We start from the raw sequence: 72,089 nt of genomic DNA, 5'->3' as shown, positions 1-72,089 counted from the left end.
CAGAGCCGATAAGGGAGGTTTCCTTCCATAAGGCGGACTGTGTACACACCAACGGGACAGCAATGTTTACAGGGGGAAAGTGTTACAAATGTTAAGAAATAACATCTTGAATATCTACAGTCATACAAAAATAAATATAAAAAAATAAGTACATATACAATACAGTATCTGCCAGAATTTGTGTCAGAAATACTTACAAATACTTAAACACAAATATTACTGTGTGTTTGATGTAGTGTACAATGCACAATATAATTGCATACAATGTTATATTAACACGTGGTAACACTTAGCGTAATTGTAACATGTGACATTTATTGAAGAATGTCATATATTGGGGTGGCAGTGTAGCACAGTAGTAAGAAGCAGCACTCATTACCGAAAGGTTGCTGGTTCAATTCCCCAGCGGGGCACTGCTGCTGCAGCCTTGGGCAAGGTACTTAACCCACAATTGCCTCAGCAAATATCCAGCTGTATAAATGGATAGCATGTAAAAAAACTGTAATCTCTGTAGATTGTTCTGGATAACAGTGTCTGATAAATGACAGTAATGTAACATTACATAGGAATCCACATATTGGCTCTGGATACTCACTCAGTGATCATTGCTCTCTGTGGGACATCTTGGCTCGGGGACACTAGAAGGTCAGCAGTGAGCTGCAGGGGTGGAGGTGGGAACAAGAAGCCAAAAGCAATGATGTGAGGAAGAAGGTATCAAAAAAGTCTGACCATCCAGCCCTCTCCAAACAGCTGGCTCACGTCCATCCTCACTGTTCTCCTATCTCTCCACACACTCTGGATGGCTTATCCAACATCAGCGAAATCCTGAAGGGGAGAGATCATTGATGACTCAGCCCTGCACGGTCCCTGTGTGCAGCCCACATTGACAGCTTTCAATTTCTCAGCTTACCTGGTGCATAGAATGTTTTTTCCCCTTTTTCGGCTAGACTGAATGTTAGCCAGCTAAGCAGCTGTATGCAGCGGTAAACAGCTCCTGGTTCCTGTGAGATCACATCACAGCTTCATTATGGAGCAGGAGCATCACAGCTCCATATGCAGTCGTTCAACTTCTTCCTAACAGAAAAGAAAAACTGTGGAAATCATAACTCAACAGTTTGATGAGCTTCCAGTTTTGAGACTGAGAGTTCGGTTGAGAGTTCAGTTAACCAGTGTAAGACTGCCTGCAGAGATGCTGAAAGCCCAGCCAATGATGACGCAGTTCCTGCAGACCTGCTAAAACCCCAGCCAATGATGACAGTTCCTGCAGAGCTGCTGAAAGCCCAGCCAATGAAGATGCAGTTCCTGCGGAGCTGTTGAAAACCCCAGCCAATGATGATGCAGTTCCTGCACAGGTGCCTAAAGTTTGGCACAACCAAGCTTTGCATGGAAGCACAATACGCTATGCAAGACAGAAATCTTTCTCCACAATCTCCACAAGTTGCTACTACCAGATCATAACTGTAATGCAAAATGAGGCGTTCCTTATTGAAGAACAGACTGTTGATTTAGTGATGACGTGAGAAGAAAATGAAAATGTTATCAGGAAATGAGTTTTCAGGGTACATGATACAGGGAAAGATCATGCACACAGCTCCTTTCTATGTCAACCATATGTGCAGACGTGAATCTTCCGTGTTTTGACACACAGGCAGAGTCGGGGCAGTATGATGAATTACAGGTCGGTCAGAACAGTATCCCTCACTAGGAAAAACATCTGACAGTACAGTCAAACTCGTCAGCACGTGTACAATATTCAAGGAATTATGGGAAGGCCCATAACTAAAAAGCAGACACACACTAGAACAGAACTGGGTCACTGTTAACAGCAGCACGCATGGGCCCGACAGAACCGGTACAACATTGGATCAGAGAAGGTCCACCTTCTGCGGGTTTCCCTCCCAAGACATGAATCCCCAGTCATGAAAATGAACACAGAATCAAACATGTCAATCAAATACTATATCAACTGGCCTGATTAGTGCTGCTCACTTCCCCAGGTTTTGTTAGTTGTTAGTTTTGTCAGTACAACCATGGGAATTCTTACAGAATTTATCCATGACAACTGCAGTAGTCCCTTCTTCAAAATGGCAGAACTGATGGAGTCACTTTTCCCTGAGACAGTATGGCCTGTAGGGCTGTGAATGAAGCCATTCTGCAGTTAGAACATAAAACTCTTCCGTGACAGTTTGTTATATGGTTTATATGATCAGGTGCCACTTGCCACTTATCAGTAAGCTATATGGGTATGTAATATCTGTAATAACACAGTCATGTAAAAGAAATGCTAAAGCAATGTAACAATGTAATATGTAATAAAACCATGTAAAAACTAAGACATAAATGTAATATGTAACAGTTATATTGCAGAAAGAAGGAAATGAGTACATTAACTTTTGGGGGAGTGTACACAGTATGGGAAGTAAAACAAGTGTCCCTGTGATAGATTGTGTCATAAATGTGCAATATAAACACAGAAGAGAGAGACAGATTCAGGAGCGTGGAGCAGCCAGCAGTCTAATGCTATGTTTTTATTAGACGCCTTGACCTGTGGCCCTTAGAGCCAGTGAACGGCATTCAAGGTAAACCTGCTGCAGCTGCAACCCCAGAACCCCCGCCCGTGAACTGTGAACTTGACTTGCTCTGAACCCTGAACCCAAACAACAGGGGGTAATGCAAGTCACGAACATGGGGGGGGGGGGGGGGCGAAAGAGTGGCCTGCCAACCCCCTTCATCCACCCCGCGCTAAATTTTGTCAGGGCTCTGACACACAAATTCCTGTCTTGGTGAACCATCCATTACCTTACATTACATTATTGGCATTTAGCAGACAATCTTATCCAGAGCGACTTACATATTGTGTATCCATTCAAGTTGAATGAGCAACAGTGTCAGACCAGGCTAACGACGCTCCCAGACCGGTGAGTATGAGCATAACACCATTCAAGCCCTACCACAAGCTAACTTGTGCAACCTGACAAGGCAACAGAAGCCAAGTGCACTAGAATACAGAATCCAAAATACATCACAATACTACATGTAAAATGAGCATCAACTGTAGAGGTAGCAGTTGTTAGGGGATGGGGACTGAGGTGTAACCGAGATGCAGCCTGAAGCGGTTGGTCTTCAGTTTGTGTCATAAGATGGAGAGCGATTCTGCCTTCCTAACCTCCGTGGGGAGATCATTTCACCACCAAGGGACCAGCACAGATTACACCACCACCACCACCACCACCTGGACTCAAAGCATGTCTCAGAACCCCGCTGTCCAGCCATCCTTTCCCCCCTGTGAGAACAAAAGCCCTGGGGTCCATCTCACACAGCGCAGGGAAGATTGGGCCCAGATGGCAAAGGCTTTGCACTCCATCTAAAGCCTCTTTGAGGGGCCTATAAATTTATGCCCCGGCCTTTGATGTGAGGTAAGAAACGTCCATCGCACCGTCGGCCTTTGAAGTCCGCAGGGATTATTTCAATAACTTAAAAGTGCTGAGTCAGAAACATGCATTGTCTTTCTCCTGTTTTCTTTTGTTTTTTGATGCCAAGATTCATGAGCATTCATGCACAGAATTTTTCACCATGCAGAAAAATGCAAATATTCAGAGTTGCGTTGTGAAAAAATAATAATCTTACAATGCAATATGTGAAAGACAAGGAATACACAGGTTTTATAAATCTTCATCCAATAGCATGTTCTGTATTACACATGTCATCGACTCAAAATGTAAACTTATGTGTATATTGTAGACAACATGAAAATATCTATCTCACTTAAAAACATCTCTCTCTCAGACTCAGGATGTCTTCATGCCACTAAGTAAACAGACACAAAGTTGTTTCAATGGCCATGCTTGCTGTTTTGATGCAGGCAGAAAAATTAAGGATTTATACATTTTTTTTCTTCCTCTCACTCTGGATAGCTGTAGTGCTCGATTATCTCTGTGTTCTCAGTGTCACACATTCAACGCATTAAGCCTTTAAATAATAGTGTTATGCTACCACTGTAATATCAGTACCATGTGCTGGTATTCACGTCACGTTTTATCAATTTAAGGTAAAAGGCAAAGGAAAGTGGGGGGCCCCCCATCTCTCACACAACCATTGGTTGACCCTCCACAGCCCCCATGACATACTTCCCACACCCACACCCCCCCATCTCCTCACACCTCCACTCTGCAATTGGCTTAGGGTTCTGCAGTGGGAGGGGCTGTGAGGAACCCAGGGAGGCCCTGGCCTCTCATTCTGGAATGCTGGGACACGGCAATTTCTAGACCCCCCCCTGCCCCCCGAGTTCCACTGCAGAGCAAGGCACGGGGGAGCTTCAGCTCCAGTGGCAGATAGATTATTGCGTCACTTAATTACAGGGTGTAAAAAAGCGGTGTAGGAAAACCCATGCTCCAGTCTTTCAGTAAGTGGGCACTTTGTCATCTTTTCCATCTGCACGCTGTCATATAGCCTGCGGCTGCAGATTTACAACAGAAAAAAAGTGACAGGAAAACCTTGCTGTGCTGTTTAATTCTGAGAGAGTGGCGACATGTAGGCAGGCTTAATTAGTTACAGAGGGAGGCAGGGAGTCACCCTCCCCCTGCACCCACAGCGCCCCCTCTGGGTGAGTGGAGAGAACTCTTCAGGCCTTGACACGTGCCCACAGTGGGGCCCAGGTCGTTCCCCTGGTGCGGAGGGGAATTATGGGCTGCCATGGGCGTAAACGACCACAGGCGCCAAGCCAGAGAAAGACATCCACCCCAGGGGCTCCTGATCTGCCATTAAGTGCACATACACCCCCCCCCCAGCACACACACACACGTGCGCATAGAGATGCACACACACACATGCAGTCCCCCCACACACGTGCATACAGAGATGCATACGCACATGCATGCACGCACGCACGCGCACACACACACACACACACACAGTCACACACAGTCCTTCCCCACATGTTCCCCCACACACGCTTTCCCCGGGCCTGGCTGATCTCTGACTGTGCCCTGAGACTCAGCCGTACTCTCAGACAGCGCTGCTGCTTCTGAGAGGAGAAGTGATTGCCTCAGTGCTCGGCAGGAATCAAAAACGCTGCTGAATAATCGTGCTGACTCCACAGGTTGCGTTTTTCAGGGGGGGGGGGGGGGGGGGTTCTGACTTAATCCTGCTGCGTTATTTCTTGAAGACTTTTCTCCCTCTCAGCTTGAGGTGTTTTTCATCCTGCATTATTGATCTCAGCTTCTCTCCGACAGAAGAAAAAGAACATCTACTGCTAGGTAAACAGGGTTTCATGTAAATCTTAAAGTGCAAAGGAGGAGGTGGGGGGTAGAAGAGGTAATGCAAATTGTTGTTTTTGCTACAGTCTTATAGCCTTGCACTCTATTAAAAGCAAGTAGTATCCACTTCTTAGCTGTGTTTCCTGTATTAAATAAAAGGCAGGTAATGTAGTCTAAAGGTCTCAGGTTCAATTCCGTGGTGACAAGCCGCTGTTGCGGGACCTCAAGTTACAAGGCACGAGAACGCTGTGTCTATCTTCAGCAGTGCAAGCTATACTACAGGATAGTGAGCGTGTGCACGAGTGTTTGCAGCATACATGGCCCAAGGCAAGGGTGTCTTCTAATCAAATTACGTGTGACGAGAGGAATCCGCACAGTTCCATCTTCAAACTGTGGTGCAACAAACTCCGCACCATCTGGCCTGTAAAATAAGAACACAATGATTCAAAAACCGATGCTGTTTCTTTTTTTTTTTACGGCAAAATGTAAAATGTCCTTTATGCATCTGCCTCCTTTCTTCCCTTTGGGTTTGCTTTATTTGGTCTTTCTAGGAGGACGTTAAGCTCCCAAGGAACTCATTTCAAACAGACTCTTATAGTGCAAAACCTGTTTTTGCTCAAATCATTGACCATTGTTTTAGTCAGTGCCATATTTTTTAACTACATCAATCTTGTGATTAATACACAAACCAACATCAAACTGAAACGGCAAGTTAAGTACTTAAATAACAGAGACTGAGGATAGCACTTAGAGGCCACTTGTAAATACCTCAAAAACCTTCTCAAAAACAAGAAACTGGTTATCAACTCCCAGGAGCATCATTCATTTCCATGGTGACTCAGTGCAGTTGTCTAGGAAACACTGAAAGCTCCCATTAAATGTGTGGGTAAACGCTCTGCATACTGAGAGGTGAGAAAGTTACTCTTCCTGTACCACACTGCCCCCTAGTGGAAAGATTTCGTTATGTCTGTTGATGAGTTCCAGTGATTGTTGATTATTTTCCATGTATCTCCTTGATAAAGTTATGGATGCACACTGTCAGAGGTAATAGTGTCTCTTCCATCAAATTTCATTTTTTAAATAACCAGAGAAGATGGAATTTACAGTTAGTTTAGTTGACAAAACATTACAAAAAACAGTTCATGTTAAACTTGTACTGTAATTTGCTGAGGTGTCACTTACAATTACCAAACAAGCCCTTAGGAATCAGAAAAATATAACGAGCAATATTATTCTATCTAGCTCACTTAGCTTCTAAAACTTCAAAAGACTTTTCACCATGCACAATTGTTCTGAACAAGGCATCTCAGTAACAAGTACCATCTTTCGCCAGTGGCATGCCTTAAAGACCACTTTCACCTTTCAAATGAATTCATATGAAGAAACTTCTTACTAGCTTAAGTGTACTTTACATGAGTGCTACGATAACAATGCAAATTAGCAAGATGAGAATGTGCAAAATCATCAAGTCAAGAAGTCCAGGTTTATATAATTATCTGTGCAAGTGCTGTTGTAGGAACAAAGGGAAACAGTGCATTTCTGGCTGGTTTCACAATAGTTTGCATACAGTGTAACACAAAGACAAAAGTCCCGTGTGCCATTTCAAACCAGGTCATCCTCCTTTAAAAACAGTTCACTAGGGACATAGACATAAGACATTCCCGAAAATCCCAAAAGTAGTACGTTTTTTCGTAAATCAGGTAAATCATGTTCAGTGCACTGATCCTGATTGGAGTCCACGGGCAAGAGAGAGAGAGAGGGAGCTCCAACTGCCATGTGAATGTCATTTCCATGAGGTCAAAGGAGGGAGTTCTTGCAGTTCAGACATTCCTCCAATCACTAAGCCTAGGTGAGGACAGTATATACAGTTTACTTTGCATGGACTGATTTTAAATGGCTCCATTGACTCTTGCTGTTCATTCTCATTATCAACACAAGAAGAAGAAGAAAGTAACTGCATTTCAAAACACTTCCCACGGGCTATGTCAGTGAGACCAGAACTCCGAAATACTACCGAATACACAACTTATTGTTGCCATGACAGTACTTCACATGGCAATCACATCATTAATGATCAATGAACCAATGAATCGCTGCTGAAATACAGTCACATGGTCTTCTTAACTGCTGACCACTACTCAGCAGACAAGGCCTGGCTGTTACTGGTCAGGCAAGATCCCTCCTTTGACCAATCCCTCTCACCACACAAACACAGTACATGTCATAAGAAACCTGACCAGTCCTTTTCTCCTTTGGTTCAGGAATTGCATTTTCTTCTCTTAGGGTGAAAGGAACATGAAGGTACATTTTCAAAAAATCAACTGCTACTACCTTCTTTCTGTAAAAATCAGCAAATATAATTTATTTCTGTGGAATGCACTGGAGCACATCATTTCCTGTGGTCATTTCAGCCTGATGAATCCATCCCAGAGTTCAGGCCAACAAATCCATCACAGAATGCGGCTTTCCAGGACTGGGGTGTTATTGCTGTGTACATAAGGCCTGTAAGCACTGGAACAGTGTTTGTCCTATGGCAGTTAGTGTCAATAGAAAGGTATGGCTCAAGGCAATTGCGAGGCTTCAACTCAGCATGGTCCAAAACACAGGAAAAAAGGTTGACAGTCAAAACTATTTCTGTGGTTATGATTGTAGGCTGCAAGATGCTTTTGTTTGGAAACTCATTTTTGACTGTCTGCTTTTTCGCCGTCCCTCCCCAGCCCCCTCCCCAAACTAGAGAGGGCGGATGAGGCCCTGTGGTCTTCTCCCAAACGCTCACCACACCCCGCTGAGGGAGGTCCCCGCTTCCCACATCTCTTGCTCTTTCTTAAGTGAAGTTCTGGTCCCCAACCCCCCCCGACTGAGGGGAACCTGAGGAGGGTCAGGGTGGAGATGGATGATGCTGGGCCAGGAAGCTGAGGGAGAACTGCAGGCTGTAGCAGAGCTTCCAGAACCATCCCAACATCAGGGCAGCCAGATAAAGCTCACAGCCAGGCATCGGTGTGAGAGGTGGGGACAGTGGTAGGTGGTCGTGGGTGTGTCCCGCTGAGCTGACGGTAGGGGAGGAGGGGGGGTCACCCAGCAGGGCTAAACGGCGCCATCTTTAACTTCCTTGGGGGACTTCGGCTACAGAGGTACAGGTGGGGAGAGGTCTCTAAACCCCTGCGTGCACTGAGGGTGCAAGGCACAGAGACACAGAAAGAGACAGAGAGAGAGAGAGAGAGAGAAGCCTTTAGCTCCTTGTGTGCACCAAGGGGAAACAAGAAGAGGATAAAGGGAGAGGGATAGGAAAAGGGGGAAAGACAAGAAATTTATGAATGGGAGGGAGAAGACAAGAAGTATATTAATGAGGTTGAAGAAAATTAATGAAAGGAGGGTAAAGGCAGAGACAGACAGGTGAGTCAATCCATTCAAGAGGCTTAAATAAATACCCGTGGCATACTCATAAATGTTAAATCTTGCTGATAAGGATGTCACTCTGAGAAGCCACTACATGAAACTTTAAGGTAGTGGAAGGACATTACGAGAGAGCTCTGCAGGGATGAATGTTCTTGACACATCTACAGAAGGAGTTTCTGAGAGAACAGACACAGAGAGAGGAGCAGACACAGAGACAGAGGGCAGCGGGGAGGAGACGCAAAGACAGAAATGGCGGCGGCAGCCACTGAGCGGGAGCGTGGCCTATGGCATGCAGACATGGCGTGGCGGTTGGCGGGGGGCAGTCATGTGGTCAGACCCCACTAAACCACATGATGAAGGTCTGAAGACTTTACATGTTGCTGTCACTGGTAAACACCCCCCCCCCCCAAGACAGCAGAAAAGACCTCAAAAAAAAAAGATGAAAAGAATTCAGGCCTATTATCGGAATGCGATGCTATGCGGGATAAGCTAAAGGGATCAGGGCAACCAGTTTCATATCCACGTCTCATGTAACATGTTCTGAAAGCCCAGGTATTCAGGTGAACAATCTGGGTCGCAGTATAAGATGTCTATCTCAGAGGAAAGAAGACTGAGCCTGCAGAAACAACTACATGTCTGACAGCAGAATGTAGTAGAGCTGTATGTAATATAGCTGTATCATATTAGCACAGCACGTATTCATAACATGAAAACCATGCAAGAGTGTTTACAGAGTTTACAGAGTTTACAACACTGGGGGAACTCCCTTGTTTAGGCTGTCATAGAAACATAGTTATGTAAGAGATATTGTTATGAGTTTTAATAATTCTTCAGGACTTCAGTGCAGAGGGAGCGGGAGTTAAAGCCTTTCTATTTTCCTGTTGAATAATTTCCTGCCAAACCGAGTCATGTCACATTTCTATAGAGATATGCTATGCGTGTGGAGCACAAATAAGACTGAATACCTCCAAGCAATGCACTTTAATGCTCAAGTGTCAAAATGACTCATTTCTTTTACATAACTCAGCAGGGGAAGACAACAGGTTTTAAAATGCAGGCTGGGAAGGCTTAGCAGGCTCAATCTCACACACATACACAAACACACACACACACAGGTAAAGGGATATGACACCCCTGTGCCTCCCTTGCTCGGCAGAGGATGAGTGAGACACAGTGGAGGCAGCAGTGGGATGAAGCCTGGCATGGGATGTGCACTGGGTCGCCATGGTAACCTCTGCACCGCGAGACTCTTACCATCTCCACTCTGCCAGCTGCCCCACCTCCCCCCCGCCTCACCCAGCGCATGACACCGCAAAATCCTGACAACTGTCCTCCTGGCAAGGGGGGGCACCACGGAACAACACAGAAGACAGAACACTAAGGGTTAATCCTGACGGAAGGGAACACGCACACAAAATGGACACACACTGTTAAAACAGACCCACACAGACCTGAACACACACATTAGGTGTATGAGCACATATGAGGAACACACACAGTAGCCAAAATGTGAGACAAAAATGGTCCAAAACATGTTGGAATAACCAAGCTTCTACGTGGACATCACTACTTCTTTAATCACATTTTCTCTTTTGCACTATGACTGCAGCTAGTAAATTACACAGAATAAGAGAGCACAGAGGGAGAGAGAGAGGAGGCATCAGAAGTCAATATGTAAAGGAGAAACAAAATGGAGGTGTCAAAATTAAAGCAATAAAAAATAATTCAAATTTGAATCAAATGGAATTTAGGGGAACTGAATAACTGGTTAAATAAACAATTAAATGTTAATTAAGTACTTAATACAATGTGAACAAAATAAAAACAGAACCATCAAGGTGAAAAGTTGGGGAACCTTTTACTTAATCATGCTGCAATGTGAATCATTAGTTCATTCAAATTACTGCTGTGCAGTTCCATTAGCCCTTGTTTTAATCAATCTGAGGTCATATCAGTTTCAGGCTACATGGACAATGTGTCAAATGCCACACCCACTGACATACACTGAGAAGACTGCATCTTATATATACCAACTGTAACGCAGCTGTATAAACTGTAAATCTACAGAAAATAAAATGATTATTTTATGGGGACAAACTATTATTATACGGGATAAACAACACAAAAATGAAAATAATGCTAAATAATTCACAGTTAAATAAATTAAACAAAGTCAACTGAACAGTGAGTGGACTTTTAAACAGTTTATTGTCAGTAGTAAAAAAAAGCAATCTTTATAATTTCATTCGCCTTAAATGAAAGCAGTTAATCCAGCAGGGATAAAATATTTACACTTTCAAACACAAATTAAACAAGGCAGATTAGTCTTAAATTAAGAAAGCGTGTGGGAGAATGGGTCGTACTGCGCATAGTATACAGTATGTGTCACAGCTGTGTCTGTGAGAGTGTGGGGAGCACAGACACAGCTGTGATGCATATAGCACGCGCTACGCGATCAACAACAGCAACAGTCAACAGGACAGACCCCTCAGTTTCACACCTCTGCTAAAAACGTGCATCTTGCACGGAAACAAGCAAGTGCTACACACAAACTCCACACTTGTGCAACAGTGGAAAAACCTCCCACAGATAACAAAAATCAACTGTACGCACACCCACTGTCCTATATACAAACAAACGTAACCTCCCTTTTTGAGCACACAAAACCGGTTTAACCCCAACAGAACAGATTTAATCTAACTGAAACTGAGAAAGGCACACTATTACAAATACTCACACCAATGTCTCTTTGTGTCGCAGTGAGGCAGAGCTCAAAGTCAGACCCACCTCATTCCTGTACAGTAAGAGTCAGACGACCTCATTTGGAGCTGAAGCCAAACAAGACACAGCACTGATGCACCCTAGGAATTTTAATTACTCTGTAATACAGGATTTGCCTGACGAATGTGAGGTAGGCCCTCTTCATCAACTGATTCAGCATCTGTCAACTCGATATTAACATCAAAATGATCATAACAATAGTTTGTGTTTATATAGCAGCTTTCATGGCTCTTAGAGGCCACAGTGAGGGGGAGGCTTGGCTCAGCCAATGGCTGGCTAACCAATGAATGGCACCCAAGTGGGGTGACGCAAGACGGCCATTTTGCCCCCAGTCCCCACCAATCAGCCGAGGCGTCACACCTACGGCCATGACCTTAAGGCTGAGGATATCTCTGTCGCTCACAAGAAAGGAGAAAGGCCTCTGAAAAACCTGAACAGTTAAAACAGCTCTGGATTGCTGTCGCCTGTCATAGAGAATGCGTCTCACTGGGGTGTCAATCAATACCAAACGCCGAGCAGCAGCAGCATCAGAATTGCAGAGGGTCAGCCGCTTTTTCCACACAGAAGGGCAGCACCACAGAGATCGGTCTGACAGAGGGCACCCAGACTCTGGGTCTCTGGTTCTGATCTGACAAGCTCTGGGAACTTGACGCACTTCAGACTCCTCAAGCCCCATCTTCAATACAGGGACAGCACTGACCGTGACACATTATACAGCGGAAAACAAAAAAAAATAAATGTAAACAAAAAGACTCCAGAAATAAAACTAGCTCACCCCATCAGTCAACTTAGTACGCAGACTCCACATGCAAGGACGGCTTGAACATGTCAGTGGTAGTAGGCCAAACACCACAAGTTCTCTCTTCCACTGCCATTGGTCAAACACCACAAGTTCTCTCTTCCACTGCCATTGGTCAAACACCACAAGTTCTCTCTTCCACTGCCATTCACTCCACCCCATCCACCTCCTCAGCAAGTCAGGGGTTCGGCATGCCCCCAGGGGAGCGGTCTGGACACAAGGCCACGAGTCTCATAAGGGTTGTGTGATGGGTGGGGGATCATCCAAGGCATAAACCTGTGCTAAGAGGCTCCGCCTACCATGCTGATGTCATTTTTGGCCTCTAGGGAAGGCAGATCGATCTCTGTGGCAGCCGGCAGAGCTTCATCTGGTTGTAAGAAGCCCCTTCTGTCAATCAGACTGGGGAGATAGAACAGAGAGAAGGTTAGACAGGAGTGCACTTCAAAACACAAACATTACCAGGAGTGTATGTCAAAACACAAACATTACCAGGAGTGTACCTCAAAAAAAGTGCCATCACTAGTTCTCTTGTGCAGTGTCATCAACAGACACACAGAGTTGAAGACGACAATCAACCAAGAATGCCCGGCAGCTCTGACCCTTCTATTCATTCTGCCAGCTTCACGTGACCCGGCTGGCCGCCAGAAGACTTAAAAGCACGTATAAAACCCTGAGTGTAGGGACAGCCTCCTTCAAACACTGCACTTGACTCAGTGTTGGCTTCTTTCATATGATGTTTGAGGCTGGAACTTTGGTCAGGTGTGCTGATCCTGGGTTGATCAGGGTAGAGGAGAGAAAGTACCTGGTGCCCGCTCAGGCTTACCTCGGGGGCATGGGCCCGCACAGAACCGCGCAGCAGTTCATGAAGATGTTGTTATAGCTGTAGGGATTCCTTGAGCCTTCTGACCCACTCTTCCCCGACCAGGAGCCTTTTATCTGCACAAAGGAGACACACACACACACACACACCATACACACACACCACACACAGTCAGCAAAATGCAACACAACAGCAGGGAAATAGGAGATCCCAGATAAACCTGCAAATTTTCATAATTAGATGCATTTGATGTGATAAAAGGGCTAAAGCACAGCGGACTACTCACGTCTTCATTGGTGGTGAGATTGGAGGCCACCAAGTAGGTATGGAACCCTGAGAGGCCCAAGATGGACCAGACAGAGAAGAAGCACACCACCAGCTCTACGGCAGTGCAGGAGGGGGAGTCAAGGACTACAACATAATAAAAATTAGGAGGAGGACCAGCACTAACGGTTAGGCAAATAGAATGAAATTTAAAACACTGCCTGCAACAAACATGGAAATATGTCTCTAAAATTCATGGTAATTTGTAAAAAAAAAACCTGGCTGTCAAAAACCATTGAATTAGACCCATATTACCAAATATTATACACTTTACACATTACACTTTAACATCTAATCAGTCCCTTGGAATGTGAGAAATCTGGCATACAACATTTCTGTACAGCATTTTCAAAATGTATTCATTAAAAATTCTTAAGCAATACATTATTCCCACCATAAGTAACTCAGTCTGCAGGTACTCATTTATGGCTGAAACTATTCTTCCTTTCTAACAAATCTCAGAATTTGTCAAACATGTTTTTATATTCACTGTTGTGAAGTAGGACCACAGAACTGGGCGTAACGCTTCACATATCGTAAGAGATAAAGGATATCTGGCAGGGCTTTGCTGCAGGGCGAAGATGATACCCTTCCCTCCCTGGGAGCCTAAGGGGAAGAAAAGGCTCTAAGTACAGAAGGGCGCACATGCAAACTGCAGTGACACTGCACTTGCACTAGGGGGAGCCATTGCAGCATCTCACTCTCACACACACACACACACACACACAAATATACACACACCACACACAAACTGCAAAGCCACTGAACTGGCCCAGGGGAAGGGGGGGGGGGTTACGTACGCATGGCGAGGTGGGTGGTGACGCAGCCGAAGATGAAGGCCGTTAGGAAGGAGAGGGACACAATGAAGCTGTAGAAGAAGCGGTAGTTGCGCTTGCCCACGCAGTTGCCCACCCAGGGGCAGTGATGATCAAACCGCTCTGCAGGGAGGGAGGCGCACGTTAACCCACGATGCATTGCGTCAAACAATACGTCTCTACGGAGAGCATGAATCACACTACACGCCCGGAACACGTACTTCCATGATGCTACGACACCGCTGTCTGACTGAAAGCTCTGTGTGTGTGTGTCTGTGTGTGTGTGTGTGTGCATGCGCGTGTAAATGAATGTGTGCACGGGTGTGAATGTGTATGCATGCGAAAAACATTTTGCAAATAATTACTTATTGGTTTAGGCATAATGTTCCACAATCATTAAAATACAAACATGGATGACAACTCCATACTTGGTGAGATGCATGTGCAGACACTGTATCAGAAATCAAACCCAAGAAAAAAAATCCTGAGCCAGGCAGACTGCACATTTTAGAGCCCATCGCTGTGCATTATTGATGGACTCCCTGGGAATGTAACCCCTATTTATAACACCGTGCCTGCGGGAAAACCGGATTCGCTTCCAAACAATCTAGTTCACAACAGGGCTTCAAGTAACGCACTGTGCGGTGTGAGCAGGGCTTGCCAACATTTCTAGACCACTGTGCGTGCTCACAGCTTACGTAACGCTGCCCTATCACGGCCCTCTCGCTGGAATCCAGCCACCCCGCTCCAGGGTTCCTGCCCTGATTTAGACAGCCGCTGGCACGCAGGAGCACTGAAACACTTATTAGGACAGTATCATACAGCAACACATTTTTTTACGAGACCAGACATTTTTTTTTAGGAGATGCCAGCACTGTTCTCGAAGAGTCCTCGGGGCTCTAACACTGTAAGAGCACGGGCAAATCGAATTCAATCGCTACAAATGGCCCTTTTGCAGAATGAGTCATCGAAGAGTGAGTCATGAGTACAGAGTGTGAGTCACGGTGATATATTAGAGCACCGTTTGAACACGAAAGGCCCATCACACAAGCATGGATGCCAGAAGAGAGTAAGGGTTCACTGACACAGTTTAGATGCCAGCATTCACAAACGAATAACGACTGCACCACAGAGTACATGACTTTCTTTTTTCCAGCTTCACCATGAAGCACAGCAGCTCACGGTCCACTAAGCCTAAGTAATGATGTGTTAATAAATGTGATGTTAATAAAATGTGATGATATGCCCAAAAAAGGTGTCCTGTCTTTGTGGAAGAGTCTGCACCTGGATGTCAAAAGTCCTCTCCCTTCTCACTCTGACTGGGTGCAGGTGAAGCAGCCAGGTGGATTCCTCTAAAGCAGTCATTATGAAACGAAAAGTCCAATCTTTCGAAATCTTTCAGTGGGTACAAGGCAAGCTGAGTCCTAACGTCTGTTGTCCTAAACGGCATTGAAGGAGCTATGCACAGAACAATGTTACATTTTACATGCTGCACCTGTGCAGTCAGATACAGTACACTCAGTGTGGGCTGCTGGAGTATAACATGGACATAAAATGCGATGGCATCTACTGTCAGCCTGGGTGTGTCTACAGTGAGCATTCAGAGAGCATTACATAGTATGTGTGGGACTGTCTACTGTAAGCACTCTAATGCACTTGGCTAGAGTAAAAATGAACATGCCACTATAACACCAGGACGTGATGTCAAAATACCAAATAAGAAAATACAAAGATAACTTCAAAAGAAAAGAGTTCCTCAATTACGGTAAATTCCCCAACTTCCATATTAGATGTACTTTTACTGATCTCTGTAACGGTAAAACATTTCCTTCAAGTCTTAATGATAAATAGTACTTTTTGAGAAAGTGTGTCGTCACCACATCATCAGTATAGATGACAAGGTCAGCCAGCCACAAACTCTGCTAGCAAGCTAAGGACTTACCCAACTCACTACTTGGCCAACTATTTCCTACCTTATAAGAGATGTGTTCACACTGTGGGTCTGACCATTCAGGGACTAGTGTACCAGCTCAATTGTTACAGCAAAATTTTTCAACCAATGGATGACAGTGTAGTTTGTATATAATTGTTGTCTACAGTAGCTGTGGAGGTGGACATGGAGGTGTCCACAGTAAATGTGGGAGTGACTGAATAAGAGCGTGGGCCTTGCCTCTTCCCCTCCTTACCTACACAGTTGTCACAGAGGCTGCAGTGGGACGTCCGGGGGGGGCGGAACATCTTGCAGGTGAAGCAGTATTTTAGCTTCACCACCTGCTGGCGAATGAGCACTTCCTTTGTGCGCGGTGGGGGGCGGTAGGAGGAGGAGCCTGCGTTGTCTGTGTACGGGACCACAGAGACGGAGAGGGAGAGGGAGAGAGCGATGCAGCAAGCACCAAGACAATGAAACGGACAAGCGTACGTTCACGGCTGTGTGCACCATCCTGTGCGAGACCAGAACTCATGTAAAATCGTGTATTTTTCTGCCGCCATTCAGAAATAGTTTTTCTTAACTCTGAGTATTGCTGCATGCATGTGAAAACTGGCCACATGGCTTACAGTGGTTTCAACATTCACAACATTCAGGAGTTGGTGCCACAAGTGCAGAAAGATTTTGCCATTTTCATGTAAAGGGGAAACCCAATGACCAACAGGCAACACCATATTGCTGCCAATCAACTACTTTCTGTGAGTACTTTGCTAACTCATAGACAGACCACCATAAAATACTGTGCCATCTTTCAGAAGACAAAGAGGAACACACTTCTCTCATTAAGGATATGTCTGTGCACCTGTGGGTGTGCATGTGTGTGTATGTGTGTATGTGTATGTGTGGGTATGCGTTTTTCTGTCCATGTCAGTTCTCTTACCAATCTGTCTCTCGATATCGGCGGCCTCGTCCGGCCCAGCTCTGGGCAGGATCCCTGGGTCAGTGAAGCTGGTCTGCAGGAGGGAGATGACCACAAAGACGAACAGCACTCCTCCAATCACAGGGATGCAGCTGGTCAGGTGCTCTACCAGGAAGGGGCAGCTATGGGGGGGAAGGGGGTGTCGGGGGTTGTGGAATGATTCTATTGATTCTAAAACTTCACAATTCTAGACTATGGCTGCACAACTCTAGTCCTGGGAAGGGGGGGGGGGGTCAAAAGATCTCTGGTTGTCATTAAACCTGGGCAGTTAGTTAAATAGGGTAATAAGCCCTTGTCCTACATCTTAAAATACTTTCTGACGAAGAAGGTGTACACAACCTGTAAAAGCTATTTAAGTGGCCGAACCACAGCCCTCCAGGACCTGAGTTGTGTAACCCTGCCACAGGCCTTCCCAGCACAGTGACTCCGACTGAAAGGAGTACAGAGAGGTACTGTCCTTCACGGTTAGCAAACAGAGGTGTGACAGCGACAGCCACCACAAACAACCCTTGTGCTTCTTCTCGGAACTTCTCCATTCGTTTCAATTACAGAATCACCTATTCGACTGAAAAACACTTTCTGCGTTGCAAACCTCTGAATCACATCAATGCCCTACACACCACAAATCACCCGTGTGCCAACCGGTAGACCCCAGCATTTCGGCTGCCTTTACGGAGGCTGCCGGCTTCACCAACGCCTCCCGGGAACAACCAATCCTGTATCTGAAGGAGGCACCATCCAGGTTTGGCGAAATCAAATATAATGTTTTATACATATTTAATATAGCCAACTGCTATGCGTAAAATTGCGCAAATTAATGTCGAAATATTAAAACGACTAGGAAGTGTAATACTTGAGACTATATGACAGCAGCTACATTCTAACATACATCGGTTTAATTTGTAAATAAAACAAGCCGGGGAACGTAAAACACAGTTTGACGGTGCACTTACTCGAATATGAAGAAGAGAGTGCTGGTGATGAGGATAAGGCCAAGTGTCAGAGGAAGAACGCCGCTCTGCCGAGCCACGATGATCCGTCCATCACAGTAGAACCGATTCCTTCCCGGGAAAGCTTGCCATTTTCTCCGCGCCCGTGTGACTTTTTTATTCGCATTTATTGGCGGTGGAAGCGTGGGGTTGGGGGTCGAAGGTGCCTGAGGATCGATTTGGTGATATTCGCAGTTTTTCATGGTTTTTCAAGACCTGTGTTTTTTCCCAATCACGTAGCTGTAGAGGCGATCCCAGCTACGGCCGTTTCCTGAAAGTCCTGGAGAAGTGTAATTATTACTCATCAGCTGTTTGCTCTGTCACGACCAAGGCTGAAGGCGTTAGATTCCTCATTGCAATTTAACGCTACCATCCAGGAAGCCACCAGATAAAGTCACAGGGCACAATTTAATTGCAGCTGACAAGCTAACTTCCAGCGGGATTCTTCGATATTCGACGTTGCTATGGATGGCTTGCTAACTGGCTAGCTGGCTGAAAACATTTAGCGAGAGAGTGCTAGCCTGCTACTAGTTCTAGCTGGCTAACAGTTACCCACCTTAGTCGGTGACGTAGTAATCTCGCTAGTTTGCAAGATAAAACATAATTTTTGACGAGCAGCGACGTACAGTGGCTAGGTAACCCATGAATCAATAGACGGACACATTTTCCAAACAAAACATCAACTCAGCTCTAGCTAACGTTACTGTTACTTATTAGTTGCTAGCTAGCATAAATGCATGTCATATTCTGCGAAACAGGCTACGTTAGCTACACCTGCTGTAGCTGTGATGGCCCGTTTATTTAGCTGAACGTGTAATCGTTTCATTCAGTTGTCTGATCCATGCAATTGTTGTTAGGTAGCTTCATGTTTTATTTTTGCTAGCAAATATTAGGTAACAAGCATCACCATTAGCTCGAACTGAAACAGCTAGCTAGCTGGCATTCTTGCTTCCTGTCACCTATATTTGCATAACGTTAGTTGTTAAGTCGCTAAACTCTAGCATATTCACAGTTCAGGACGGTGGCTGACCTGCAGTATCGAGTCGATAATTTGTATGTATCTAACTAGTGATTCTTCTTGATCATCGTTCCTGTGTCTCCCCTGATGGCTAGCTAGCTAACGTTGCAGTTGCAATTCCAGGTCTCTTTTTGACCCGACTGAGTAGAATTCTATTTAAAAACAACTGATTAATGTAATCATCTCAAATACCACCGCGTTGGGTTTTACCAAAAATATGCGGCTCGTTAGCTCGCTAGCTTCCCCCTTAAAATGACGCTAGCAACCAGTAACATTATCCTTCGTGCAAGGCTCCCAGCACAGAGTCAGCACCGCCTGGCCGGCTCTAGTCTCCTTGACGTTTTGCTCAATGACGTCTGAACTCCGACTGGCAACGTGTGCGCGGATACAGAGGGGAACTTTAAATGTGCTGTTCTTGACCCTAAAAGGCATGCTATGGGTGGGTATCACACTGTATGATACTCTTAAGAAATTAACCGTATCTTAATGATCTGCGACTCTTTCGAGATTCTTGGGACTGCTATGGTAAATGAGCATCGGTTCAAATGACTCGCATATGCATGCAAATGTCGAAACATTGACTAACATCTCACACACACACACACACACACTAAAGAGAGTGAGTTCTCGGGAGATTTACAGTAGTCTGAAACACGGTACTGTTCGCTGGATTCGCTGTATCAGGATGTTAGGACAGCTGGACTGAGAGCGGTGCGAGAGTAGTACATTTGACTCTTACGCTCTTCGCATGCACACAGATCCAGGACAATATGACATGTGCTGACAGTTTTACATTATATATTTTGTGACCAATTAAGAGACCCATGTTTTTACAGGAGCTCCGGAATCATCATCACATCACAACCATCAACCATCAAGGTTTCACACTAAGGTGCACAGCACAGCTCACTGCACCTGTCTTCCAACAGACAAATTTCCAAATGTATTTGCTACTATCTACTACCAAAGTTAAAATGAGGGTAATGCAGGTATTGCATTTCAAAAATACACATAAAATATGAAAAGCCTCCATGTATTGGATGGTACATCATTGGACAAGTGGTGAAAAATTATTTCAACAGGAGGCTGTCATTTTTCGTCAACATTTAGGATCAACACTGCATGTCATGTAAATTTGTTTAAAGCCGTAGAACAGAGATATTAACCCGACATTTTCATTGTTGCATTGGAATTGCTCAGTCTACACAACAAAACTGGCGTTACTGCGTCGAGTGCTACAGGCTTAAACACTAAATGCGAGTAGATGGCAGGTTTCTGTAGAGAAACAAAGGTCTGGAGGCCCGGCTTGCACTTCCACGAACAGCCACAAGATGGGGCCATCATCCTGCGTGCAATTACCCAGTACTGTACATGCAGAGCCCTGAAGAAACGGAAGTGAAAGGCAGAAGCAATTGCGATCACGTTTTAACCTCCCCGAGATCAGAGACAGGGAAGCAAATCTTCCTAAAAAACACGCGGCTAAAGCTCCAAGATAAACCCTCTTTTTCAAAGCCAGCAGCTAAGAGAGGTAATAATAACCAAAAAGCTATCCACCACATACTGTCACCGACTTCCTATCTGTTGCTAAGGTTATAGTAATGCCCCATTCCCGGAGAAAGGCTGTGGCACCTTGTCCAACCCCACTGACACTGGGGGAAAAGTGCTGCCCTGTGGCAGCTCAGATGCCTGTGTTAGTGTGCTTGACAGTAGTTCAGCCTGCAGACAACACCGTTCGTTTTGTTCACAAGAGTGGTGAAAAGGACAAAGCACTAACGCGCAGTCAGACTGCTTTTCACTAAATGGGAAGGAACTAGAAAGGAAGTGCAATGTATATCTGCATGCGGCCTCAGATCTATTTATATAGTAGTGTCTTTCATTTTTACTGTCGCAAAAGTGCACAGTGCATCCGACTGCAAAAAGGAACTGTATCAAAGCCACTGAGTGACTGATACACTGTAAAAACAGTACTATTGGTTACACATCTGTATTCATGTTATTTTCTCAAATGTATGCTATCCACAGTTGATATAGTGTGAATACTGACTGCACAGGGAGATAAAGATTTCTAGTCTTTGTTTCTTTTCAGATCTTAAAGATATACAAATGACTGAGGACCAAGCACAAAATGGCTGCCGGTAAACTGGAAATTGTGGCATTTTTGACCACATTTTGCAAAGTGCAGCCAAATCATGAGACCTACAGATATCAGATGCATTACATTACATTATTTGCATTTAGCAGACACTCTTATCCAGAGCAACTTACATCAGCTACAATGTAATCCATTTATACAGCTGGATATTTACTGAGGCAATTTGGAGTTAGGTACTTTGCCCAAGGGCACAACAGCAGTGCCCCAGCGGGGAATTGAACCAGCAACCTTTTGGTCACGAGTCCTTAACCACTACGCTACTACACTGCCGTCCTTCCCCCTTAACGAACTTTATATACTGCATGAGTTTTTGTGAAATTGGGTTTGATGGCAATTTTTCAGAAGTGACAGGAAAAAAAAATGAATAGAGTACCTTGCACCTGAGGTGCAGAGTTTTCAAAAATGACTTCAGTTTAGGTGCCGGCAGTCCAACATGGCACCTAATATTCACTTCTTTGTGGGAACTAAAAATCTCTACACTTTGATAATGGCACCCTCCTCCAAGACAAATGGCATCACCCTGATAAGGGTACAAGGGCTGCTGGGAATTTGTGACTGAAGTCTTGCAAAATGTGAATGGTTGGGGCCAAGATCAGAGGTGCAGAATCCCACGGTCTGCTGTCCGCATTTCCCAGCAGCTGAAATGCTGCTGAGAGGAGCATCCAACATCTAGCCCCATCCCATCAGGCCTGGCCCTCAGCCTGTTTTTTTTTTTTTTTTTTTTGGGGGGGGGTGGCTTTTCACCTTTCTTATGTCTTCACAGACAATCCCTGCAACCTTGCCAAATGGGCATTATAAACATTTGCAGTTCAGTCCTCTGCCACTTGGAAACATGAGCAAAAACCTTTCACACTCATAAAAATGCATCAGAAAATGACAAGTTGCAGCACCTTGACCGAGTCACCCCATTAAACGTCAGACTGGCGAACCCAGTGCCGTGATTGACATTTCCGTTTGAACAATACAATATGTATATGCCCAAACATACTGGAAATCCCCTGCACCATGGCACAACAGCTATGACTGAGAGTGTGGCTGCTATAACAAATCAGAATAATGGATTTCATGCTTGAACCTATCCATTCTGTCAAACATTGGCCTGGCTGGAGTTGCTATTAAAGTAATACTAATGTACATCCTGCGGGAAATTACTTACAGGAGAAGGTATGACTATAAACGACAAAGTAACTGCCGTGGTTGAATAGTGGAGAGCAGCTATTAGGGCTTTACAGAAGCCATGGCTGATGACCGAGGGTGCTGTGGCCAACGAAGGAACATCTGTGATGGCACTCTCCCTTCAGATCTCTCTTAAACCCACGTACACAACCGTTAAAGTACGCCCCCTGGTGGAGACCACACTGTGACGGACACAGAGGGACAGCAAGGTGTGAGGACATGGCTCCCCTATAGGGGGTGCTTGTCACAGAGGCGGAGGCTACTAGGGGTAGGCCGTGGCACTGGCCAGAGACCGTAAGCAGCAACACTGTGGTCAGGATGGTAGTGAGATACTGATTAACTGTTAGCTATTATGGATAACAGGTTTTCATCATGCATGACAGTACAGCAGACACACGACCTTTCCTCCCTCATCACGCCACACAGGACCCCTACATCTCTGCTCTGTGGAAGCGGCCATTGACCTAAAGGAAGAGAGAGTGCACAAGTACACTTCAGTCCTCTTGTGCTGGAAGTCGCTCTCAGTAACAGCGTCTGCTGAATGTAACATAATGTAAAAGTAGCACTGCTTCTTACTAGAACCCCACCCCCATTCTTTTTCATAATGCTTTGGCATTACCACATAGGTTCTGATGTCCAACTTCTGAGGGCCATATTGAAAACCACAACATCCACCTGTATTTTAATTCTTATACAAGGATCTAAACCAGCCTTCTGGTGATACCTTTAGTTCTTCATGTAGGTCCAGGACCCCAAGAAAACCATGTCAGTTCCAGCCTCTGAAAGCTTTTAAAATTAAACTTGAAAATGTTTTTTAGACACAATAATCAAATCCAATTATATCATATACATTACATTATTGGCATTTAGCAAACACTTATCCAGAGCGACTTACAAATGTCACAATTTTTACATGCTATCCATTCATACAGCTGGATATTTACTAAGGCAATTATGGGTTAAGTACCTTGCCCAAGGGTACAGCAGCACTGCCCCAGTGGGGAAGTGAACCGACAACCTTTTGATTACAAGCCCTGCACCTTACCACTATGCTACACTTCTGCCAATTGCAAATTTAACCTGTGAACACAGAGCAGGTTATAAAAGCTAGAGCACAGGGAAAAAAGAGAAATTGACACAACAGTACAACCCGGGTAAACCCATCTGCAAAGGTGTAGGCTATCGTTATAAACACAAGGAACAGCATCTCATCTCGCTAGATATGAGCTTCCATTTGACGACCACTTTTCCACATCACCGCTTGACCCACAAACCTCTCCACAGAGAATCACTATATTAGAGGAACATTACCATCTGTTTTACCTGCATTTTTATACACCCATAAAGCACACCACTGAACTGCCAATGTTTTCCATCTCATTTCACAACGGCACTAAATAGAATCAACTGCCAATCGGTGCACTTTGCTGCAGCAGTAACACACAGGATGGTGAACGCTGTTACATCATTTGCAGTTCACACAGTAACTCCAAACAGGTTACACTGAAACTACTGTTTCTGCTACTTGTGCAACACAGGGAGATGGATCCATGTTGATGTATCTAGAGGGAGACAATGACCCTTGAAAGACGGCCAAGCGGGGAAACACGGAGGCGTTAACAGATTTTGAGATAACGTCGTTAATGAACGGCTATGCTAACAACATACAAAAAATTTTCTGTTGTTTTGAACACAACTAATAAAGTTCAACATGCACTGTAACAGAAAAAGTACATTTGCCAACATGCTGCCTTAAGAACGAATACTTAAAAACGTCACTTCCTACATACATATGGCAAAAGCTCTTTGTTTCTGTATGGATGCATTGTGAAGGCAGTTTTTATGAAATCTGTTTAAGGAAGTTGCAGCCAGCACCTTGAGGAAGTAACCCTTTTCAGGGCTTTCAGGGCTTTTCAGGTTCAAGGAAATGCAGTGTAGGTAGGTGTAACAAAGCTGAAACCTAGCAGGCTCTGGGAGTATGCACAACCCTGCTACTCCCCACATTCTCCCAGAAACAGCTATTACAACACAGCATTACAGCACAGCCTCCCAACAAATGAATAAAACCATCACAAACGTCTTACGAAGATTTAATGTACATTTATTCTTAACACGTGGAACATATAGTATAAAGATTTCATACTGAATAAATGATATTCATTAAGCCAAAAAAGGAAAAAAAGAGGAATTTACATCAAGTTTTTTAGCTACATCGTCTGAAATACAAATATGCAGAATCCATATCACTGGAAAAAAAAAAAAGAAATTTCAATCTGTGTTTCTTCATCGGGATTTTCCTTTGTTGAATAAGGAGCTGAAGTTGAACCTGGAAGAGGTTTCTTTTGTCTTGTTCTCCACACCTTGATTGGAAAGGAACCAAAATATGATGTGCCTGAGTGGCGGGGGGACAGCAGCTAACTACGCACACAGCTTCGGCTGCGCGTCTCACCGGCGGGGCAGGGCGGAGGGAGGGGGTGGCGCTGGAGGAGGGGTTAAATAATCATGGGGGCGGGGCTTGATGCAGGGCGGGGCTCGATGCAGGGAAGTGGACTTGTGTCGTAATTTCTCATTGGTTAAAGATAAAAAGGGTGAGGAGCTTCAGAAGACAGGAGTGAGAGCGAGCGAGAGAGAGAGAGAGAGTGTAATGTACAATGTCATATATACAATGCGGCCAAGGCCGCATCTAAAGTTGAGAACCAGTCCTAAGAGGTGATGTCTTTAAGGGTCAATTCATACAATCGAGGGTTAAAGAGAAGAGGTCGGGGTGTTGTAGGTCCACAATACTTTGGGGGGAAAGCCTTTTTTCTCTCTTCAACGGTAACTAAAAACATTTTTTAAAAACTACAATTCTGCTGTGGAGCCAGCGTTTCTCAGTGTGAAACAGTATTATTACAGTATGGTTACAGTTTCGTTTTAAGGTGTACAGTACAGAAAAAGTCCTACAATCTACTGCACAGGCCTCCCATTTAAAGACATCTGTTCACAGCCGATAACCTGGTTCTTGTAGGGCAGAATATAGAGCATCCAAGTTACAGCAATTATACCACACAAGAGTCCAGAAGTCTGGATAGCCTCCAAATATGAACCATAAAATTGTATTCTCCACACAGCCCCTCCCCCCCAGGGAGAGAGAGGGCGCATGTATCCCCCAAACTCACTGTAAACGAGACAGCAACTTTGGTTACAGTTTTGTTTTATTTTTTTTGTATGTTTTTTTTTTCATTTTTTTATTAAAAAATTTCCTTCCCGCTAGGCAGCGCACTCTCCAAGGCCAGGCCGACCCGCTCGTCTTTATTAGTTTCACCACGTCGTGCGTTTCGTAGAGCCGCCACTCCTTCGTCACATCCCTCCTTTAGTGAGAAGCAGGGCGAAAAGGGGCAGACAGTGGAATCCCAGGTGGGCTTTTTTTTTTGCATAAATTAAAAAAAGGACAAAAACAGTCAGTTTTGCTTTTAAGTTTTCTCCACTCACGCGCAACAACAGACACGCAAAGAAAACGGAAGGGGAGAGGGGGGTGTGTGGGGGGGGGGAACGGAAAGTGGCCGAGGCGCACCCCAACGGCTGTCATGACTGGCCAATCAGATACAGTACATCGCAGATGACGTGCGACACCAGCGAGTTCATGAGCGGGGACACGGAGATGTCCAGCAGCCGCGACTCGTAGAGCGTGAACTCCGAGTGGTTCTCCTCCACCTTGGCCATGGCGTGCAGGGCGCGCGCCGCCCGCCGCATCATGTCCACGCTGGTGGGCTCGAAGTGCGCCCCCTGCATGTGCAAGAGGGAGCTCTGGCTCTGCTGGAACTGCGTGGCGGCTAGGCTGTCCTCCAGGAAGCCCAGCAGGTTTCCCACGCTGCCCTTCTGCACGGCGATGGCGCGGGCCGCCAGGCTGTCGCCCTGGGCCAGGTTGGCCAGCAGCACCACCGCCATCTCCCGGCAGACGGGCACCTTGCGCTCGCCCACCAGGCGCACCAGTGTGCCGTACAGCTTCTCCAGCCGGCTGAAGGGGGGCGTGGCCAGGATGAGGTCCACGTTGTTGTCCTGGATGCTCAGCTTGCTCAGGGTCTCCAGGACCAGTCTCTGCGGGGAGAGCGAGCCGTTGGCCCCCAGCGTGGGGAAGGGGTCCAGGGCCTCGGCCGAGGGGCAGACGGCCCAGTGCAGCAGGCCGTCCAGCAGGGGGAGGCAGATGCTCTCGGGGTAGATGGAGAGGTCCAGCTGGCCCGAGATGTTGGCCAGGGTGACCAGGCTGTTCTCGCGTAGCAGCTCCAGGCAGTCCCACCACCACTCGTCCCTGTGCGCGGCCGCGCCCCGCTCCTCCTCCTCCTCCTTCTCGTAGGTGAGGGGCGCCTGCTTGCGCTCGGGGTGCCGGTGGTGCAGCAGAATGAGGCGGCCCAGCAGCAGCAGCAGGCCGGCGTGCTTGGACATCTCGGGGTCGTTGCCCGGCACGAAGGAGAGGCTGCGCACGATGTTGGAGACGCACACGCAGCGCCTGGCCAGCGAGTCCTGCCAGTCCGACAGGGTGCTGAGGGGGGCCTCGTCCTTGCTGTGCGGCTCGTCCTCCAGGATCTTGATGTTGCGCCGGCTCTGCGCCGGGTTGATGCTGAAGAGGAACTTGCCGTTCTCCTGGTGGCCCTCGGACGAGCCCCGCACGGCCTCCTCGGTGACGGAGCCCGGGCGGGCGGACAGCACGTCGTCGATGGTGGCCGTGATGCTGGCAGCGGCGCCGGTCCTCTCGGCGGCGGGGTTGGGGAGCGCGCTCGCGTCCTCCCCGGGTTTCGCCTTGCTCTTCTCCGCGTCCTCCGGCTCGGCGTCCGCCGGCACGGCCTTCTTCCTGCCGGGCGGGGTGGCGGGCGCCCGTTTCCGCAGCTGCGTCAGGTCCATCTTGCTCTCGAAGTGGGTCTGGATGTGCTCGGTGGTGTCGCCGCCGCCGATGCTCCAGTGTAGCAGCCCGCTGTCGAACTCCTGCGGCCGGCCCGGCCTGCCCGAGCGGCCCGCCGCGAAGGGGGCCTTCCTCCGCACCACCTTGATGGGGAGTTTGTCGAACTTGCTGGCCTGCTTGGGCCTCTCCTGGGGTGTGCCGGGGTCCTGGGAGGGGGCCGCCGTTACTGTGGCGCCGGGCTCCGACCCCGCCCCCCTCTCCTCCTCCGCCCCCGGACCATCCCCTGCGACCTCGCCCTGCGAACGCTCGCCGCCCTCCCTCTTGGCCTCCGCCGGGGTCCGCTGCTGCTGCTCGGACCCCTCGCTCCGGTCGTCCTCCTCTTCCTCCTCCTCGTCCTCGTCCTCCATATCCTCCGGCAGCTGCTCCTCCGGCTCCTCCTCGTCCGACTCCTCCCGCTCCAGGGCGTTGGGATCCAGCAGGGTCCTCTGGCCCAGGTCGCCCACCTCGTACTCCTTCAGGATGCCGAAAATCTCGATGAGGCAGCGGCGGAAGTACTCCACCACCAGCTCCAGGAAGCCCGGCAGCTGAGGGAGGCAGGGAAACACCAGCGCATGAGCAAACACTGCCAGAAAATTACCCCCATTACTCACAGACAGACACACGCAGGCACAGAGACAGACACACACAATCTGCAGTGCACAAATCAGGCCTCTGGAGCGCCTCACCTGGCAAAGACTGAAGGTAGAAATGCTACTGTCGTCGTACAGCAGGATGTTGATGGTGTCCAAAGCCCAGGTGCTCTCAGCCAGCAGACCCGACTTCAGGGACATCATCACTCTCCAGGCCTCGGGAGTTCCTGTCGGAAGCAGAAGCAGGGGCGTTAGCGGCGAGAGCGACGTTTGGTTCCGGTACGGTGCAGGTGTCGGCGGAGGGGCGGCGGCCGTACCGATGTCCTTCATGGTGAGGCGGCGGCGGGGCTTGAGGACGGGCTGGGTGGCCTCGACAGAGCCCGGGGGGAAGGCCACGTCGCGGCGGATCAGGGGAGGCTGCACGGGCGCCGCGGTGATGTGCGAGGCGGGCACGGGCGGCCCCGCCTTCTGCATCTTGATGCCCGAGTGCATGTAGGGCGACTTGCTGGGCGACGTGCGGCTCTCCATCGGGCGGGGCATGGGCGAGGGGCTGGACACCTGCGGAATGTGGTTCTGCATGGCCTGTGGCGACTGGTAGCTGGGCTGCAGGGGCCGGGTCATGGGCGGCACGGGACCCGCCGGGCCGTACGGCGGCTGCCGCTGGTTGAGGTGGCCTGGCCAGGGGCCCTCGTGGTTCATGCGCTGGTCGGCGGGCATCATATCATCAGAGCGGCTCATGCTGTGGTAGGCTGGCCCCTGAGCGGGCACCCCGGGGCCCTGCCGGTTGGGGTAGCCCGGGTAGCCCATCTCGTTGCGCCCCTGCCACATGCCCCCCTGGGGCCCGTCCGGGGTAGACTGCATGGGGCTGCCCATCATCTGCGGGGGCATGGAGGACTGGGCGTTGTGGGCCCCCGTGCCCTGCGCCCGGTCCCTGCCGAAGCTGAAGGGGAACTGACCCTGCGGACCGGCGGGCCGGCGGTCTGAGCTAGGGTAGCCAGTGCCGTACTGGTTGTACATGTCCTGCTGGGCTGGGGGGGCGGCCGGCGGGGGGGCCTGCTGCTGCCCGCTGAAGGGGACGTTGTACATCTCCCCTTCGTGCCGTTTCGCGGGGGGTCCGTAGCCCCCATCCACAGGGCGCTTATAGCTCTGCAGAGGAAGGCAGGCGTGTGAACACGTTACTGTCAGATCCACATACAGTACCAGTCAAAAGTACACACATAATCGCAGAAGGGTTTTTCTTTATTTTAAATATTTTCCACATTTTAGAATAATAGTAAAGACACGAAAACTATGACATAGCAAAAATGGAGTTATGCAGTGACCAAAAAAAACGTTACATGTTACATTCTTCACAGTTTCCCCAAACTGTTTTAAAATAATTTTTTTTGTAAAGAAACGCATACTTCACTATTTCTATTTGTCCTAAAAACAAATTTCAAGCAGTTAAGCATAAGTGTTCAGATCATTTAGACAAATCCCTTTGAATGCATATTTCTCATTGTCTTAGTCAAGTGTGGCCAGTCTTTTGACTGGTACTGTATTCCTAACTGTAGTATAGAAATCAAGCTTAGAAAACTTAACAGCCATGCTTTCCAACACCATTCACAATATTGCTATGATTTAATGTGGACTAAAAAAAACTAGATGAAGCACACAGCTCACAGCTACATATTTTGGCCTGTCAGATTCATTACGCAGATCCTGCGGATATTGTGACTTATGCAAATCACTGGATAAGAGCATCTACTAAATGATAATAATGTAATGAAATATAATGTAATGTACTCACTGCCTGCGGTTGTGGGTACATTCCAGACTGCTGATTGGGGTAAGGACCACCAGGGGGCGCTCCTTGGCCAGGGTACTGATTACCATAGGAATCATGTCTGTGAAGACCAGACACAGAAGCACAACACAAACATTTCATCAACCCAAGCATTTCATCTCTGGGATAAGCTCCACAGCCACGTCAGAAGAAAAGGGTCTGGGATTCAGGCAAAACACCTGCTATCTAAAACAACACACAGTTTCACAGGTATCAATGTCACCTGGTTAGAAAGGCAACAGCACAGAACTGTACCAGGTTCAGTACGTTCACAGCAGTTACGCTCAGCCAATGGCTCATAGTGTCCCAAAGCAGAGAGCAAGGTTCAGCAAACCCCGGTCTGAACGCCAGCCCATATTTTCTCAGCCATGCATCCGAAACAGATCCTGAATCAGCACTTGCGGACGGGGCCGGCGGCACTCACCGCTGTTGCTGTGGGGGGCAGCGGTTTGGCGAGTACATCCCTGTATCGGCACTGGAAGGCATCATGTTGGGCTGCGCTGCTCCCGGGCCCATGGCACCGTCCGGACCCATCCCGGGCTCCTGTCTGAGAGGGGCACACAGCACCGGGTGGAGAGTGGGTCAGATCCCCACGCAGCATTTATTTACCACCACAGTCTGAATGGAAAACATGCACTATCCTTCTGTCGTGACACAGAAATATTTGAGGACATATTCTCTCTCTGTGAAAGAGGCTGGGTTGTGTGTCAGAGAGTAGCGTGTCGGCCCTACCTTCTGTCGTAGCCTGGCCCGTAGGGGTACTGCTGTCTCTGGCCCAGAGACATGTTTCCCATGGCCCCTGGGGGCCCTCGGCTGTACTGCTCCCCCATCCCACCGCTGGAGCCCTGACCCGGGGACATGAACTGCTCTCCCGCTGTGGAGAACAACACAGGGTCAGACCTCACACACGAGCCGAGGCGCGCTCCAAAAACCCACAGCGTCCCCGTAAGGAGGAGGAGACTGGATCCAGACGGCCCACCCGGAGCACCGCGCACCCCCCTCGTCCCGTCGGCGGTCCCGCTCACCTTTCCGCATGGCACTGAAGGGGTCCTTGTTCGGTTCATAGGGGCCCATGCGGCTCATGGCGTCGGGGGTGCCCATCCCCGGTTGGTAGCCTGAGTTCGGGGTCATGGAGTTTCGCCTGGGGAAGGCGGGGTCGCTGCTGTCGGCAAACGGGTCCTGCAGACTCACACTGCTCCTGGGAGAGAGCAGAGAGTCAGAGCAGGATGAGCACAGCGTGGCCAGATCAGGGGGAAACAGCAGAGCTAAACCACAGGGGGGAAGCACAATGTGCCTAAAGCACAGGGTCTACAGGACAGGAGGAAACGGCAGGCCTAAAGCACAGGGTCTACAGGACCGGAGGAAACGGCAGGCCTAAAGCACAGGGTCTACAGGACAGGAGGAAAGGGCAGGCCTAAAGCACAGGGTCTACAGGACAGGAGGAAAGGGCAGGCCTAAAGCACAGGGTCTACAGGACCGGAGGAAAGGGCAGGCCTAAAGCACAGGGTCTACAGGACAGGAGGAAAGGGCAGGCCTAAAGCACAGGGTCTACAGGACCGGAGGAAAGGGCAGGCCTAAAGCACAGGGTCTACAGGACAGGAGGAAAGGGCAGGCCTAAAGCACAGGGTCTACAGGACCGGAGGAAAGGGCAGGCCTAAAGCACAGGGTCTACAGGACCGGAGGAAAGGGCAGGCCTAAAGCACAGGGTCTACAGGACAGGAGGAAACACCAGGCCTAAAGCACAGGGTCTACAGGACAGGAGGAAAGGGCAGGCCTAAAGCACAGGGTCTACAGGACAGGAGGAAAGGGCAGGCCTAAAGCACAAGGTCCACAGTGGTGGGAGGAACAGCAGGGACGTACCTGACCCCAGGCATGGGGGGCATCTGGCTGTGTGGGGTGGAGGCCGGGGTGGGGGGCTTCAGGTCTCCCCCCTCCGCCATGGAGCTGGTGGTGGACTGGGGCGTCTGCGGACCCTGCAGGGACCCGGAGCCAGCTGCAGGAACAGGCACACGCCAGTCATGCATACCCGTTCACACTCATATTCACACATCAGATATAAATACATACACATCCACGCATCTGTCACTAATACATACACAGATGCGTATACATGTCCATACATCTATGCAATGAGACACAAACGTCAGTGACACCTATACGTACAGACACAGACACAGACACAGACACACACAGAAGCAGACACAAACATGTACACACACACACACACACACACACACAAAAACGCACACCAGAAAGCAGAACACACACCCAGACAGCAGCAGCAGCAGGAGACGGATAAACCACCGACAGACGTTTAAGAGCAGAAAGACAGTCGTGATTAGAGACAGACCACAGCTTATGGTGTATGCAACATTTACTTATGATTCAAGCACTACACAAACTTGCTCACCAAAGGCAGGGATTTACAGAATGCATAGGCAAGTATCCACTAGGTGATGCTGAGTATCAGCTCTGGGTTACTAGCCCACTGGGTGTGTAAGCCTTTTGTCAGCTTGGCAGTTAAAACAAAAAATCAGTTTTCTTGATGCAACATGACTTCTAATGAAGGCCTGCCCTGCTTATCCCTCACCACTAGCCCTGTACTGCAAAGAAACACATCAGGTGTTGGTGAAACGAAGTCTATTCAGTATTCTGTTATGGTCCGTCTTAAAACTGCATCCGGTGGGTGCTATTGCGGCAGGCCTGGCATTGACTGTAGCTCAAAATCAGTACTCAAACACTACTCTATATGGTAAACACACTGAAGACATATGGACACTGTAGCTACCCAGCAAACGTTGCAGGAACTAACCATTCATTAACTGAAAAACACTTCCCCTTCCTGCTCAGTGCTGACACAGAGAGCTCTGCTCTGGCAGTACACATTGTACAGACGCCAGAAACAGCAGCTAACGCAATCAGAAAATACACGTGGCCCTACAGCTGCTGTTGTGTCCAATGGAGGACGGTGCAGGCAGCAGGTTTGAAAGAGAGGCAGTTGCTGGCTCAGGGCAGCACATAGGGTTACTCCAAAACACACACACACACACACACACACACACACACACACACACACACACACACACACACACACACACACACACACACACACACACACAGATAAAATGGTTTCGGCTCCATGCAGCAGTACATCACATCTGTAGGAGGGGGTTATCCAACCTGCACAAACCATTTACTTTTTGATTTAAGTGCATAAAAAATGTGTTTCTGGCTTGGCACAGGATGAGGTCTCTGAGCAAGTATTTTTGGCTGGGCCAGCAGAAATTTCAGTCCACTACCCTACCTGACCAGTGCCGTGAATCGCCCATTTCCATCTCTGTGACAACGTGAATTGATCACTTTGAACAGGCACTGCTGAGCTATGCACTGAGATTTAAACACTCTAGATGAATACCAGCAAAGAACATACGAATACCAGCAAAGAACATACAACTTATACCTTGAGATGGGAAACAGCCATGAGGAAATAAATGCATACAGGTTCAGGGTTCACCCTGCACATGTATGGAGTGTTACTTCTACCTGGTTTTATAAGTGATGAAGAAGGTCTCACCTCGGTATCCCTAAAGCCTAACCGCTGTACAGCATGGGCGCTGGAGCGCTCCACCTGCACTCTACCCCTCCTAAATATTTACATTACATTGCATTATTGGCATTTAGCAGATACTCTCATCCAGAGTGACTTACACAGGTAACAGTTTTCACATGTTATCCATTTATGCAGCTGGTTATTTACTGAGGCAATGCTGGGTTAAGTACCTTGCCCAAGAGTACAACAGCAGTAGGTCAGCAGGGAAGTGAACCAGCAACCTTTTGGGTACAAACCCTGCTCCTTACCGCTATGCTACACTGCTGCCCCCCCATTTCAATGTCCCATGTGCGGAAGCCACAGCAGGGAACACAGAAACATGTCCTTCAGTTCACCGTGGCCTGGGCACAGACATGAGCAGACTGATCCCGTTCCACCCTGAAGTCAGATTACTGAATGCCTCTATCAGAGAGAGACTGTGTGTGTGTGTGTGTGTGTGTGTGTGTGTGTGTGTGTGTCTGCGCGCGCACACGCCTCTGTCAGGACTTCTAACCATTAGCATGTGGTGTCTGATGACTCAAGCCTTCCATTCATTAAGTTGTACACAGGCGAGGGGGGTCAATGTCAGGTCACACTTATTTCAGCTCTCCACACTATCACCCCCAACCCCTCCCCCTCCCTCTCGCCTGGGCAGGGATTTCCCTCTGCTGAGGGGGGGAGGGGGGGCCCTCAGGAAAGAGAGTGAGAGAGAGGAGGGAAAAAAAAAAAAAACGTGACTTTACACACACACACACGCCCCACCCCTCCCCCCCATTCATCATTTTCAGCTCAGCAGAAAGCTGCAGGGAATTCTCTGAGACAGGCAAACCCCCCCTCCCCCCCAACCCCCACGGACCCCGCTGGCAGGACTGCCCCGCAGACGCCGGTTACATCACAGAGACCCCCCCCCCCCCCCACTCCTGACAGCTCTTGGCCGGGTTGGCTGTGTGCTGGCGTGCCACAGAGAGCCCGAGCTTCCTGAACACGTGGGGGAAGCCAGGCAGTCTGACCACTCCCCCAAAACCAGGCGCACACACACACACCCCTGACCACGGGACACACCCCCCACGCCGGCACTCAAACACCACTTCCAATGTACAATTCAAGGACTTTTCAAGGGCGAAGTTCTCAAAAACTTCTTTCATAAATGTATGATTAAATTTGAATGATTCTCATCATCCACGAACATGGAATTCATTTTCATTTTCTACACGCTGACACAGCTGTGTGTGTGTCAGTGAAGCCTGGTATAGAGGCCCCTAGAAATATGTCTTCAGAACAAAAGTACAGATGATATAAAACTTCCCATCCCTGAATTCTGACAAAACTGAGTTGAAAAAAAATGTTGGCATCATGGCTCAATCTATACTTTTGCAGTGATTCCAAAAGCACTTTTCCAAGACCTTGGGGTTACAGTTGACCCAGATCTCTCTGGCAGATTCATGCAAAAAAAATTCAAAACTCATTTTTTAAACTCCAAAATATTGCTAAATCAGGCCTTTTCTTTCAGTAAAGGATAGAAGAAAAATAAGTCAGCTAGACTGGAATACTGTAATGCGCTTTTATCAGGTTACTGAAATGCAACTATAAATCCCCCAAAACCTACACAAAAAGCTGCTCCTAGAACTCTGATGAGAAAAAATGACTATTATACCGGTTCTAATATCAGTCCACTGGCTACTAGCATAATGCCAGACTGATTTCAAACTGCTGCCTCTAACTTATAAGGCTTTAAATGGACTTGCACCAGCCTTGTTACAAGATATCCTAATCCCATACAACCTGACTAGGTCTGATGGCAGAGCTTTCTCACACAGAGCTTCTATCATCGTACCAAACGCTGTGCAGGAATCAGACAAAGTTTTCACTTTAGATTAAAAAAAACATTTAGAGTAGGTTGTGTATTCAAAGCGGGTGCTGAGAAAGAGGGTGGCTCTTGGCTTAGGAAATCTCTGACACTTAACTGTCCTTGTGGTTGTACTGTTGCCTCATTTCTAGTGGGTCTGCCCTGTGTATTTTTTACCGTGTGGTTCTTCTTCTAGATGGGGCGGGACAGTCTGGAATCATCATCATCATCATCATCATAGCTTTGGGCCCATACTCTTTTGCTTTTCAATTTCTCTATGCTGCCAGAGATTATTTATGCTGGGGCCATAAAGCATCACACCAGCCCATTTCAACACCGCACCCAACGTCCTGACCATCCTATGCTAACCGCTACCTTCTCCCTCCCTGTCCATCACGCCATCTGACCCGCGAGTGCTGCCTCAGCCCCATCACCTGTTCGCATTAGCATTTACTTTGCCGAAAAGGACAAGAAGCCTGTACCCCTACTGCTCTGGAAACCCCATGATGCCTCTGCCCTGGCAAACGCTGGACAGACAGACAGACACCCCCCCCCAAAGCTCACCTGAATCCTACTATGCCACCCCTCTGGCCACCTAATATTTATTAGACTTGAAATGATGCAAAGGCCTGACTCATATCTCATGCTAACGTTCAGCTGTTTTCCAGGAGTCTCTTGACCGCTTTTTCCTGGGGTCAGGGAGTAATTTAGCATTTTTTTTTTTCCAATTAGCTCTGGATCTCTGGTTTTTCGATTCCCTCTACGTTCGGCTCTTTGTTAAAATACAATTGTAAAAAATGCACTCTAACAAATAAAATTGGATTGATTTATTTAATAACCCACTTAAAAAAAAATGAAACAAACATGCAGAAATCTCTCGGAACCTTCTGGGTCAGACAACTGTGCGCTGTATTCTTCCGCCTAAAGTTCGGCTAATTTCCACCATAAAACCTGATTTTATGGATTTCTCCTTCCATGACGTCAACAAATCAGACCCCTGAACGTTCAACCCCAGTGAGGCAGCTTGGCCTTCCAGCAGTTATAAACAAGCAGAGGAAATACGGGGGCACCTCAAAGGGTAATGGATCAGGTGCCCGAGCACGGGGCTGAACATTTTACATTCAGATCATTTTCCAGAGCAATCAAAGAGAAGAAATGGACAGCCTGGTCAAAATAAACCTGTATCACCTTCACAGAAAACAGCCAAACGCCACCACTGTGAAATACTCAACACCATACCCAACACCGTCATTATAGACCACTCTCACTCTACTGCAGCAAACCCTAACACAGCGAACATATGAAACACAGTAAACCCTTCCTGTACTGCCAGGCCCTCACTATGGCAGCCACAACCCAACCCACATCACCACAAACACTGCACCTTACTTATGAACAAGGACATTCAAAGTGTACCTTAAACGCTCGTTACAGATGAAGCAAATCAGGACACACATAGCCACAAAACGAGGAGACTGACTGCATATTCACCACAGCACACAGGACCGAGAGCACCTGGAGCAGCGCAGGGCACCACAGAGCCAGTAAGCGTGAGAGGAAGCGGGGCACGTGGCCGCGGCCCGGAGGCAGCTTCCTTGCGCTCACCTGGAGAGGGCGGCTGGATCTTGGGCTGGTTCTTTTTGGCGTCGGAGCTGAAGAAGTCCGGGGGCGGGTCCTCGCCCCGCTCGATCTTGCACTCGAAGGCGTACAGACACTGGATGTACTGCTTCTTCAGCGAGCTGGCCGCGCTGCTCGAGGTGCCCACGTTCAGGTTGGTGGCCAGCTCCCGCCACTTCTTATTCTTGTTTACCTGAGGAGGGGGCGGGGCCGGGAGAGGGGGAGGGGTTAGATCAGAGGGCTCTGGGAGATCAAATTTCACTGCTAGGCTCCAATCAAGAAAGAGTCGCTCTCTCTCTCGTGTTAGGAAAAGGGCCAGTAGTCTGACAAATTCAGTCAAGGGTTGTATGACAGCACAAGCGAAAATAAAAAGACCTCATCATAGGCACAACACAAAACACACACCTAGTTTTTCACACCACATTAACAGAAGCAGTCAGCATGACTTGGCAGCAGAACAGAGCAGAATTTCTACCAGTTAACAGTGCTCCTGCGAATGCAGCATCCCTTACACACTCCTGCACCCTTCACACTGTACCTTTCACTGTAGCCCTCACACAGCCCTGTAAAACTGTAGCTCCCACACACAGCCCTGTAAAACTGCAGCTCCCACACACAGCCCTGTAACACTGTAGCTCCCCCACACAGCCCTGTAACACTGTAGCTCCCTCACACAGCCCTGTAACACTGTAGCTCCCTCACACAGCCCTGTAACACTGTAGCTCCCACACACAGCCCTGTAACACTGTAGCTCCCACACACAGCCCTGTAACACTGAGCCCCTCTCACATCCCTGTAGCGCTGCACCCCTCACATACCCCTTGCGAGGCGCTCAGCCCACCTGTGTGAGGCCGCCGATCTCCTTGACGGACACGTAGAGGCGGAAGAGGTCCAGCGGCTTGCGCCCCACGGCGGGCAGGTTGGTCATGCCCATGGCTTTCTCCTCGGCGAATGCCAGGTAGCGGTCCACCCACATCTTCCTCTCCGGCTCGGGGCCCAGCTCATACAGGCGCGTGATCTTCTCGTTGGTGGTGGTGGAAGAGTTGGACTTCTGCAGGGGGGTGACAGGTGCAGGGCTGAGTGACAGAAGGGCCCCTGACTCTGTGACTGGACTGCTGCTGGGCCATTTGCAGTATATTACTGGTTACAGTCTGTTGCTGATTCAGGCAGCACTGCAGAGGTTAACTCTGCAGTCCCATGCTGGGGCCTCTGGCCCCGGAAAGCGGCGATTCTTTCACTGGATACACAGCGGCTGGACTCACCTTTTTGGAATCTGGTTTGGGGGTCCCATCTGTTTTATTGTTCATCTTCTGAGCCTGGTTCATTTTGACGTCTAGACCAAACTCTGGACCAGGACACATCCCTGAGAAAGAGAGACGAGAGAGTGACGCGAGTCAGCATGTGCCTGGCCGCAGTGAAGATCCTCTGTGGCCTCCCGGCTTCATAGGACGTGGATACACTTATGTTCTATTGGGCTGAAAGTCAGTCTGGATAAGCGCGGCTTCTAAATGAATGTAATGTAACGTAATGCAGCATCATCAACATTGGTGTGGCAACTTACAAAAATTACTGCAAGGCAAAAATATTGAGGAAGAATCCTACACAAGAATGTATATGAATGCACTTTAGATATATTGTGAGTGTGTGCGCATCTCTTGTGGGTGCCGTGTGTGTGTGTGTGTGTGTGTGTGTGTGTGTGTGTGTGTGTCTGTCCGTCCTCTGGGCTGACTGTGATTGGTCAGCACTCACCCGCAGTATTGTTGGCCATAGGGTACGGTGCTTGCTGAGGGGTCATCATCCCTGGCATGCTGTTCATGGTTGGTGCGTACGGGGCACCAGTTCCCATCATGCCTTGCGACATGGGGTAGCCAGGTGGCCTGGGAGAGAACAGACAAGATTCTCTACATTATTAAGTCACAGTGAGCATTAAAGGCCTATATTACTGCCCCATTTAGAGGGTACAGAACCATTGCAAGGGTCAAATATGAGATGCATGCGCAATGTGCGTTTTGGGACAGCACAAATGGCAAAAAATAAATCAATTAAAACATTTGCTTTTGTGGTGGCTGTGATGAAGATGAGAGCATTTGTTTTGGGGTGTACCTTGGGAGCAAATCGATTATGTTGTAACTATTTTGTAATAAAAACCAACATTTTTTCCATACACGCCTTTCTGAAACAGGTTTTGCCTTGCGTCTGCATCTGAAAGCTGTGCTGACACCGCTGAAATAGAGCCCTGAAAGTTTGAGAGATCAGAAATGGAGTCTAGACTGGCGTTCCCCACACCTGTCCTGAGCCTTCAGTCTCTGGGGTCCCTCTCCGCCACTCCCGCCGGCCGACACGCGGCTCTACCTCGGCCCTGCACTGGCGCCTCCTGACTACCTACCCCACAGAACTCAGCGCTGCTGCTCTCTGGCCTGGTCTAGCCTCACACCTCGCCTCACAGCTCGGACCACTGCCTCCTTCAGTAAAGAACACAGCCTGGGAGAATTACGGGCACATGGAGATGGGGAGAGTTCCACACACTGGGAGGACTACAGACACGAGGTTAACTGACCTATCCATGGTGCTACACTTTACCCATCCCGACCCACGGTACATGCTGCCAGACTCACTGTCAAACAAAGATGGCATTAAGGCAGTCCCAGTTTTCTCCAGTGGCCTTTACAGCTAGTTGCAGCTACACAGTTAGCTGGTTAGTAATCTAACTAGCCAGGCAAGTAGCGGTGACAAACAGCAAGCTAACATTAAGCTAACATACAAGACTGCATCTGATCTCCGGTCAAGCCAACATCCAGTTCAAACTATTCACTTGTCTTAACTCTAATCCCCTATATTATTATATCAGCAATCATTTGCTGGCTAATTATAACATGCACACAGAGCATCACGCAACTAATAACTACCCAACTAGCAGAAACTACACAATTTAAGCAAGTTTGCCCTCAGATATCCTCACATGGCTAACAAGATTACCTGTATTTTTTCTATAAAGAATGGAGCTTTAACACTTTGACAAATTGTGTCGAGACCATGTCGAGGAGTACAGAAATTAGTTTCTAGATCCACACTAACCAGTTGTTTCCATATTGAATTTTGGCTTGGTTAATGGCACTAAACCAACCCCTGATTCCTCTCACCACACTGCACCCTAACACCACCATCTTATGACTGTAAGGCTTCGCCTCACAGGAATATCAAACGCCAATCACATCAGTAAAACGTCAATGGCCATTTTAGGCTTGTTTGCTGGTAACTGAGGCCGGGCCACGTGTGTGGATCGAAAGCCCTCAGACTGGCCAAGTGGCCTCACCATGAATAGGTCAATTACAGACAAAGGGAGGGGGAGAGTTACAGGCACAGGTAGAGCAGAAGCAGAGACTCTCTGTACCTGTTGTGCATGGAGTTGGTGGAGGCATGCTGCATGGCGGCCGCCGCCACCTCCTGGGCCTTCCTGTTCATGCTGCCCGGGGGAGGGCACATCCCTGAGCCCACCTGCGGGGGCATGCTGCCCATGTTGGGGCCCATGTTGGGGCCCATGTTAGGCCCCATGTTGGGGCCCATGTTGGGCCCGTAGGGGCGGGCGCCCATCTGGCCGGGCCCCATCCTGCCCGGGGGCATCCCGGAGTACGGCGGCCCCCCTCCCTGCCCGGGCATGGGGTTCATGGCCCCGCCCATGCCCGGGCCCGGGTAGCTGGCGTTGGGCATGCCGCTGTAGCTGGGCTGTCGGGGGTAACCTGTGAGAGGGGGGGAGGACATGTTAGTCAAGAGGAGACCACACCCAGAACCTGACAGCCCCCTTTTCCCATAGGCTGGTCTAATGCTCAGCGTACTTCAAACTGCATTTACCACTGGCAGCACCAAAAGGATCAATAATAGAGCCAGAAGAGTGCCAGCGAACACCCTCACTGCAGCGACTAGTACTAAGGACAGCAGTAGAGGGGACTGCCAAGCATTACTGCAGTACATACAAGTGTATTTAGTTAATCAGGCCCTGTATAAAACCAGCACTGCGGAGAAAGTGATGTTTATCCTTTTATCTTAGTGCTTTCCAGAGCTCAAGTGGCCCACTTGGGGGATGGAGAAAATAGATATGTACATATTAACCAAAACGACTTCAAAGCTTTCCAGTTTCACAGCTTAACTTCAAGCCCTGTGATGCTCCCAAGCAGGCAGCTGAGAAGCACGGACTCTCTCAGCCGTTTGTGAAGCTGCCGGGGCACACAGAGCTGGAGCTCAACCGCAAAGCGCGTCCGCACGGCCACCGCGAGGCTCACCCTGAGGCCCGTACTGCCCGCCCTGCGGCCCGTAGCTGCCCATGGAGTTGTTCTGCTGATAAGGCCCCATCCCAGCATGCATCTGGCCTCCTGAGGACTGGCGCGGGGATAAGGCGGAGCCTGGCTGGGGGGAGCCGTACGGGGCCATCTGAGGGTTCCGCATGAACACTGCGGAGAGGACGAAACAGCAAAGAGAGGAGGGAGCGTGAGAGGGAGCGTTTTTTTAACCTTTACACAAACTGTGAAAAAGAAATAGTGCCAGGAGTGAAACTGTGCCAGAAGACTATTAAAAACACTATCCCACAAATAAAAAAAAAAAAACAATCACTAATCTTTCTTTAAATGCAGGTACTCTGAATTCAGGCTAAGGATTCCCTCTTTACCCATTCCACATAAGCAGATCTCAACTCACTCAACGTTTTCATATCTCTTGCCAAACCATTTTAAGAAAATGTTCATTTAACGCACTCAGAGCTTCAAAGCCTTGATTGACTGACCCGATACCGTTAATTTTATTCCTCCAGGAAATACGTGTGTACAGGGCTCACACCCACCTCTGTCCTGGCCCATGGTGGACTGGTTCATGGAGGAGTGCAGGACTCCATCGGACTGCACGCTCGGCGGCCTGGGGGGCATCTGGTTCCCTGCGAGGCAGCACAGCAGCATGTGTAAGACAGCAGTGTGTGTGTCAGAGACGACATTCTTCAGACCAGCAGTGTGTGTGAGAGACAGCAGTGTGTGTGAGAGACGGCTTCCTTCAGAGCATCAGTGTGTGTGAGACGGCTTCCTTCAGAGCATCAGTGTGTGTGAGACGGCTTCCTTCAGAGCATCAGTGTGTGTGAGACTCCTTTCCTCAGAACAGCAGTGTGTGAGAGACGGCTTCCTTCTGAGCATCGGTGTGTGTGAGACTCCTTTCCGCAGAATAGCAGTGTGTGTGAGAGACAATCTCCTTCAGAACAGCAGCGTTTGAGAGTGTGTGTGTTTGTGTGTGCATGCGCGCTCAGTCAGCCAGCCCTGCGCTCCGAACACAGGAACCCACCTGGCACTGCGTTGGGGGACAGCGGTCCTGAGCGGGACTGCGTGACGCTGGCGGGGGACCCCACAGGGGAGGGCGAGGGCCCCCGGATGCCCGGGAGGTGAGGCGAGGTGTGGGGCGAGAAGGGCGACTGCGCCGGGTTGCTCTGCTCGCCCTGGCTGCTGGACACGCCCGAGGTGCTGACGCCCGGGCTCAGAGCGCCCTCTGTGCCCGTGGGCAGGTCGTCGATGGAGCCCGACAGATCCTGGATCAGCGGAAAGAGAAGCAGGGAGACAGTCAGAGGGCCAAAAAAAAAAAAAAAAAACACTAGCACAATAAAAAATTTATATGAAAACATTCAGCCCAGGAAATGCAATTATGTGTGTGTACATGCCACTGCACGTGTGCATCAGTGCTCCTGTGTCTCTGCACATACATTTTTAATTCAGCGGGTGTCTGACTGAGCCCCTGGACACAGGCCAGCTCCGTCCCGGGGAGAGAGCCCGCCCGAGGCTGGAAGCGGCCCTCGGGCTGGAGCTGTTATTTTTGTGAGGTGACCTGAGGACGAAAAACCCCGCAGGGAGGGACAGCGGGGGGACAAGGCTCTGAGACGGAGCCCGTTTAGACTTCCCCTGTCCCGCTGCCAGCCCCAGCCCTGCCCCCCTCAGACTGCCAGGGTTACCGCTGAGAGAGAACCGCGGCAGCTGAGCTTTTAGGCGGGATGACAGAGGTGTGGTGGGATATGGGCGGGATCAGGGTGAGACAGCAGAGCTCGGGGGTGAGGCAGGGGGAACATCTATCTGATGTTTTACAGCCTGACACACCCCAATGTGAGACTAGCGCTCCCCTCACAGACACACTGAACCTACCTGAAAACTTATGCTTTAATAGGGAGATACTGAACACTTTATGCTTTAAAAGGGAGATACTGAAGAGCTGTGTCTGTTAAAAAACAAGCATGGATCTGCAAAGAGGTCAGAGCATGGATGCAGTCCTACTGCCAGCACAAACCTCAAAGAACATAAGCAGCTAGGACCCCCCTTTTAGCGGGCCTGTAGGAGACACTGACACCAGCACCAGCAGCACGTACTGACCGGGCACAGCGGCCCGGCCACAGTCCCGCCCGTCTGAGGTTCTGCTGGGAGCAGTATGAGCCAACACAGACCGTCTGCGTCATGGACGCTTAACAACCCGCAAATGTCACTTCACTGACCACGATCTCTGCTGTTACCATCAAGAATATATAAATACATGCAGACACACACACACACACACACACACACACACCACGTCCTCCCAGCACGTATTGTGCAGTCATCGATTCCACCCAGTTCAATACTGCACACCAGCACCAGGCCCCGTTCTGCTGACTGCACAAGCTCCTAGGAAATGCAATTATATCTGCGTTAGCCGATCCTTTCACCAAACACAGTCCTCTCTCTGTGCAGAGAGAAAGAGGCACAGGGACAAAGGGAGAGAGAATCAGTGAGTTTACTACAATTATTGTTCTTCTTTGCCCACCTCCTACTGATGCTGTCTTCTTTTTGAATTAGGCAGAGGAAGAAAGATTGGTAAGTGCTTTGGTAACACTGGAAATACTGGATAACTCCTGTCATGCTAATAAAGGCATCTTGGGACAGAGAGAGAGAGGCACCAGCTATCTATCCCGAGACCGCTTGGAAAAAACTAGCTCTAAAACCAAGCTTGCCAAAATTACAAGCTCAAAACGTTTAAGTACTGACCTCAGTAACAAAAACTGAACACATCAAGCGCTGGCCTAACAAATTAAAGCAAACCAATAAAGGCGAGTACTATGAGGCCTCGAACAAGGATTTAACCAGGACACAATAGCCTGTCAGGGTGAAGGATCCCAGACAAACACAGACTTTAATGAGTTACAGGCTCAGTGACCGCAGTCTCGCCATAGAAACAAGCCACCGCACAGCTGGCCGAGCAAGGAAAATAAGCAGCAAGGTCACTGTGAACCGGAAGTTGCAACAGACAGACATTTCCTGCCATCCTGTTCCAAGTTTTGCAGGATAAGTACGTTCCCAAATAGTAGAGACACGTGTTGCTATTGCCCCTGCTGCCAGAGCATGAGAAATCACACATCTTTCTAGGACAGGAGGCTGACCAAACCAAACAGTTGGCAGCACAGAAGACCTGCCTGTGAAACTGTGCAGGTCTCTTGTAAAACTCATACTAATACTGTCTGTTGTTCATTGTTTGTCATGAATACATTCTGGTGAGCTGGAAAAGTTATACATTTCTTTTTCCAAATTATTTTCATTTCCGTTCCCTTTGTTCTTTTTTCTTTATATTGTCCTGTTTTTTTTTCTTCAGGAAAAGTGACAGCCGGCCTTATGTTCACGCCCTAAAATCATTTCGCAGCGCTGCAGAAGTCCTGTCACGCTAATACGGGGGGGGGGGGTCAGCCACCCTGCACATCTCCCTCTGGCTCTGCTCCAATCCCCGACACACACACACACACACATGTGCTCATTCATCCTCTCCAGGACACCGGTGCGTCTCCGGGGTTGCCATGGTTACCGTGGTTTAGCTCCACGTGCGCTCACACAACAGGGCAGACGGCACGCCCCCCTCCCCCTCCTCCCCCTCTCTCCCAGGCCTGCCGGGGTCACGGCGCCGGCAGTGGAGGCCGGCCTCGTCGTCATCGTTACAGGAAGTGCGACGGTGATCTAGGCCATCCATCCTCAGCCTCGCCAGCGAGCTGAAAAACCCCCCCCGGCCAGGAGCGCTGCAGAGAGAGCCGCCGAGGAAAAGCTGGGCCGCACACGCCCACGAGGATCACCGCCGAACACCAGCGCACCTCACGCTCCGACTCAAAGGCCTTCTGTAAGACTATCCTCACCGCTTGCGTAGCGCTCTCCGCGGCCGGTGCCGAGCTCACAGAAATAACGCGGTCACTCATCCGCGTCTCTCTGCGAGTTTCACTTGTCCGGGGGGTGGGGGGGGGGGGGGGTCTGGGCAGGCTATGACTCTCAGATCTCTGCCAAATTCACCTGCTACTGATCAGAACTCAGGCTTTCCTAACCCAAGGCTTCCAGCACACTGCACTGCAACCTGTACTGAGCCACGCTGGGCCTGCTTACTGGATGCTTCACAGGAGCGCACAGAAGTGAAAAGGAGGCTCTCGCTGCCCCATCACACGCGAGGTGTCGCCCCTGACACCGTGCCCTGGGGTGCCCCTGCTTCGTGGGGCGTGTGCCCCCCCGTCCTGTGGGCAGCAGGGCCTCTCACAGCACACGGGGAGGCCTGTAAAAGCCCGAGCTGGGTGTGTGCAGAGCTGAACTCATCCATAAGGGGGCGCTCCCAGCCCACGGTGGAGAGCGGAGGGGAGGGGAGGAGAGGCTCAGAGCTGAGCAGTACTGCTGGAGCCAGGGTGTCCTTCAGCAGCAACACACACTCTCTCACACACACATGAATGCAATAAACCCAAGGAATATACGCGTACACGTACACGTACACAGGCAGACTGCCTCCCCGGTGCGGTCCAATCGCATTAGCCTGTCGTTCGGCTCCCATACCTGCCTGGTCTGACATATAACATACCAGCCTATCTGGACAACGAGCAGGAAACTCAGCCCAAATATGTCCACACATGGCAACATCCCACAAGCACCCACCAGCTGACCCTCCGTCCTGCCGCGCCAGAACCCGGACTGCTGCGGGAAACCGGACCGGCCCGCGTCAGTCCTGCTTCTGCCATTCGGGTCACTTCGATGGAGCGGCCAGGCAAAGACCGTGCTGTGAAGTGGGCGTGACCAGGCCCACTCAGGCCAGGACCTGAGCCAATCACGACGATGAAAGACGTCACACCTTGGGTCAGCGACATTGGGGCAACCGAAACCACTCGTCATTGCTAAACCCTTATCGGTCCACAGAAAATTTCATCACATTCAGATTAACACTACCCCACATAAAGACTGCCCTTATTTATAATGCACATCAAACAGCAAAAAAAATAAATTACTATAATGCCAGGATAGCGTGTAATAACATTCTTTTTCAAAAAACAAATCTATCAAACGAAGCCACTTTAAAAGAGCCGTGATCGCTGATGCATGCAGCCGACACTGTTGCAGCCAAATGGTGCCAGGATGTTTCCAACTGCCCTGGGTCAGCTGTGGGAAAAGTCCAGCCCACTGCCAGCCTGGCCCATTCTGCCTGTAGCAGTACCGTTTGATATCTGCACGCTCACACACAATCCTACAAAATCGCAAAGGCCGGGATACTCACAAGGGAGGTTATTTTTTGTGGCTGTTGTTGGTTACAGTAAAAATCCACCTGGTAGTTTTTGTGGCTGCGCAGCAAATCAATACAAAAATCGAGGATCAAACTCAAAGTCGGCCTCTGAATGAGAGAGGGGCCAGGGGTGCTGCTGGGGTGTGAGGAGAGCAAGGGTGGGGCGCTTCACATCGTCTCAGGGGAGCGAGGGGGAAGCCCAGAATTTGGCACTGCGGTTCTGACCCCCCCTGCCACTACAGCTCTAGAGGAGGCTGCCACAGTACCCAGTGCAGCAGAGGAAAGGAGGCAAAACAAGCGAGGGCAAAAAACAATTCTGAAAAAATCCTATGAAATGTTATTTAATTCAGTGTTTTCGGAAACGGGGTGCTTCTGAGGCAGTGTAACAGGCCTTAACGAGCCCTGGATTACTGCGTGCCGGGCAGGTGGTGCTGCAGTCTTCCCCAGCCTTTGTGCAGGGCTCAGCTCTGCAGGGCGGGGCTACCTCTAACTCTTAACCCTGAGAGAAAATTCCTCTCTCCCAAAACCAGCTCCACAAATCGTCCTGCCTTCCTGATCAAGCTCTCTCAATTCCATTTTCAAGAGCCACTGTGGGAGAAAAGGAGAGAGGGAGTGAGAGAGAAACGGGAGGGGGTGGGGACGGGGGACGGGGGGGGGGGGTAGGAGCAAGCCAGTTAAAGTAGAAAGTAGAAGGCAGCCAGGCAGGCAGGCCCCAGAACCTGAATAAAATACACCCACAGGAAGCTCAGGCCTGGAGACCAGAATAGTAACAGGAAACTGGCCCCGGACTCTGAATACTGCGATGCTGCAGCTTCGCAAAACAAGGTCGAGCTGCACAGCGCTGTGAAAGCTGATTTACACAGCCAGAGAGAGAGGGAGGGAGGGAGGGAGAGAGAGAGGGAGAGGGGGAAAGAGGGAGGGAGAAGGGGAGAGACTACAAGGAAGAGAGGGAGAAAAGAGGAGAGGGAGAGGGAAAGAGAAAGGATGAGAGAAAGGAGAGGAAGAAAAGGGGAGAGAGAGGGAGAGAGCGAGAGAGGGAGGGGGGAGAGAGAGAGGGAGAGAGAGAGAGAGGGAGGGGGGAGAGAAGGCAAGGCTCGAGAGATGAAATTTGTCAGGCTCAGCAGTCTGACTGCGCCTGCCTTGGTGCTCAGCAACATAAACATGCTATACTGCATGATGGGCTGGGGGACAGCATGGGCGGGGCATGGACACTGACAGAGAGGAGGGGCGTGAACAGAGGGGTGTGGCAGGGAGCAAAACAGAGGGACAGGACATGCAGAACAACAGAAGGGGGAGAACAGAGGGGCTGGGCACGGAGAATAACAGATGAGGGGCGTGAAGGAGAGCAGAGAGGTGTGGCATGGAGGAGAACATGGTGGGGGACCAAACGGTGACATGAAACTTAAGAGCCACCAAGTTACAGGAGATGTGGGCGGTCTTCCATCTTGTGTCCACTGGGGGGGAAAGAAACCCTTGAAAAGCCTGCCAGATACAACCGAGGACAGTTTGAGCTGCCCCTTCCCACAGATATGTTCCCCGCATTCACACAGTTATATGCCTTTTCCAAACTGAAGGCTTATCCACCTGCCAGTCTACTGACATGAACATACCCATGTCACACAGGCTGCCTCGTGGAGGATGTGGCATTTCCTAAGAGAGAGATCAGCTAACGCTGATCACACACGAACCCTGAATGGAGCCACAAACACTCTCAGAAAGACACACACACCGCCTGAAGCCACACGCGCTCACACACAAAGCCTGAAAGCACTCATTACCCAAAGGGAGAAGGGTGGGGAGAGGAACATAACCTCGGCGGCTGAACCGCTCGAGGTGGGATGCGTTTGTGTTTGTAACCCCTGAAGTCACTACTCCTACAGAAGCTGTCACCGGGACAGCTGTCGCCGCGGAGATGACAGATGTTGCCGGGCTGTCTGCGAGTTAGGGGCAAATAAAGCAGTTACCTGAGAAACCCTGCAGCTAGGGATGATGTCAGACACAAATTCCTTCGGTGCCTTTTCATTCAGAATGCGAGTTTGCAGGGCGAAAACGACAGCAATTTACATCTCGTTACACCGTGTGTATGAAAAAGGCCGTTCGTGTGTGTGCGCGCGTGTGTGAACGCTGCAGCTGTCTGCGCTCGAGGCGCGTGTGTGTGTGTGTGTGTGTGTATATATGTGTGAAGGCTGCAGCTGTCTGCGTTTAAGGTGTGTGTGCATAAACACCATGCACCGCCTGCAGAACCCGCCCGGCTGGTTTGTCTGGGCCTAACCCAGGCTGGAGCTCATCCCCGCCACCGCGTCTCCAGGACACGACCAACAGAAGGCGCAGTGCGAACAGCAACGCCAAAAGCAGGAGGATCCTGGGGGTAACCCCCGGCTGGCAGGGCGCACACACGCTGTCTCTCTCCTCCTCCTGCGGCTCTAAACGAGTGAAGCACTGTCTGGTGACCGATTAACACGGAAACCGCAGGAATCAGAAACGCGTCGCCGTTTCAGACTGGTGCTGCCTCAAATCGGCCCCATCTGCCGTTTCGGACCCCGCTGCTGCTTTTAACCCCATTCCTACAACCCCACTGAGGGAGACCCCGCCCTGAAGCCTGGGGTGAAGGGAGTTCGGTGGAGATGTTCGGGGTTCGGCTCTTTCTCCACAGAGCACTGCTGTACCTTCCCATCAGGCCCTATACCACTCTGTGCCAGGTGCACACCAATGTCACAATCCTTCTGGCTGGTGATACTGCCAGCAGGACACATCAGCAACTATATACCCTGTTCATTACACCCTGCTCAGGCCAGGAGGCGAACCTGTGTACGTACGTGTGAGAAGGTGTGTGCTGTGTAGGGAGGTGTGACGAGGTGTGTGCTGTGTAGGGAGGTGTGACGAGGTGTGTGCTGTGTAGGGAGGTGTGACGAGGTGTGTGCTGTGTAGGGAGGTGTGACGAGGTGTGTGCTGTGTAGGGAGGTGTGACGAGGTGTGTGCTGTGTACGTACGTGTGAGAAGGTGTGTGCTGTGTAGGGAGGTGTGACGAGGTGTGTGCTGTGTAGGGAGGTGTGACGAGGTGTGTGCTGTGTAGGGAACCGTGAGGTGGTGTGTGTTGTGTAGGAAACCGTGAGGTGGTGTAAGGAGGTGTGAGGAGGTGTGGGGAGGTGTGGGGAGGTGACAGGGGACTCACGGGGAGGCTGGAAGGCCGGCCCTGCAGCCCATCCTCTGGGCCGCTCTTGCTGGAAGCCATAGGCTGGCTGGAAGGAGGAGCGCTGGGCTGCGAGCTGAAGGAGTCCTGGGACAGCTCCTATGGGGGGGGGAGAGGAATACTGAGCAAGAGAAGCAGGGGCTGCAATCGCTTTATGCAGTCAGAAAACCTTACAGAGCTTTGTGAAAAGCCTCCCTTTCCCCTTCAGCTGCCATCTGTCTACGCAGCAAACTTTGTTATATGGAGCTGAAGAGGCCTGTTCATCCAGACTGAACACAGCCCATGCAGAGTCAACAGTTAATTTAAAAGGTAACCCTCCCAAAACCTTTAAATCTCACAGGGTCTGAAACCAGAGGCCTGTTTCAGGGAAGACAAGTGGGAGGTCCAAGCCCCTGCCTACCCCGAGGGTGAGAGCACGACACCAGCACGTTGTAATTCACCCGAACTCATTACACAGCGTTCTGGGAAATTTCCCAGCGAGACAAATAATTACACTTGACACAAGAGCCAGGTCTCTGGGGCTGCACTGCTATCTGTGCAGCTCTCATGGGAGAGTGGCGGTATTCACCTCCGACACTCCCTGAGGTATAACGCAGGGGGGTGGACTGAGGAGAGAGGGCGGGGGGGGGGGCTGTACGGAAAGGAGCCGGGGCTTACCTCAGGGGAGGGCGGGTGAGAGGGATGTACAGACTGGAGGCGGGGCTTACCTCAGGGAAGAGAGATGATAGGGTTGTACAGACGGAAGACGGGGTTCACCTCAGGGGAAGGGGGAGATAGGGATGTTCAGACAGGAGGCGGGGTTTACCTCAGGGGAGGGGGGTGATAGGGCTATTACAGACAGGAGGCGGGGTTTACCTCAGGGGAGGGGGGGTGAGAGGGCTGTACAGACAGGGGCGGGGTTTACCTCAGGGAAGAGAGGTGATAGGGCTGTACAGACGGAAGGCGGGGCTTACCTGAGGAGGAGGGGGGAAGCGCTGGAACTGCTGCTGCTGCAGAGGCGGAGTCTGCGAGTAGGGGGCGGGCTGGCTCTGCGGGGGCGGGGCGTGGCCCTGGCCCTGCTGGGACTGCGCCGGGGGCGGGCCCGACTGCTGCGGCGGCTGGGGGGGCTGCTGCTGGGAGGCTGACGGCTGCTGCTGCTGCTGCTGCTGCTGCTGCTGCTGCTGGGGGGGGCCCTGAGGTGGTGGGTAGCTGGGCTGGGCCTGGGGGCCCTGCGAGCTCTGTGGGGCCTGCTGCTGCTGCTGCTGCTGCTGCTGCTGCTGCTGCTGCTGCTGGGCAGAGGGAGGGACCTGCTGCTGGCCGTAGGGCGGCTGCGACTGCGAGTAAGGCGGCTGGGGCTGGGCCTGGGGCTGGGCCTGGGGTGGGGCCTGTGGGCCCTGGGGCTGCGGGTAGGGTGCCCCCGGCTGGCCGTGCGGCCCGGGGGGCTGCTGGGGGTAGGGCGTCTGCACGCCTGGCTGACTCTGGCTCTGCTGCGGGTACGGGGACTGCTGGGAGCCTCCGTGGGGCGGCTGAGTCTGCTGGCTGTAGTAGGAGGCCTGGCTCTGCTGACCGTAGGCGTTCATCTGCGCAGAGACACGGGCACAGCGGACACTTAACACCACAGAACACATATTTTTGTGCGATTTCTCTCCTTTTTACCCCCAGTCCCAGCTCTACAGACGTTGTCTGTTTTGAGAGCTGAATGCATGTCTCAAGGTTATATCACTGGCATTAGCCATGTGTCAGTGGCTTTTTCTTTGTTCACGCTGTAAACCACCTTTGAACTAAAAAATATACCATTATTAACCAGCACACAAAGTTTTATTAGTAAGAAACATTTATGTTCAGTAGCCATGGAAATTCACAGCAATTCAGGTCAACGACACACAGACCACCAACTTCCTCACAAGCCCTTTTCACACAAGAGGATTTGGTGAAGGCTGTCTGCACTGTGATACTTTCACGTGTGGCAGTAACCAAGCACAGAGAGCACATTAGGCCAAACCACTCGAAGAGCCACGCTCCTACATTCGTAACCAAGGACACCCCTCTCAGCACACAGTGCTACTGTGTGTGAGGACAGCGCAGCGGTCTGGCACGCAAAGGCCTGGAGGTGCGCGTCTAACATTTCGTCAGCCCAACAGCTGAGGCCATCGCAGTGACCACGTGCTGGATTCCTTTACATGCTAGCTTGGTGGTTTTCGGGCGTGTAGAGATAGCCACTTATTTGCATGTTTCAAAAACATAGTCTCACCTGGTCCCACTCAGTATTGGAAACCAGAAAGAGAACTTGTGAAAGAGAGAAGCCTGATTTACTGTACAAAACCTGGTCATGGCCACACCCACCTCATTTTGGAACCATATCTACATTACATTACAGTATTGGCATGCAGCAGACACTTGTGCAGAGCGACATACATAGGTTACGATTTTTATATGTTATCAGTTCATACAGCTGAATATTTACTGAAGCAATTCTGGGTTAAGTATCTTGCCCAGGAGTATAGCAGCAGTGCCCCAGCGGGAAATCGAACCAGCAACCTTTCAGTTACATGCCTGCTGTTCCTTACCACTATGCTACACTGCTGCCCCCAATCCATTGTACAGAACCTGACAGTGGCCATGCCCACCTCATAATGGGACCCATATCTAAGCCACGCCCACAGGTGCAGAGGGCGCACTCACCTGCTGGCCGTACGGTATGCCCCCCATGCCCCCCGCCGTGCGGCCCTGAATGCCCATGGGGTATCTCTGCGGGGTGGGCGGGCCGTAGCCCTGGCCTGGGTACGAGGCCCCCTGCTGGGCCCCTGGAGGAGGGCCCTGCTGCTGCTGCTGCTGGGAGTAAGGGTTCCCGGCCCCGTAGGGCGGGACCCGCATCTTCCCCATCTGCTCCATGGGACTGGCGGGCTGCAGGGACAGAGAGGAGGAGAGGGAGAGAGCACAGGTTAGACACGCCTTCAACAGCGTTTCCGGAGGCATCGCTTTCACTGACCGCTGGAACAGCAAACCTGAGCCGAGCAAAAAGACTGCAGGGGCGCAGGAGCAGAGCTGTGTAACGACGAGGGAATCTCAAGGTTCTGTAAGCGGTATGCATTCTATTAAAGCACGCATTTAATAGCGCGGATGACGCGAGCAAGGGGCTTGATGCCACAGAACTGGCAGCACATTTGCTAAAGTATGTCCAGAGCGCCCAGACACGGTCAATGTTTGCTTCCCTCAAAGAGTGGCAGACTGTACGCCCACAATATGTTCATCATTCGCAGACACCAACCAGCAGTCTCGGAGTTATGCAGTAAACTTCAGGCATGAGTGAAGCAGACTGTTGAGAACTACATTTCCCATAATGCCATGGGGGTGCTGACCCCCCCCCCTCCCCCCTCCACATTGCAGCAGGGGAAACGTGTCGGTGCCTTTAACACTTCGTCACAGAGGACACAGAGAAGTAAAGAAACGGAGGAGGAGGAGATGGGGAAGGGGAGGGGCCTCAGCAAAAATACACTCAGTCCCATTTGTAATAAAACCCTTGGAAGGGAATACATAGTCTTGTGTGATGAAGTCAGCCCAAGCCACATGTCTTACACTATGGCAGGAAAGCACAAGTAAAAAGAAAGTTGGCATGAACATAAGAGGCCCACTATTTCAGCCAGACGTCCTGCACTGTGCCAGGAAGAGGATAACTTTACACCCAAACATCTGCCAATTCAACGTCAATCAGCATCGGGCAGCTTTAGCATCCACAGTGACCCGAGCCCTCGAGATGTGTGGACAGCGGGAGAGATGTTAAACAGGAAGGGGAGGAACGGCTGACCCAGTCTGCCTTTCCTCTGGGCATCGGCTGTCAGCCAGCGGAGCCAAGGCTGTACACTTTCAGTGACTCCACACCGCAGGAGGGGGGCAGAGGTCTGGGTCTAAGTGTCGTCGTGTCCACCGCACCCCACCCCACCCCAACCGCGTTTACCAGACACACGGCCGTCACTGTGCATGACAAGGAACACCGGGGAAAAACTTACTACGGTTCTCCACAGGAATTCCAAGTCACCCACGTGTGTGTGTGTGTGTTTGTGCACGCACGTGTGTGTGTGTGTGTGTGCACGCGTGCGTGTGTGTATGTGTGTGAGCACATCATCTCAAAACCACTGAAGGTGGATGATTCCACTGCACCAAGCACACTGCGTCCCCCCCACACCAAAATCAGAGTTTAATTGCTTCCCACGGTTATTAAGTTTTTTTTTTTTTTTTTTTACTTCACTCAGCCTTAGTTAAGGAAGTCAACAACAGAGCTATTTATAACATCTCAAATTGAGGGCAGTCTGCCGAAAATTTAACACGTCCCAGCTGTGCTGTTGTTTGAACCGCGGCCAGGCCGTCCTTTTCTCCTCTTTAATACAGCGATCTTGGCACAGAATGAATGACACCAGCGCACGGGGGTGGGGTGGGGGGTGCACTGTGTGTGGTAATGATGTGGTAATGATGACCTAGGGACAGTTAGAAAAGGGGGGAGGGAGGGGGGCATTCCTCATTGCCCTAAACCCCCCCCCCCCTCCTCTGGCAGAAGGGCTCCTCTCCTGTACACTCAGCACACACATACACACACACGCACACGCAGCTCATCTCATTCAGGGAGCAAAGGCATCACGCTCGCGGCATGCTCGGCTCCCACGCTTTCCCATGACTCCGCAGTGACTGCTCGCCACGCCCACGTCACATGCCGAGGGCAAACGCGCGTGTGTGTGTGTGTGTGTGTGTGTGTGCGTGCGCAGTCCTGCTTGACAACAGACTGCCCTGAACAGCGTCCTGCCCAAACGGCCCAACAGTCTAACCTCTCAGATGTTTCTCATGCAAGGTTTTATTCCCAAAGCAACAGCAGTACTTTCCAGTGATGCACCAAGGCTCAGATAAGTCGTAAGCCCCGGAATGTCCTGAGAACGAGCGCACATGTTGAGAATATGTCCCGGGTTTTTAAAATAAACCCAGGCTTCCATTTACAAACAACTGTCAGTCATTTGCCAAGCTTTGGAAACTTGAACGGAAAAATTAAAGCCATCTATCATTACGATGGACGATGAAATGCAGAAGCTTATTTCTCGCTCCAAATAGGCCCGTGTTACACAGCGTAACCTGTAATTTAATGAGTCTGAAAAACTCCAGTGTGTCTGATTCACTCCCCACTCTGAAACACAAAGGCCCGGCTTCTTTATCAACACCTGCTGTTCCCACAGCTTTCCCCCCCAATACAGGCGAGTGAAAGTCTCTCACACCTACTCAGCATTTCCATCACACGAAACTGTGCATTTTCTCACAAAGTGGACTTTCGCCGGAAAAAGGCGGACACAAATTACAGCCCATTAGATTCGGCTTGTCACGCTTGCGCCCACCATCTTTCCCCAAAACTCATTTCAAGAGCCTCTAACAGAAACACACCTACAGGAGTCCCACAGAGGACCAGGAGGTCCCGCAGAATGGGAGTCTCTCTCTGCTCTCTCACATGCACCCCAATGTCAGTAGGTTCTCCATTCTACCTGCCACTGCCAGCCTCTATGCTAAACCATCATCATACCTCCCGACTGGCAGTGGGCACTGGTAAATTCCTTTATAGGGTCGATCTTCTGTTGAGTTAGGCGTTAAATTATTACATTACAATACACTCTCGCCCAGAGCAACTTCCAGCACAAAAGAACAGAAGTGTATCCATTCATGTTGAATGAACAGTGTCAGACCAGGCTAACAGCACTCCCAAACCAGTGAGTGCGAGCATAACTCTGTTCAAGCCCTATCACAAGTTAACTGGTGCAACCTGACTAGACAAGGGAAGCCAAGTATACTACCACACATCAGTCACTAGATCACAGAAATCATACATTCGCTATTGTAGACAAGCTGGCAGTTTTCCTCTCCTGTGAGCTCAGAGCTGAGCCCCAGGACCCTCCCTCCCTCCCTGCCTGCCTGCCTGCCTGGCGGGGCCGCTGAAGTGAGAGGGAGATGGCAGCAGATTCCTGAGCTGTCTGAGGTGCTGAAACCCGGCTGCCCGGTGACCCCCCAGCCCACCGGGGGCCAGCTGTAAAAGCAGACGCTCGCAGTACCAGCAACCGCCTCCGGGGGCACCGCAGAGCACAAACATCACAGGGCATCTAACTGTGGCAACATACAGAGGCAAATGCGTCTGCTCACACAGCCGATTATAATTACACATCATTACATCACGATTATAATACACAGGCCTTCTGAAAGCAAGCATTCAGACATCACCATCAGACCTCACCAGTCAACGAATTTCACATCGCATTAATGGCTATAATTTACCCTGGGTAAGCTGCTACTGGGAATCAGGATGTTCTCTAGACCCGCTTGCAAAAAGGCACAAGAAAGTAGCACTTTACCAAAGGGGCCTAAAGCGATCTGAAGTGCAGGAAACCTCAAATCAATTCGCGTGAGTCTGAGGAGGTTTTCGAAGAGGACGCCACCGGTCATGAATAGGTGGTCTCAAGTGGGTTTGACTGAAAGCACTGAGGCTTGACCCCCGAATGACAGGTCTTCCAGCGGGTTCTTGTGTTTACATCAGGATATTTAAATGCCCCTCTCATCAAATGTCAGAACAAGGACCTCAAAGGAATTGGCAGCAGCGGCAGGCCAAAACAAATGCAACGGCTGAAAAACGATTTCCCAGAAGCTGCCAACAATAACACTGAATTGCACTGGCGATTCTGACTGGGTCAAAAACAGTTGCCAAGAGTCAAGAAGAGCCTTTTATTCTTCAAGGTGAAGGGATCCTACATGACAAAGCAAACAGCATACAGAATGGTGTGAAGCATTCTTCTCAGTACCAATAAAACTGTTCACCATGGTTATTCAGTGTCCTGGCCAACATCATAGCAAACTTACAATACAAATAGCCATTTGAATTCGTTAGCTAGCTGCACAGGCATCTGAAAAAAAGGGTGCCATCCATATATTTGCCCTTCTGCTTTGCAAGTTTTAGATAGGACTGTATCAGTGCCTACACCCAACAGACAATCCTGGATGTGTACACCAACCCCTCATCCTACACCCTACTGTTCCGCACGAAAAGGGGATACTGATCCAAGTTCAGTGCTTAACTGCAGAATTCAGCTTCGTCAATTCAGCACAATTTGAGCACACTCTGACCACTCCCCGTCTGCAAGGTATGTACTGCACTGTTACACCCCTGCCTCCCAGGCGGCCCCATCACCCTGTCCTCTGTAGGTTTAGGCACTTCCAACACTTCTACCATAATTATTAGCAAGGCATGTGAATCAAGCTAGAGTCCCCATTAAGGGTGCTCCCCATCAGATGTCCCATTGCTTTGCTCTACAAATAAGAAAGGTAAAGGCTCTGGCTAAGCAAACAAACCTGTATCCACCACAAGGGTCTGGTGTTAATACACGGCACTGCAACAACTGTTGCGTGGACGGCCTTGCAAATTCCCCCGGACCTCGTCCTCTGCCCAAGCGCCTATAGGGTGAGCATCGTCTTCATCGGGCCTTTGAATCGCTGCCGTCTCGGCTCCGATTCCACTCGCAGGAGAAGTCAACGGACCCACGTCTTCCGCAGGTGTGAAGAGCCACCGGGATCCCGAATTTTGCTCTCACGGGATCGCAGGTGTGGGCTGTAAACTGCTGTGGTCCAAGTAAGAAATGTGGCGGTTATTCTCACGTAAATCCCCACAGCAGTGCTGCACGGAGGATTCCCCACGGCTTTTAGCGGGATCCACCTTTCGGCGAAAACTGAAAACGCTCGAACACTTTATAAAATATATATGTGTGTATACATATACACATTTTATATATACATATAAACACACACACACACACACACACACACACACACTCATAGAAAGATAGAAAGAAAAAGACCAGCAGTCAATAGCCGAAACCTACAAGAAATAAGAAACAAGCCTAAAATACAGCAAGTGACTTCAGTTGGTTTGGATTCCCCAGCCTCAGAGTGAGAGTAAGGGCAGATCTCTCATCAGTGAGTCACTTTGTACCACCGTTTCAAACATTCCACTACTCTCCCCTCAGCCAGAGAGCACGCTGAAACGGCTAATTATTCAAGACGCACCTCTGTGTCACGCAGACAGATCCCCAAAGCGCTAGGGCGGCCCCAGGAGAGTGTGTGTTTACGCGCACACACACACACACACACACACACACGTGCACGCGGGCACACGCCGTGCTTAACTCATCCCAAAGGGAGGTCAGGGTGCGGGGCTGAATTCAACCCTTTTCTTTGGCAGTTGAGCGGTTTATTTTTAGCGCTCCTCTCTCGTCTCTTTATGAATGGAAATGCCACTTAGGTCAGTTTCCTCATGGCCAGCTGTCTACATTACACATGCTCCGTGTTGTGGCTAATGTCCCGACTTCACCCATTCACGGGGGAACGCACACACACAGCCACACGCGCACACACACAACATTCATCAAAGATGCAGTTAAGTCCAGACATTCCAAGACCCAGACCACACGCCAGAGGGGGCTGAGAATGGCAACACGGAACAAGACCAAGATCAAGGGCAAGAGCGAGCGCACCGAGAGGCAGACTGACACCAGTCTCTGCGTGGCTCGAGATTCAGACCACAAGATCGAGACTCAGTCTCTAATCCACACTCGAGCAAACAAGGGCAAGTGCAGAGAGAATGAAACATAATGAACAGCACAAGAGCGGCACACACGTACAGGCTACTCTTTCTTTAATCTGAGAGTGAAATCAGACAGGTCCGTTCGTAAAACCTTGAGGAACAGTTTTTACAAACATGGAGCCGAGCTGGGAGAGACCCCGCCCCACAGGGATCTGAGCTTCTTGCCTTTTAAACCTCTCCCTCGACTCTCACTCTGCCCAGTCATCTGATCAATCGCTGGAGGAAAACCTCTTCCTTGTCCTTTTTTCCCCCCCTTCATTCTAAATAAATAAATAAATGCAATTAGCACATGGCTAATCTGCATACAGGAAAGCCAAAGCCCTGGCGCATTAGAGGAGCTGGTGGAGGCTGGGCCAGGGGAGGGAGTGTGCGTGTGCCTGCGGGGGAGGGGGGTGGGGGGGGCAGAGATGCTGCCGAGTCAAACAGATGGACAGACGATAAACAACTGCTGCCAATTTAATCCACCACACGGCCCGAGCACGACAGAGTACTGTTCTGCAGCACAGCTCCGTATATACACACACAAACGCCACATGCACATGCACGCACCACACACAAACTGCCTCTGGGGTTGTACACAGAGAGAGAGAGAGAGAGAGAGAGAGAGAGAGAGAGAGAGAGAGAGGCCACAACACACGTCCTCATAAATGTCACTCGCCACCTGAAACAATGACAATGAAATTGCAGAAAAAAAATGACAATTTCTTCCATTTTACGTTTACATTACATTTACATTTATTCATTTGGCAGACGCTTTTATCCAAAGCGACTTACATAGGTTACAGCTCTTTACAATGTCATCCATTTATACAGCTGGATATTTACTGAAGTAGTTGTGGGTTAAGTACCTTGCCCAAGGGTATAGCAGCAGTGTCCCAGCGGGGATTGAACCAGCAACCTTTCGGTTACGAGTCCTGCTCCTTAACCACTATGCTACACTACCGCCTATATATTTTGTAAACCAGGAGCACTGATCTGTATTTCCTGACCCAGAAAAACCTTACATACAACATACAAACCTGCAGAACCAGCAACCCCAGTTAAGAGCCTTAGCATGTCCACAGTTGCCCCGTCCTAGTGTCACCCTGTGCCTGTCGGCTAGCAGGCAGTATTTGGGAAGCTAGCTATGAGGAACTTGCTAAATACTGCCCATTAACTATGTGGCAGCCAGCTTGTCACATTCTGCCCATTAGCCTCGAGGCAGATAGCTCACTAAATACTACACGTTAACCACAAGGCAAAGAAGTTGATGAATACTGCCCATTAGCTATGAGGCAAAAATCTTGATAAATACTGCCCGTTAGTCATGAAGCAGCTAGCTAAATACATCCTGTTAGTCACAAAGCAGTTAGCTAACTAAATACTGTCCATTAGCCATGAGTACAACTACAGTTAGCGTAAACAAATTCCTGCAAGCAAACTTGGGTTTGGGATCTGTGTAACCAGCAGGGTGTGTGCAGTACCAAGTACAAAGCCATTTGTTAGAGTCATCAAATATTAGCCTATTTCAACAATTAGCTTCCAAACGAGAATCACATATTTAGCAGAATACAGAAACTTTATTATTTATTCTTAAAAGCTATTTACGCAAAAAAACAAAATTACATAATTACATAATTGACATAATTAAACATAAGATCATTAAAATCGAACATGTTCAAAGTTTTGTAATAGCTCTGATTGCATCTTTCAGGACCTCACAAAGTCTCATATAGTTTCACTAATTCAAAAGGTGCATGTGTGTTTGCATGTGTGTACAGACATTTATGCTGTCCAGATAGTATGACCAATAAAAAAGAAATTAAATCTTGACTGCACAAAAACCTTGTTCCGATAAATATGCTTACTGGAAGAGAAAATGCAAATTGTCATTTCGGAATGATATGCGAACTAACATATGTTCAAACTAAAAATAAATGCAAGATATTCAGCGGATCACAAAGCTGACTGAGATAGGATTCTACTTTGACTGTGGCTCCAAAGCAACCCTTCATATTTGACCTAGATGAACCAGATTTAATTTCACAATTCTACGTTTTTCATGAACGTTGCAACAGCTAGCCGTAAGGCCGCTAGCTAGATCAGTGCTGAGGAAATCTTTCCAAGTTAGCTAACTAGCTAGCGCCATGGCTGAACACCACCGAAGGCTGCTGCACATGTGCACACATAGGACATTGAGCACACACACCATGGGTCTCAGTGCCGGGCTGGGAGCTACAAAACAGCGTCATCTGAGTGGGCCCTACCTCGCAGGCAGAGAAAGCCTCCTCTGACAAAAATGATTGGTTCACACATTAAAATGCAGGGCCACTGAATGCAGCACTCCACACTAATCAAGCTGGCCCTAATTACAAATTGCGCTACAAATGGATTTTCATATGGTCCGGATCCATTTTTCCACAGCCTGAGCAGAATTTTAAAAGCCGCTAAAGTGTTCAAGAAGAGATACGGCGAATAAACAAAGCGAAACCTTTCTCTGAAATCGCATTACACTGCAATTATTAAGGTGGCCCTTCATCTCCGTCTTATGAATTACTCATTACCACCTGAAAGACTTTAGTTTAGGGCCAATGTTGCTGAAATAAAAAGAGGAATGAATGTTTTGGTGGGGTTTTTTTTTTTTTGCTCGGTTTTTTTTTTTTTTTTTGCAGAACCTTCCCTCAGACAGGGCAGAACCAGGCGTTTCCAACTCCACCGCCCCAATGAGGATCGTCCCATTCCAACGTTTGATCGTAACATTCAGGCCAAGGTGGAAAGTCAACTGATTTTTACTTTACTTGGCGAGAAAGTTGTCACTGTCTGCTTACAGATACACCCTGAAATCTGGGTCCAGCAAAATGTGATGACCACAAAGTAAAATAAAAGTCCTCTTTTGAAAACCATTTAAATGCATTTCTTGACCCTCCAATTTCTTTTTTCTGCCAGTTTTATGTTTTATGTCGTATCTTTTGCAGTCTAGCGGAAAGCAGGGTGAAAACTGCCCTTACTCGCAGACTATACTTAGTGTCCCCTACATTTCACATATATACTTAAAACAGTGAAGGATTGACAAACAAGAGGTTAATGGAAGATGCACACCGGCTAACATGCTTGGTGCATATTGGTGCACCTAGCTAATATGCTTGCACCCAACTGGGCACTAAAGTGACAGTGTTGATTTGCCTCAATGCAGAACTGTATTCTTCCCTTCCCTATGAGCTGTGTGCAGCTGAGCATGTGTGCCAGACAGGAGCTAACAAACATGCTGATCCGCAATGTCCCAAACTGACCCTTTTTTGATTTGTGGACATGAAATAGCCTCCGTACAGGGTCCCGAAATGTCCGAGAACCCTAGAGCCTAGGCCCTGACATCACGGGCCACCTATGGCCTCCACCCTGCTGCTTCCCGGCAGCCACGGCCTTTCGGTTTGCGTACAGAGTCAAGGTCCTCTCCCGCTGTGCTTAAACCCAAGTCGAAAACGTGACAACCGCAACATGCGTGACACTGCAAGGACACCAGCAATGTCAGCAGTGCGGCCTGAGAGCTCACAGCAAACAGTGTACACAGCCTTACTGACCCAGACGTGGTGTGCAGCTTCTCTAGCGCTCATCTCTAGCAAATACACATTTCTGGCAAAGAAGTTACTGATTTGAGAAATCAGCTGTTCTCCACCTCAACCTCTCTCACTTCTCACGCTGACTCCTCCTCCTGTTTCAGTTATTCTACCCGATTTTTACCTGCAGGGAGAGGATGATGATCAGTAAGACACAGCATTATCAGTAAGGCATTTGCCAAGCTATTTAAATACAGAGTTTGCTTCCTTGGAGAGTGCTGAAGGGTTCTGCGATTCCTTTTTATATGCACCAAATAAGTGAATGCAGTTTTCCGTGTTCGTCAGGAGTTACATTTGCAGACAGAGAGCTACACTAGATCTGAAAATCTACAGAATCTGGGGGAAAAAAAGGCACTTCCTCCTTCGAATGTGCTTAATTTAGTGTGAGACCGCACCAATGGAAAGTCCTACACTATATTACATTACTTTAGTACCCTACCAAAACTCCTACTCAATGGAGGTTCCATATTCAGCCCCATTGGGACCTGCTTCTCTACCCAAGAACGTGCCAACAGAGCTGACCCGCCCCCCGGGACACTTCATAAAGCCCTCGCGTCCAAGCTTGGAGAGAAGGGTACCAATACTTAATTACATAAAAGTCTTCACTTATTTCTGACCCAAAATGGCAGGTTTACAGTCTGTTACTCATCTGTGATTTCAGATGTTTCAAAACAAAAAGTTCAGACACGCAGATCTGAGCTAAGAAGGGGAGCCGCATCAAACGTCTACAAAATTTTCAAAGCGCAGCATCAGGTCTGAAGTGTGTGGGACAGCGTTTCTGAAAACGAGGAGGAAAGGGGGAAAAACTTTCAGAAGACTCCGGAAGAAAGGAGCGCTTCTGATGACAGGCTCCGCCTCCCGGGAGATGGCTCTGAAGAGGGCCTTCAAAAACACGTTTCGCGACTCGCCGGCAGATGCTCTCCTCACACTTCTGCATTGACTCCAAATGAGTCCCCCCCCCCCAAAAGCAGGGACTCCACTGCACACGTGTAGCATCGCTGTGAGATCGGGGGTAGCTCTCCTCCCAGGGATCACAGGGATTCAGTGGAAGGCAACGCACAGCGCAACAGAGCCGAGGAGCCTCGTTACGATCGATCGGAACAGACCCACAGCAGACACAAGCGCAGACGCGTGATCGAGGAGCGCACATTCTCCCGAAACGTGCAGACGACAACTATCTGAGAGCCGCAGCCTGGGACAGACAGTCAATCGAGTCCACGAAGAGATAACCTAAAAGACAAACAACGACGGAAAGAGCCACTGAAAGAAGAGCGTCGGGGGGGGGGGGTGGGTGGTGGTGTGTCTGCTTTGGCCGAGATCACTTTGGGTAACATCGCAGTAAGCACATTCCGTGCTGTTGCGGCAAAGAAACACATCCACTAATGCAACTCCTCCAACATGTCCAACTCAGTCACCAGCCAGGCAATACCACCCTGTCGAACCGCTGCTAGGGAAGTCTGCCCGATTCCCACACAGACCACACCAGTGTGGTTTCTGCCCGTGGTCAAGCTGGGATTGATGTGATCCATCAGTGAGGGATGAATTATTCCACTTTTTTTTCTACCCATGAAAGGAGAGGCTTGGCCACAGTCACATCTCCCTGGAGATGAGTGCATCTCACTGCATGTGTGTGTCCAGAGTCAACACCTACACAGAGCTACAAGAACAGCGCCACCCCATCTACAGATCTCTCACACACACACACACACACACACACACAGCACTGTCCCATCTACAGAGCATACACACACAGTGCAGACAGACACAGCACTGACGCAGTACTGACAGCAGGAGAATCCTTTCAGCATCCTTTGAAGGTGCCTGTGAGTACACAACCCTACTCATGTACACAAGTGCGCAAGTGTGCGTTTATATGAGCGGGTGTGAATGTGGATCTTTACACGAGTGCACATCCATGTGAAAGAGTGTGACAGTGAGGCTGTGGGCATGCAAACGTGTTTCCGATGAAAGAATCACTCGTGGGTCTGTCAGCCTCTTCCCGAGGCACAGTGAGGGCAGCACTGCGACATGGTGGTCAGAATACAGCTTGGTTCCAACCAGAATATCGCAGGTTCAAATTCCAGTTACGCTACTCTATTCAAGAGTAATACAGTAAACCACAAACTGCTTCCGCATACATTCAGCTTTGTGAATGTGTAAAATACACAGTGCAAAACACATCACACATCTGAATGAGGACTTCTAGGCAAATAAACACTAATAACTACAGTGGTTCTCCCATCACTCGCTTCTAAAGGCTTCGGGATCAGCTGGAGCTCAGTTACACCACAGGGACGAGGGCATAACTCACGGATGGTCTTAAAGCCAGACAATTATAGCAGAGAGACGACTCCAACTAAACAATGACAACTTATTAAACAGGAAAAAAAAACATTTTATGGATTGCTTGGTAGTAACTCACCATTACAGTTTTATCTGTAGTTACGTATTAATCGTGCAATTTGTCCTAAACACCGGGATCACAAAGTGACAGTGACCGTAACAGCATTTCATTTTTATAGCGGTTTAAACAGTAACGATGATACACTTCAGCTATAATGGAATGGCTTCGTGGGCGCTGGTGGAAGTTGCCAACATTAACGCATGCGCAGCTGACAGCGGCGGTGAGATTTGAACTGCAAGGGCTCATGGGAAAAGTCCACTCGAACCACAGCAGCTGCGCGGGTCCCGTGGAAGCACCACAGGACGCAATGGGAAATAGGATGCCGTGATGCGATGACGCTGTGTGATTAGCCGTGTGACTGGAACGCCGGTTAATATCGCATAACATCAGCTGGCCTGGCTTCGTAAGCCTGTGCCACGTCACGGCTGCCCGCATCGTGTCACGGGTTCGAGCACGGCTGCTCTGGTCCGACTCATCACTGCTCTTCAACTCACGCAAGTTCCACCACACTTTAACAGTTGTCTGCTTTGAGAGAACTGCAAAGATGCCCCCTGCCTTCCTCCTGGTGTTAGTATATATGAACAGCCCCAGACATTAATAACATCATTGTCCTTTAGCAGACACTCTTATCCAGAGCAACTTACATAGGTCACAATTTTTTGCATGATATCCTCAACATTTACTGAGGAAATTCTGGGTTAAGTACCATGCTCAAGGGTAAAATGGCAGTGCCCCAGCACGGAATTAAACCTGCAACCTTTCAGTTACGAGTCCTGCTCTTTACCACTATGCTACACTGCCGTCCGCTTTAAACACATGAGCGCAATACAGCGCTCCTGTATTGTGGCCGATGTGCACCTTTGTCATTCGCCCTCACCCCTGTCTCCACCCCCCGGACTCCACCCTCAGCTCAGCACAGAGCATCTTAGAGGTTTGACTGGCTGCTCCCATTACTTATGTACAGCGGTTGGTGGATGAGAGCTGTGAAATGCACCTTCTTCCTCCTTAGCCTCCTTCACGTTCCCTCCAATTACAGAATGCCCAGATGAAATCAATGAGGCAAAAAGATTTCTAAAATGAGCAACAGGTGCCCAGTCAAAAAAAAAAAAAAAAACAAATATCTCATCTCATAAGCATGCATTCAATAAATCTATGGAGCCATACATTTTAGTGCCATCCTACTGAGGTAAAAACAGACAGGGGTGATCAGATCACCATGCTGCCAGCCAGTGTTGGTAGGGGTAATAAGTATTTCACAGCCAGCGCTAACATCCATCCACAGGGCCAGCAGGTGTATCTGGCTGCACGTTACAGGGCTGTAGTGTGAACTCGCTCCATTCTGCAGTGAGCAAACCCTCTCAACACATCCTTAAAGCTGACCATGAGCACCAGGGATGTTGGCTCTTGTGCCGTTACTACAGAGATGCGAATTGCATATGTAAATCACTCACTGGAAGAGCAGAAAGAGCTCTGATTACCACAAGGTTCTCTAAGGGAGTTCGCCTGTACAAACTGCATGTAATATCTACACTTCTCAGCTTGCCACCTGTGGAGTTTTTAATATATGGAGCTTGTAACATGTCTCGAGCGGTTTCAAAAGCCTGATATAATAACAATGCCGACTTCTGAAACTGCCCGGATTCTGCCGACCAAACCCAGAGACCAGGAGCGATGAGAATGGCCTTACAGACGGGGCGGCCTCCTCGCCACACGGTCAGACGTGGACCATGTCTGTTGAGAAGTGGGGGACTTCTCTTAGAAGCTTCTAGGTCCGTGCACCACTGAAGAAGCGGTGCAGGTCCAAGCTGCGGCCCCCCCACACAGAAACGTGGGTCCAGAGCTACAGCCACGTGGACCCACTCTGTCAGCCTGTGCTCAGAGCCACCATCAGAGAGCAACTCCCACACCTTACTGGTCAACACACACACACACACACACAACCACACACACACACACACACACACACACAGCTTCCCACTTTCTGTGCATCTCTCACACACACAGACACGCACAAACACACATCTTCACCCCCTCTGACACATGCACATGTACGTGCACACGCACACAAAATCTTCTTCCTATCTGTCACATACAGACATACACCTTCTACCTCAATCATATATACACACACACACATTATCTTTACATTATATACTTATACACACAGTTCTGCCGTTTTATTCTTGCAAACTTTCATACACATGCATATTTTCCCTCTCTGCTCTGCTCACCCGGTAACACATGTCCTCTCTGGCTGGCACACACAGAGTAAACACACAAGAGCACACGTGCACACACACCCACTGATTACTCACCGATTATTCCCCATCCCCAGCTCTATAACCATGCTGCAGACACTCGTCTCCTTTCCACCCCTTCCCACATCTAAAGCTCCACTCCAGAATGAGATTTTTTTAGGGGTTCACATGGGCCGGGGTGAGAAAGGTGGAACCTTCGCAAGGATTTACTCCATCGCCACATCTCTGCTGAGACACTGCTTTGTTTCCACATGCTGAGGAAGACTAGTCACCCACAACCTTCCTCACTGAAAACAGACTGGAAGAAACAACACTGAAGAGTATTTTCCATTGGCCCAGCAGGTGTGACATCACACTCACCTGAGCTCAGTCTGATTATTCCTCTCCTCCAGCCGCCTTACGTTACATATTCACCTTCATTTTCGTTCCTCACTGGATATTAATGACAGCTGACACTGAATCCGTCACCTTAACTTTGGGAAAACAAAGTCAAGCACCACATGAACCCTTCACTGCACCAGATGAAAAAAATTATCAAAACAAACACCGGACAGAGATTTGATTACTTCATTACAATGCACAAGTCCAGGGCAATAAATATGAACTGTAACCAGGTTACTCAAAATTAGTTTTGATACATCATGAACGTAGAATATTACGCACATATCCATCACTGCCACAACTTAATACAGGCCCTTAGAGTTACCTCTACTATTATTCATGGATCAAGCTAAAGGCTGTAAAGCAAACTTCAATAAGTGTAAAAAAAAGTTCTGAACATATTTACAGACCAAGCAGAAACCTGGCTGAAATGATTACACAATGAACTCCCTAATGACTTTACAAAAATTCCCCATGTGTTGCCACAAATGCCAACAATACATTCAACAAGTCTGACACTGGGAAATACTACAGTTGGCATGGTTACCAGCTGAATTAAAAATAAACCTTATTCACCGAACAAAGCGGTGACACTTGGCTGACACCTTGGCAGCTTGTAAACACAACCGCGGCGTGACAGATTCTTTCACAAAACTCAGAGAGAGAGCAGCGAGACGCATCTGGCCCCGCAAGCGCTGCTCCCAGATCAGTGCCCTCCGACAGTTACAGCCCAAAAGGCAGCGGCTGCCCCCGTCACTTCCAAAAAAGAGCTCCAACACAAACACCGCCGTGCCCATTTATTTCTCTTCAAATGTTGAAGCGTGCTCGTGGATCGCTTGTCAACAAACTCGGCGCTTGGGGAGGATTTCAATATCTGGCAGGTGGATTAGCTGACACGTGGAGGACTGTGCCATCAAGATACTGAATGTCTGCGCACCCTGTATGGGGCAGGATTAAGACTTCAATCTACAACAGCATGGCATGAATTTGACCAGGTATATTAGGCGGTTCACGATGCAAAAAGTGAGCTGGCGTGTTGGCATTGGCAAAGCACTCCACAACACAACCAGGAGCAAAAGTCCTGTCCCTTAGTATAGCAAACCCAAGCGTGACCGTTTCATGACCGCATGGAACCCACTTACCACTGTCAGTACTTTGACAGCAGATTTAACAAAAACCAGTCAGAGCAAACATGTCATCCTGACAAGCGTCAGTCAATTTCTTCAAACTGAAAGCAGAGTTCACTGCAGGAACAAAGTGAGACTAAACCCAAAGCACAGTGCACTTTCACCTACAACACTGAAACACTTGTATGTTCAACCAATGTGGAATCACTGAGAGAAAAAAAACAGACCTAATTATACATTCAATACATGCAAGAACAAAGATGATTGATTAGTTTAATATATCTCACCACCTTTGTAAGTGGCAAACACTGAATGTCACAGCACCCTTAAAGATTAAAAAATTCCACTCACTTTGTTGCCTACATAACATAAAAACACTAAATTACAGAAAGATGACCCACAACTAATGAATATACTGTTTGCTTACTGCCATTAATGAGTAAAGTATAGATACATTTCATTCAAGACATGTTACACTCTAACACTCCATGATTCTAGGAGAAACAAGCGCAAAGAATTAAATAGGTTTTTGTTTGGACTTTGAACCACGAATCGTGCTACTTGCAGAAAAATATGTTCACATTATTGATTAACCGAAATTGGTGACATTCCACATTATTTTAGACGCTGATATAGAGTACACGTCATTTTACACATCTTAACACTCCAATTAACAGCACTGACAGTTTCATACCAAAACTACATTGATGGATATCTTGCCAATAAACTGACCGTATTGAATTGTGATTTCAGAAATGAGTGTTCAGTGAGAAAACGCTAGAATTCCTGGCCGAAGCCGGGCACTGACTGCGTGGTTAAGATGTTTTTGTTATCTTCAGTGTTGAAGTATAGGAGCTAATCAGGGATTTTTGCGGCATTACATCAGATGCAATTATAAATGGCCAGGAGCTGCGGACGGGGAGCCAATCAGATCTCTGCTAGCATGTCAACCTAAGACCAACTGTCTCCTGGCTTTGACAGTAGGATTTTACCTCCATAATTCAAATCCCACAGCAATCTGCACTTACTCAAATCACTGGCCGTGTTTACTAGCAGGAACACCAGCGCTCTTTCACACCGCGGCTGAATTAAACAGCCCTCCTCAAAAGAAAAAGGCCATCAGGATCAACAGCGGGCAGTGTGTTCATTTGAATCATTGCGATAATACAGAAAAAGCATTTAGTTAAACATTTAGTGACAATCAACACCTACCAAGCCCCCCTGAAAATACATTTCTTGCGAAAGACATGCATTTCTGGAAAGCCCGTACAAAGCTTGGACTTTTCACACAATTACATCAAATATGCAAATATCATGAATTATAACACGCTCAAGTTAACTTATTGAAAGGCAGGTGTACTCTACCCAGACGCGTTTAACTTGTGACACAACTCAACTTTGAATTAGACGAAAACACCGAAAGAACACGTTTTAATTACGTTTAAGCCGCATTTCGCAGCAGACACACGGACTCGACGAAATTCGCTTTTTGCCCTCGCTGTAGGTCCACAAAAGTCCTCTCTCCTTCACCCCCGACCACCCAAAACTGAGTTCCTAACCCAAGTGTCTGAAAAGACGGTTTCCCTGGGAGGAAATGGACCTTGTTTTGTACGATAAATGTAGTTAAAGGAGGTGGTGAGAGGAAAGGCAAAGAGGCAGCCATTTTAGAGAGCCAGAGAGACAATGGCAGGTCCATTGCGATGTGTGCTATCTACACCATCACAGTGAGCCTATACTGCAACACACACCAAAGAGACCAGGACTCAGTGCTATAGAAAAGTTTACCTGATTTCTGCTCAGCGGTTGTCCGCTATTTCCTGGGCTCATGGGAGGCGGGTGATGGGTCCTTTGTTGCCAACCCTGGTGGCCCCCACCATACTGGCTGCTGCTCCCCATATCTGCTGGTCCCTTGTTAGCCCCTTCCTGGTTGCTGTAGTCGTTTGGTGGGTAGTTTTGGTAGCCCCTTGTGGAGCTAGGAGAGGTCAAGAGCTGATTTAGGGTCGGGGTGGGAGTGGGTTGCGGGGTTCCCATGTTATACCTCTGATTATTGTAAGAGGCGGCCATAGATGTAGTCCCTCCTGCTGGCTGTTGCTTGCCTATCTGCCCCCCAGCCGCCGGAGGCTGGTTATTTCGCGGGGAATTCATGGCGTACCCTTGGCCTGGGTAGGGAGTCCGGTTCGGGAAAGGGCTGTAGTTGTTAAACTGGTGGTTGGGGAAGCCGTGGTCGTGGGAATTGGGCTGGTAAGAGTCCATCATGCTGCCCGGCTGCACTGCCGGCCCCGCCGCAGCTGCCATGCCAGGGCTTTGTTGTCCGCCATGTTGATGAAAAGGGGCCCGGCTGTAGTGCTGACTGTATCCGTAGGGAGGTGGAGGAAAACCGCCCGGGTGGTGGTGCGCCATCCCGGGATGATTATTCCCTTCGGAGCCCCCGGAATCATTCTGGTTATTATTGTTATTCAGCCTGGACGAATTACCGTTCCCGTTCTTCAACTCAGGATCGCCTCCTCCCCCTGCATTTCCTACATCGGCCCCGTCCTGCAGCTCCTTCTGACCCGGAGATCCGCTCTCCGGTCCCGGTTCCTTATTTTCATGCTGCTTTTCCCCCGGTACCGACTCCTCCTGGGGGTCCCGATCTGGCTTTTTTAGTTCGGAAGGCGGGCTAGTGTTGAGAGTGGCGGCGCTGGCGACCTGAGCGGCCATGATATCCCTCCTCTTTCACAGCGAGTCAGTCACTACCAAGCTCTCAATAGCATTGAATATAAATACAATTATTTATAACAATATACCCGTGTCCCGGCTCATTCCCCCCTGCCACCGGACCGAATCCGGGCTCCGCTCCCGGTTCCGATTCGAATGAAAAGTTACGGAGAGGATATAAATAAAGATCCCGGGAATAAAATTAACCGACACAGAATGTGGGGGGGCTTCTGTTACAGAACGAGACTGAGAGCGAGAAACTGATCAAACCAGCACGAGGCTCCGCGAGACACAGCCATTTTACTGAAGCTCGCAGACAGACGCAAAACCCGAAACGGAGTCTGGGAAAACAGGGCCGCGGAACGGGCGGAGGGCCACGAATTTATATTCCAGAAACATTATAAACGCTCGTAACCTCTTTAAAACAAGTGTTTCGGTTATGTCGAGGCTGGGAGCCGAAAAGTCATATACATACCCATTATGTGTGCTGCGCACAGTCAACACGGACATGCTTTAGATGGCTACTATATAGCTAATTCATATTCTTTTTGGCAAGGTCTTTACGGCAAACAGGATTACTTGTGGGATTATGTATTCAAATTAAGATGGTGTTTAAACCGGGGCTGAGAGTGTGTTTGAGAGTCAGTGCGTATGCATGTTGATAGAAGGGGGGTAAACTAAAGACCAAACCTAAAAAAAATGTCCCTGACAGTTGCACGTATGGATATATATATTTTTTTTTTTTTAATCTACACGTTTAGTCATACACACACGTTTTCCTCGAACTACAGAACAATTTAAAGTAGGACCTTCGTACACTTGTGCACCCTCGCATGTGATGACAGCGAGTGAACGAAAGTAACAGCAACACAGTGGATTCAATCTGTAAAGAGGAAGGAACGGAATTACAGTTAGCGAGGGAGGGAGAGAAAGGGCAGGAGGATGGGGGATGGACTGTACCATTCTGAGAGCAGGAAGTGAGGATGAAAATTAGAGACACGCAATGTGAGAGGAGGAAAAAAACACATTACGCCAGTAAAACATTGAGCCAGAAGATCGGCAAGAAACACTACAGTTACAGGCCTACCGATGGCGGATGAAATGACTAAAAACAAGCTGTGCAGATTTTGAAAAGGCGTTTGGAGAAATAATGAAACAAGAATAAACCAACTTCCACGGTCTCCCCTCTCCCCCCCACCCCCTCTCCCCATTCTTGCTGCCTCCCTGCTCGGGCTAGCAGAGGCAGTGCAACTTTGCTTTCTGCGCGTGGGGGATGGGCCGCGCGCCGCACAGTGAGGCTGTTTTTTTTTCCAATGCAGGCAGGGCTTCTGGCGGCGAGTAACTAACCGGCCGACCTGCCTATCTCCAAATGCAAAGACGAGGTATCTTCCTCGCTGTAGCTGGGGGATGTGGTGAGAGAGATAGGCGTCCCCCAT

At 49.2% G+C, this 72,089-nt stretch overlaps 2 protein-coding genes across 2 annotated transcripts; both read right to left on the bottom strand.

The window, feature by feature from the left end:
* Positions 1–12,344: 12,344 nt before the first annotated feature.
* LOC118769247 (palmitoyltransferase ZDHHC18-like) lies at positions 12,345–18,778 on the bottom strand. The gene is made up of 8 exons (XM_036516292.1): positions 18,050–18,778; positions 17,058–17,218; positions 16,377–16,526; positions 14,176–14,313; positions 13,930–13,981; positions 13,338–13,440; positions 13,055–13,167; positions 12,345–12,630 (listed from the first exon to the last, which is right to left on the bottom strand). The coding sequence occupies exons 1-8, from the start codon at positions 18,286–18,288 to the stop codon at positions 12,513–12,515; spliced, it is 1,074 nt and encodes a 357-aa protein (XP_036372185.1). The 5' UTR covers positions 18,289–18,778; the 3' UTR covers positions 12,345–12,512.
* Positions 18,779–24,686: 5,908 nt separating this feature from the next.
* On the bottom strand, positions 24,687–70,921 carry LOC118796429 (AT-rich interactive domain-containing protein 1A-like). The gene is made up of 20 exons (XM_036555287.1): positions 69,742–70,921; positions 52,223–52,444; positions 50,515–51,120; positions 49,544–49,660; positions 42,130–42,370; positions 41,645–41,734; positions 41,091–41,258; positions 40,205–40,550; positions 38,563–38,690; positions 38,076–38,176; positions 37,655–37,864; positions 36,802–37,006; positions 31,622–31,754; positions 30,787–30,959; positions 30,494–30,635; positions 30,186–30,308; positions 29,726–29,822; positions 28,254–29,082; positions 28,033–28,163; positions 24,687–27,891 (listed from the first exon to the last, which is right to left on the bottom strand). Exons 1-20 carry the CDS (start codon positions 70,654–70,656, stop codon positions 25,996–25,998), a joined length of 6,873 nt encoding a protein of 2,290 aa, XP_036411180.1. The 5' UTR covers positions 70,657–70,921; the 3' UTR covers positions 24,687–25,995.
* Positions 70,922–72,089: the final 1,168 nt, after the last annotated feature.

The sequence above is a fragment of the Megalops cyprinoides genome, chromosome 21 (assembly GCF_013368585.1).
Source record: "Megalops cyprinoides isolate fMegCyp1 chromosome 21, fMegCyp1.pri, whole genome shotgun sequence".
NCBI classification, from domain to species: domain Eukaryota; kingdom Metazoa; phylum Chordata; class Actinopteri; order Elopiformes; family Megalopidae; genus Megalops; species Megalops cyprinoides.
This window is presented reverse-complemented; position numbering and strand designations above follow the sequence as displayed.

Coding starts and splice junctions, on each gene's coding strand:
- LOC118769247 (XM_036516292.1), bottom strand. CDS start 18,288: ATGAAAAACTGCGAATATCACCAAATCGATCCTCAGGCACCTTCGACC. Junction 14,314..16,376: donor CCTCTGTGACAACTGTGTAG/GTAAGGAGGGGA, acceptor CCCTCCCTGCAG/AGCGGTTTGATCATCACTGC. Junction 13,168..13,337: donor ATCTCACCACCAATGAAGAC/GTGAGTAGTCCG, acceptor TCCTTTGTGCAG/ATAAAAGGCTCCTGGTCGGG.
- LOC118796429 (XM_036555287.1), bottom strand. CDS start 70,656: ATGGCCGCTCAGGTCGCCAGCGCCGCCACTCTCAACACTAGCCCGCCT. Junction 51,121..52,222: donor GCATACCGTACGGCCAGCAG/GTGAGTGCGCCC, acceptor GTCTCTGCGCAG/ATGAACGCCTACGGTCAGCA. Junction 38,177..38,562: donor TATGGCCAACAATACTGCGG/GTGAGTGCTGAC, acceptor TCTCTTTCTCAG/GGATGTGTCCTGGTCCAGAG.